At 37.6% G+C, this 72,089-nt stretch overlaps 1 protein-coding gene across 1 annotated transcript; it reads left to right on the top strand.

The window, feature by feature from the left end:
* Window positions 1-24,796: 24,796 nt before the first annotated feature.
* Window positions 24,797-64,023, top strand: LOC129894438 (pachytene checkpoint protein 2 homolog). The gene is made up of 14 exons (XM_055970138.1): window positions 24,797-25,093; window positions 25,211-25,274; window positions 25,830-25,936; window positions 26,045-26,112; window positions 26,562-26,665; window positions 26,743-26,847; window positions 39,956-40,045; window positions 40,137-40,212; window positions 52,458-52,527; window positions 52,617-52,687; window positions 52,816-52,906; window positions 62,601-62,728; window positions 62,802-62,930; window positions 63,010-64,023. Exons 1-14 carry the CDS (start codon window positions 24,964-24,966, stop codon window positions 63,148-63,150), a joined length of 1,374 nt encoding a protein of 457 aa, XP_055826113.1. The 5' UTR covers window positions 24,797-24,963; the 3' UTR covers window positions 63,151-64,023.
* Window positions 64,024-72,089: the final 8,066 nt, after the last annotated feature.

Genomic DNA, 72,089 nt, shown 5'->3' with positions numbered 1-72,089 from the left:
ACCACCACCTCAAGAAGAGCTTAGAGCAGCAACAGCTGCAGATCAAGGGGAGGCCCCATCGCCAACTCTTGAGGCCCCAGTACCTGAGCCTCTAGCTCTACAGCCATGGGTGGATGATAGGTCTATGAGAGATGTAGTTTAGTTACTGACCAGATTAGCGGCAGGACAAGTGCGCAGGCATGGATTAGGGGTTGACCATGTGGATAGACGTGATAGTTTAAGGGCTCGTGACTTACTAACTTGTAATTCCCCAGAGTTCTATGGGTCAAAGCCCACAGAAGATCCATAAGAGTTTATTCGATAGGTGCAGCATATGTTGACGATAATTAGAGCTTCTGAGATTGAGTTTGTTGAGTTAGCTTCATATTGGTTACGTGGTGTAGCTGTTAATTGGTATGAATCCTAGGAGTTATCTAGGGGCTAGGGTGCTCCTCCAGCGGTATGGGATGAGTTTGTGGAGGCTTTCTTTGGCCATTTTCTACCTCCAGAGATGAGACAAGCCAGAGTTAATAGATTCTTATATTTGATGCAGAATGGCAGGAGTGTTTGAGATTATAGTCTTGAGTTTGACTCATTGGCGAGATATGCACCCACTATTGTAGCTGATATGGCTGATAGAGTGTATCATTATGTGATGGGGTTGGATCATTATTTGATCAATAACTGTATGGCAATAGCTTCTCAGCCAGATGTGGATATTCCTTGCGGACAGGCATATGCACAAGGGGTAGAACATCGACATAGGGTGCATCAGTCCAATAAAGATTACGACAGAAGCCAACATAAGAGAACTAGATCGGCTGGCTATCCAGGCGAGTTTCGAGGCGGGCAGCCTCAACAGCAGTATAGCAGATATTCTTTTCATCCAGCACAAGTGCACCCCCATTGCTTATTGGTAGGAGGTTTGATAGTACAGGATATTCAAGGGTGGGTCAGAGTTCCAGGACTTCAAGTTCACAGATGCACGGGGGTTTAGGTCAATCGAGGCCACCTTTGCCTCGGTGTGATCATTGTGGTAGGCTATATTTTGGGGAATGCCGTTTTGCTATAAATGCTTATTTTACTTGCAGCCGTCAAGGCCATATCATGAGGGAGTGCCCATTCATGGGTAATCTAGGTGGTGTAGCTCAGCCTATTGGGTCAGTTACTGGTTCATCTTCTTCTGTGGCTATGCGCCCTATTGGATAGGGTACTCAGACACTAGTAGGCCATGGTAGAGGCCATGGCGGAGCTTTCAATTCTAGTGGTCCTTCGAACCACATATATTCCTTGGCTAGTAGTCAGGACCAGAAGGTGTCACCAAATATGGTTACAGGTATATTATAAATTTTCTCTCGGGACGTAAATGTATTGATAGATCCAGGTTCCACCTTATCATATATATCTCCTTTTATTTTTAGTAGAATCAAAATAAAACCTAAATTGATAGAACCATTTTGGATAGCTATACCGGTAGGAGACTCTGTCATAGTAAAGTAAATATATAAAAATTGCTTGGTGGATGTATATAGTCGTCATACCTGGGCTGATTTAATAGAGTTAGATATGAAGGATTTTGATGTTATTATGGGTATGGACTGGTTAGCTTCTTGTTATGATAATATTGATTGTAGAAACAAAATGGATTGGTTCCAGTTCTCAAGTGAGCTAATTATCGAGTGGTTGGGGAATACGGCATCGCCGAGGGGTAAATTTATTTCATACCTCAAGGCAACGAAGATGGTTAGAAAGGGTTATATCTATCATCTGGTTCGTGTGCATAAGTTAGAATCAGAGGTACCGACCCTTCAGTCAGTGCCAATAGTCAATGAATATCTAGATGTATTCCCAGATGAACTTTCAAGTCTTCTTCCTGAATAAGAGATAGAGTTCTCTATAGATGTGTTACCAGATACTCAGCCCATATCGATTCCTCTTTACAGAATGGCACCCGTAGAGCTGAAGGAGTTGAAGGAGCAATTGAGAGATTTATTAGAAAAAGGCTTCATGAGGCCCCGCACATCACCTTAGAGAGCACTAGTACTATTCTTGAGAAAGAAAGATGGGTCGCTGTGAATGTGTATTGATTATAGGCAGCTGAACAAGGTGACAATAAAGAATAGATATCCCCTCCCCAGGATTGATGATCTGTTTGATCACCTGCAGGGTGCTAAGTATTTTTCGAAGATAGACTTGCGGTCAGGCTTTCACCAGGTGCGGGTAAAGGAGGCAGATATTTTGAAGATGGCATTCAGAACCCGATATAGACATTATGAGTTTAGAGTAATGTCTTTTGGGTTGACCAATGCTCCAACAGTGTTTATGGCCCTAATGAACTGAGTGTTCAAGCCATTCCTAGACCTATTCATGATTGTATTTATTGATGATATTCTGGTCTATTCACGAACTGAAGAGAAACATGTATATCATTTGAGGACGGTACTTGGGGTGCTCCAGTACCAGAAGTTGTATGCTAAGTTCTCTAAATGTGAATTTTGGTTGACTTAAGTAGCATTCTTGGGGCATATTATTGGAGCTGATGGTATTCGAGTAGATACACAAAAAATTGAGGCCATAAATATTTGGCCTAGACCTATGACACCTACTGAGATATGTAGTTTTCTGGGTTAGCAGGATATTATAGGGATTCGTAGAGAAGTTTGCTTCAATTTTAGCACTTTAACAAGGTTAATTCAGAAGGCGGCTAAGTTCCAGTGGACCGATGTTTGTGAATGAAGCTTTTAGTTGCTAAAAGATAAGTTGACTACGGCCCCTGTTCTAACTCTTCCTGAAGGACCAGATAGCTATGTTATTTATTGTGATGCTTCCAGTGTTAGGCTAGGTTGTTTACTAATGCAACATGGTAGAGTCATAGCCTATGCCTCCCGACAGCTCAAAAAGCATGAAAGAAATTATCCAACTCATGATCTAGAGTTAACAACAGTAATTCATACTTTGAAAATATGGAGGCATTACCTATATGGTGTACATATTGATATCTACACGGACCATAAAAGTCTCCAATATATTTTTAAGCAGAAGGAGCTGGATTTGCGGCAGAGAAGGTGGCTAGAATTGCTGAAAGATTATAATGTTGATATTCTATACCACCCAGGGAAAGAAAATATTGTAGTAGATGCACTCAGCCATAAATCTATGGGTAGCTTGGTAGATGTATCACTAGAATGGAAGGAGATAGTCCATGAGATTTTCCAATTAACTAACCTTGGAATCCATTTGGCTGATTCTGATGAAGATGGAGTTTTTGTTCGAGAAGTTGTTAAATCCTCTATCATGGGAGAAGAAAAGTGATGCTAATGCGAGGACCCTGTTCTGGCACAGTATAGGGATGCAGCCCTTCAAAAGGAAAAGACTCCATTTGAGATCACACCTAATGGAGTGCAGAGATATAGGGGCAGATTATATGTACTTGAAGTTGCAGGGCTACGATAAAAGGTTATGGGAGAGTCACATTATGCCCGTTATTCTATTCATCCAGGGTCAACAAAGATGTATCATGACCTCAGACGTTTTTATTGGTGAGATGGAATAAAAAAGGACATAGTAGAGTTCGTATCTTAGTGCCCGAATTATCAACAGGTTAAGATTGAGCATTAGAAGCCTGGTGGACTATTACAGGAAATGGAAATCCTGACTTGGAAATAGGAAGCAATTAATATGGACTTCATTACAGGCTTACCTCGCACTCCACGGAAGTATGACTCCATATGGGTTATTGTAGATAGGCTGACAGAATCAGCCCATTTTCTTCCGGTCAAGACTACTTATTTAGCCAAAGACTATGCAAAGTTTTATATTAAAGAGATAGTAAGACTTTATGGGGTCACCTCGTCTATTATATCGAAGAGGAGCTCAGTTTACAGCTAACTTCTAAAGATCATTCCAAGAAGGATTGGGGACAAAGGTGAGTCTTAGCAAAATATTTCACCCTCAGACTAATGGACAGGCTGAACGTATTATTCAGATGCTAGAAGATATGTTGCGGGACTGTGTTATTGACTTCAAGGGTAGTTGGGATGATCATTTGCCACTTATCAAGTTTGCCTATAAATTAGGCTATCATTCTAGAATGTAGATGGAACCATATGAAGCTTTGTATGGTAGAAAGTGCAAGTCACCTATTGGTTGGTTTGATATTAGTGAGACTAAATTAATAGCCCCAGACATAATTCAGCAAGCTGTGGATAAAGTAAAGCTTATTCAATAGAAACTATTAACAGCCTAGACTCGATAGAATTCATACACAGATAATCAACATCGATACTTAGAGTTTGAAGTTGGAGATTGGGTGTTCTTGAAGGTGTCACCGATGAAGGGTGTAATGAGATTCGGCAAGAAAGGAAAACTTAGCCCGAGGTACATTGGGCCTTATTAGATTGTTCGTAGGGTGAACAAGGTTGCCTATGAGTTGGACCTATCATCTGATTTGGAAGCAGTGCACCCAGTCTTTCATGTGTCGATGCTTCACAAATGTATTGGTGATCCTTCTAGAGTATTCCCCATGGATGACGTCTAAGTGATAGAGGAGCTATCTTATGAGAAAACCCCTATAGATATACTTGATCACCAAGTCAGAAGGTTACGTACTATAGACGTGGCTTCCGTCAAAGTATTGTGGCAAAACAAGAATAGAGAATAGATGACCTGGAAATCAAAAAGGAGATGAAGAACAAGTATCCTCACTTGTTCCCTATACCCAAAGGTACTCTAAACCCCTAAATTAGTTATATTGATTAATGAGAAACCTATATGTGACAACTATTATAGAGACTTCCTGGAATCCTTGTAAGACCTTATGAGGCTAGTTAACATTCGAGGATGAATGTTCTAAAGGGGGGAAAGATATTATATCCCGTACTTTTGTACATTGGAATATTTTTAAGCTCCTTTAAAGCTGCCATATGATTCATGTTATCCATGACGTTATCAAATAATTCTAAGGAGGGGAGGATGTAAGCCTCATATTTTGCATAGACTAGTTCTATGTGAGTGGTGATGGATTGAAATAGGTTTGAAAGGATTTGAAAGGAGTTCGAGGCCAAATAATTTATCATAGTAATTGACCTACTTGCTTAAGCTACTGGTTTGGATGTCTTACATAATTAAGCTACTTGATTACACATCTAGCTTAAGTAGCAAGGATCACACCGGTTTTTAAGATAAGACTAAACACTAACCTACTAGAAGAACAAGTAGGTGATGCACCTACTTAGAATATGTGGAATGTATTTTATGAAAAGAGAAAGTAGGTGATGCAACTACTTACAAACTTGTGACAAGAATTAAGTGGGGATTAGTGATTAATTATAATTAATTAACTTAATTAGACCACTAAGTGGGCCCCACCAAGACACATGGTAGAATCTAATTGGAGTGTAGATGATAGTAGGACACATGTCAACCATGGACACATATAATAAGGGTGGACACGTGTCCCACCCCTAAGGCAGCCTATATAAGCTTGGTTGATGACTAATTAGCTAGTCATTTAGCTCATTTTTCTTCAACATAACCTAGAGAGAAAAGAAGAGAGTCCAAGCCATGGAAACTCACGGCCATGGCTGAAGCAAAGCAAGCTCCCAAATTATGATCCATAAATTAATTTTCTAAGGTATTTTCAACCGATTGGAGGTGATTAATAACGTGAACTAATCGTTGGGGAGGCAAGAAGGTCTAACGTGTAATCTACAAGTTTCAGCCAAGTTGAGGAGTTAAATTGTTAAGGTAAGGCCTGATCATCTTTTTATATATTTTAGTAAGGGTTTAGACGTGTTGAAAGTGTGTAAATATAAATTGAATTCATGAAATTATGTATGTTGATATTGAAGCCGCAAGAGGCTGTTTGGTGTAGAAGATGGTTAACTGATTTTGCTTAGTATTTTGATTATTATTGTTATGGATTTTATGATGTGAATGAAGGTAATTGGTGGTTAAAGTTGAAGTTAAATTTGTTTGTGGGCGGTTGTAAGGATTATAGTGATGTTCACGTAGTTTTCTTGCCTTTAAATAAATGATGGTATTGTCGTATAGTTGTTGGTGTATCTCATGAATTTGGAGAAAAAGAATGTGTTAAGTAATGTGTAATAAAAGCGGATGGTTCATTTGGTATGTTCGTAGGTTTTCGTAAAGATTATCGGACATCTCTTTACGTTGTTAGTTGGGGGCTATTTTGGATGTGTTGTTCTTGTTAGTTTGAGAAACTAAGAGTAAAGGTGTTATACCCCATGCTTTTGTGCTTAGGATGTTTCTTAAACTTCTTAGGAGTTACTATATGAGCCGGACTATCTATAACGTGGTTACACGACTCGAAGGAAGAGAGAATGTGATGCCCCATAATAGGGAAGATGAGAAATAGGGTTATAAGAATTTGAAAGGGGTTGGAGGCCAAGTAATGAGTCTTAGGACTTGACTTACTTGCGTTAGCTACCAACTTGGATGTCTTACATACTTAAGCTACTTGAGTACCTAATGAACCTACATAGTAAGGATTACATAGGTTCTTAAAGTGAGACGAGATTACGAACCCACGAAAAAGGGGTAAGTAGGTGATGCACCTACTTAGACATATGACAGCACATGGTGAAGACACGTGGCAGCCAGTTATGCACCTACTTAGGGTCAAGTAGGTGATGCAGCAGCTTGGGGTGGACCCCCACCTACCATATGGCAGCCTAAAAGTGGTTGCATAGATGTGTTGGCCCAATAGGGAATGGACACGTGTCACCATTAGGGGATGACATGGGTAACCTCCTAAGGAGATGTATATATGTTTATTTTGATGACTAAAGTTCATTTCATCCTTTACTTAGAATAAAAAAACAAAGAAAAAAAGAGAAACCCTAGAAACTAGAGAGAGTAGCATCGACCAAGAGAGAAAGAGGAGAGCCCTCCAACTTTGTTCCATGAAGTAATTATCTAAGGTGTTCCTTGGTCAAGTAGGGGTGTTAATAACATAAATTTACTATTTGGAGCAGCACCAAAAGGGTAACGAGAAGCCACCACAATTTCAGCCGCGCTAGAGAGCTTCCGAGACGAGTTTTGGCAAGGTAAGGTTCTCCTTTTCGATTTGGAGTTAATGATGTTGTTATGGAGTATATAACTTGTGTTAAATGAAGTTGGAAGTAGGAAAAATTGCATAAGTATGCTGGACGTTGTGAACAAACGAAATCAAAGTTGTTCTAGCCGAGTTAAAGTTGTTAAAGTTGCATAGTGTTGTTATAATTGTGGTGTTGTATTTGGAGATAGTTTAATTGCGTGTTACAGGGCTGGAACGTGGGTGATAATAGGTGTGGGTGCTTCTGTTTGCAGTCACATAACCCTCCGTTCTGTGTGGTTAAAGATTTTATGAATTAACGAATGAAAACTTTATTTTGGTATCGTGATTTTGGGTGAATTGTTTGGAGTTTGTATTGTGTAATATTGAAGTGATTTACTTATACATAGCTGCTGATTGTTATTGTTGAATGTCTGTACTAATTGAAGATGTAATTGGAAGTTCGGATAGGGCAGGTTATAGGGGAGATGCTGCCCAATTTCCATTAACTTCTCGACTAACTAATAGACTAGTCGAGAAAGGCGAATAAGGAAATGATTCCTATGGAGGATTAATTGTAGATATGGAAGCTAGCAATTCAAGGGTTATTGACATTAGTGCTACTTTCATGTTAAATAGGTTCAGAGGACGACGATACAAGCACGGTTAAGAAGAATCCATAAGAGGTATGTAAAGTTATCTTTCTTTTCTTTTGGCATGTCTTAGCCATAAGTGGTTGGTATATCAAATATGGGGATAATTCTGTTCCTAGAACTCCAAGTATGCCTCATAGTCCCTATCCACTACTTGATGTTGGAACCCCTGCAAGAATTGAGTATTGCCTTTCAAGGCTTGTATGTGTTGAAAAGTAGTGTCTGTGAAGCTATCTTTCTTTTTCTCTTGACATGTCTTTGACATAAATATGATGTATGATAGTGTAACAAGAAAGTTGTGATACCGAGCCTCATGATGGGCCAGGTACGGTATATGTATATGATGACTACGTGAAGAAAAGTAGCGAATATGAAAAGCTTATCCCTTCTCTTCTTTTAGAATGTCTTAGATATAAGTACTATAAGGTACAAACTTTGGAAAAAAATCCATTCCTAAATCCTGAATAGAACTCCCACTCACTTTTAGATGTCAAACTCTTAAAGTAGTTGAGCTACTATTCTAGAGTCTTCTATAGGTTGAATAGTAATGGGATGTATACACTCTTATCCCTAAAGACTCTATAATGACAAATGTCTGTGATTCCATAAGCTGTTTAGCATTTTCATGTCTATGATTTCTGAGCCTCCATTTGATACGGTCCTTAGTGACAACCAGAGGGTACTTCAAATAATTCCTACCCTGGCTTTCGAGTGATGGCTCACTTGGTTACTTCATTGAGTTTCACATAATGATTTAAACTATGTGTGGTTACTCACTACTCTGCTCGTGTATACTGTAACACATCTTTCCCAGAGTCCTGGGCCGGTTATAGATTTGTGCTCAATCTCACTACATTGTTCACCGAGTCTATCACTAGAGGGCCGGGTATGTATATATATATATGATGATATGATATGGTAAGGTGATGATGGTGCTGGGTCCTATGATGGCCCTATAGGTATATGACAAATTCACCGAGTCCCTAACGGGCCGGATATAATATATAATCTGAGCATGCATGATTTTACTTCATAAGGTATAGGTACAGTGGTTTCTAAAATTTCATACTTATCTCCTGAATCTCTAGTTCAAATGTGAACTTATTTATGATATATTATGCTTCATATACTCAATACATATGTCGTACTAACCCCCCTTTTCTTTGGAGGGTTGCATTTCGTGCCCGCAAGTACAGACATAGGTTTTGGGAGTCCGCCAGCTTAGGATTCCACCTAGCTAGTTTGGAAGAAGCTCTATTGTATCGAAGCCTAGTTTTTGGTACTGATCCTTGCTGTATATATTTGCTTTTATTTATTCAAGGATACGACGGAGACCCTGTCCTGTCATATGTTATCGTCACTACTCTTATAGGTCTGTAGATATGTGTGTGGGTTGTGTATTTATATCTATGGATATTTATATGGGTTATATCTTTGTAATATATGCATTGGGGACGCTTCCACTCGTAGTGCCAGCCTCATCGGCTTATGCACCGTGTTGCCTACTAATAGGTTGCGACAGGTTTAGGACAATATTCTATTTACTTAGGTTTAAGTTACACGTGGCCTGCTTATAGTTAACAGGGGTATACGCGAATATCTAGATTGGGCACCAGTCACGACCCATGGGGTTGGTTCATGACATAAGGCTTGCAATATGTTAATGGTAATTAATAGGCTGCCTTAATCTAGAAATGATTGAGTTAATTACAATTAATGTTGATGTTATTATCGTGGCTGATTATATAATGAGAATGGAAGAATTTGATATTTCAAGTTGGAGTTGTAATTGTTTTAAGGGTTGGTTGTAATGTGTGATTGTTGATGCTACTTAGTGGTTGTATGGCTGGCTTGGAGGTGAGGAGAGTGAACGACGCAGAGGAGATGTTGTCCGATTATCTAGAAATAACCTATTATCGATATAATACATTTTATGCCTTTCTATAGCTTAAACATAGTGCTTAATGTCTTAATATAGGTTGACACTACGGGCAATGTATACGTATTGTGTTACGGATAAACACTAAAGGTATGTAAAGCTATCCCTTCTTTCTTATGGTATGCCTTAAATATAAGTGATATATGATATGAGCTTTGCGGTAATTCCATTCATAAGTTCTGAGTATGATTCATGATTCTTATTCACTTCTTGACATTAAAACTCTTAAAGTAGTTGAGCTACTGCCCTTGAGTCTTCTATACATTGGACAGTAGTTGGTATATGAAAGTCCCTAATCTTAAGGACCCTATAATGATTAATGTCCTTAACTTTCATAAGCTGGCTCGCGTTATCTTGATACATGTCTATGATCCCTGAGGCTTTATCTTATATGGTTCATAATGACATTCAAAGAATACTGAACATGATTATCGCCCAGATAATCAAGTATTAATTAGCCTACTTATCTATTGAGTCTTAAATGATAATTTAAATGCATATGGTTACTCACTACTCTGCTCGTACATATTGTTATTACATCTTTCACTAAGTCTCGGATCGGGTATGTTATCACGCGTATTTTACTACATTATCCATCGAGTCCCTCACTAGAGGGTTGAGTATGTTATATGATGATATGATGATGCAATGATATGGTTATGGTACCGAGTCTCACGATGGGCCAAGTACGGTATACGTGTACACGACTTTATTCACTGAGTTCTTTATTAAAGGGCCGGGTATGGTATAGTATATGTATATGATGATATGGTAATATGATGATACGATTATGGCACCGAGTCCCATAACGGGCTGGGTACGGTATATGATAATGATATGCATGATTTATTTCGTAAGGCACAGGTACAGGGAGTTCTTAATTATCATACTAGTCCCCTGGACTCTCTACTTCAGTTATGATCTTTCTTACTGTATTTCATGTTTTATATACTCAGTACATTTGTTGTACTGATCCCCTTCCTTCGGAGGGGGGGCTGCATTTTCATGTTCGCATGTATAGATACTCGTTTTGGGGATCCGCCAGCTTAGAATTTCCATTCAGCTGTTTTGGAGTGCTCCATTGTCCCGGAGCCTAGACTTTTGGTACAGATCCTTTAGATGTATATATTTGGTCATCTAAAGGTATGGCGTGGCCCTATCCCATCATATGCTACTGTTATTACTCTTAGAAGTCTGTAGACATATGTGTGGGTTATGTGTATATGTGTTTGGTTATGCCTATATAACTAGTATTTTGGGACATTCCCATTCGTAGAGGTAGCCTTGTCGGCTTGCGTATGTATATATTTTGGGATATTGTATGTAGTGATAGCCTTGTCGGCTCGTGTATCATGATATTTTAATTAATTGTGAATTCTCAAGAGACAGATTACCCTGATACATGTATGTAACGCTTGAAATGGCGTCCTGTTTTCACAAAGTCTCCATATTATGTTTGGTTTTAGTTTGACAATGTCTAATAGATATGTATATGGGTGCCCAGCTCGAGCACCAGTCATGATCCACGGGGTTGGATCGTGACAGTTAAGAAATGATTTTAAAGATATTTGGTCTACCATAACTAATATACACATTGTTTTTAAGATTATGCACTCATGTTTGAGTTATGTTAGGATGACAATAGCTTCCACTAACATGTTATCCATTTTCTCTCATCAATGAATGACTTTAGATTTATCTAAAAAGTAAGTTCCCTACATCAATTTTGTTTCCATTCTCTTAATTGGTTAACTTTGTAAGTTACTACAACTTATCATTGGTAAGTTGTTGGCTCATAATTTTCTGCTTTCTTCTTATGAAATTCATTTTCACAGTAATTAGATTAATTTATAATTTACATGGAGAAGAAGAGGCGATGAGGGAAGCTAGATGAGAAGATTTGGACATGTGAAGAGGAGATGCATAGATGTCCAGTAGGAAGGTGTGAGAGGTTGGATGTAGTGGGTATGAAGAAAGGTAGAGGTATGCCGAAGAAGTATCATGAAGAGGTGATTAGATAGTGCTACTTCATCTTACTAAGGATATCACCTTAGATAGAAGAGTATGGAGGTTAGAGATTGGGGTAGAAGGTTAGTAGGTAGTTGAGCTCTCACTCACTTTTCGATGGGTTTAGGCTTAGTGGAAGCCGAGATCACCATGTTTGTCGTAGTATTAGCCTTATGCATGTATTGTTACTATTACGTTTCCCTGAATGCTTTGTACTGTTATCCTTTCTATTCAACATTTTTTTCCTCCAATGTCGTATTTTCTTTTTCGTGAATACTTTGATTTGTTATGCTTGACCTAATAGTCTTTCAAAAATAATCTCCCTACTACTACGAGGTAGATGTAAAGTTTGTGTATGCTCTATCCTTTCCATACCCCACTTATGAAATTACACTGGATATGTTGTTGTTGTTATACTTTACATGGGAAAAATCAATTGTAGATTTTCATTTCCTTTCACCTTTTGTTAGTTTCTTGGATTGGTCAACAACCCTAAACATGTTTCTTTTTTACTATTTGTTTTAAGATATAGTACGTCCTTTATATATAATTTGTTACAACCCGCACTCTTGAGCTCGGAACGTCTTCTTAAGTTCCTTAGACACTATCATGTGAGCCGGATAAGCTACGATACTATCAAACAACTCTAAGGAAAGAAGATTGTGATACCTCGCAAGAAGGGAGGTTGGAGATAGAGTCACAAGAATCCGAAAAGAGTTGGAGGCTAAGAAATGAGTCGTAGGACTCGATTTACCTACGTAAGACACTAAGTTAAGAGTCTTATACACTTAAGTTGCTTAAGGATATACCAAGCTTACGTAGTTCGGATTACATGAGCTCTTAAAGTAAGACGAGATTACGAACCCGCGAGGAAGGGAAAAAGACGACGCGTGGAAGCCAATGGAGGAGCGACACGTGGCAGCACCTCAATCAAGCAGGTGATGCACCTACTTAGGGTCAAGTAGGTGATGCAGCTGCTTGGGGGAGGTGGACCCCACTGCCACGTCGCAGCCCCTAATTGGCAGCATGACACGGTGGCCAATCATGGCTTGACACGTGTCATCCTTAGGGGCTGACATGTGTCACCCCTTGGGACCACCCATATAAATGATATATATCTCAAACTTCAGCTTGTTCACCAACATTTCCAGCAGCAACGTGAACAAACAAAACCCTAAAGCTAAGGAGAGAAAATTGCGACGGCTTGGGAGAAAAATAAGGTAAGTCCCAATTTCGTTTCGTAAATTAATTATATAGCGTATACTACGATGATATGGAAGTATTAGTAGTATAAAATTAGAGTTTGGTGCAGCAAAATATGGACAGCAAGCTGCCACGACGTTACAGCACGCTGAAAAAAAGTTCCGAGGCGCGATTTTGGCGAGTTCTAGCAAATTTCGGGAAAGGTAAGTTCTTCCCCTCTAATTTGAAGTTTATGATGTTAAATTAGGGTGTATTACACACCTTAGGGGCTGCTGTAAGTTGGGTAAAAAGGTTGAAAAGTTTGGCGTTCGAAATTAATGAATTTAGAATCGCTATAGTTAAGTTGTTGTCGAAATAAGGTGTTGTACGCGTAGGGGCTGCTGCTGGTTGTGTTGTGGAATGTTTCAGGGTATAAAAGTTATCTAAATGAGGTGTGGGAGATGCTGTTTGTATCCACATGACCCTCCGCTTTGCAATTAAAGAATTCGCGAAAGAAAGATTAAAAACTCTAGTTTTGGTATCTTAGTTTCGAGTGAATTGTTGGGGTTTATATTGTGTAATTTTGGTCGTAATATGTATATGTATGGGCTGCTGGTTGCATTGTTGGTTGAATTCAGGTTCTAAGGACATGGTTGGGAATTCGGATAGGGCACATTATAGGGGAGGTGCTGTCCGATTTTCGTTAACGCCTTAACTAGTTAAGGAACTAGTCGAGAAGGCGAGCAAAGGGATGAATGTTATGAATACTCGTGGGTAGTCTAAGTTACTGAAAAGTCCAAGGTTGTTAATACTTACATTACTTCCATGTTAAATAGGTTTCGAGGACAATGATGTGGACGTGATTAAGAGAAGTCCATACAAGGTATGTGAAGCTTTCTTTTGGCATGTTTTCGGCATAAGTATGTTAAGCATTCTTTTGGCATGTTTTGGTATAACTATGTCGAACTATTCTTCTTTTCTTTTGGCATGTCTTAGATATAAGTTATGAATGATATATACATGATATTTGGGATTCAATCCATTCGTAAAGCCCTGAGTATGAGTCGAGACTCTTGTTTACTTCTTGATATTAGAACTTCTGTAATAGCTGAGTCATTGCCTTTTAGTCTTCTATGTGATGAAAATTAGTATATGTAAAGCCTATTTCTTCTTTCCTTTGGAATGGCTTAATTTTGAGTTAAATGGTATATGATATAGGTTTAGAGGTAATTACATTTATGAGCTTTGATTGTAACTCGTGACTTGTAGTCACTCCTAAACATTAAGAGTCTGAAAGTAGTCAAACTACTATTCTCGAGCCTGCTATATAATGAATAGTAAGTAGAGGTACTAGCTCCTCTTTTTAGAGGCTCTGAAATGATAAATGTCGTTGATTGCATGAGTTGAGTCTTTGACTAGATAACTGCGTTTCTGATTGCATAGACTATATTTCTGATTGCATAAATTATGTGGCATTATTTGATGCATGTTTGTGATCCCTGAAGCCCCAACTGATATAAGCCCTAATGACATCTAAAGGGATACCTCGGATAATTACTCCCCCAGTCTTCAGGTGATGGTTCACTTGACTGTTTCATCGAGTCTTAGATAATGACTTAGTTGCATATGGTTTCTCACTACTCTACTCGTGCATACTGTAACCCATCCTTCCTCGAGTCCCACGATGGGCCGGGATATGTTATCGTGCACAATGTTACTGCTTCTTTCACCGCGTCCCGGGCCGGATGTGTATAGTTCCATGCACGAGGAGACGATGCCGTACGTGAGGTGTGATATATGTTTTATGTTGTGACGATACAATTATTCACCGAGTCCCGGGCCGGCAGTAATATGATAGTATATATGGTAAAATAAGGAAGGAACACCGAGTCCCTCCTTAGAGGGCCGGGTACATATGTATATTATGATGGTACGCTATATATGTACACCACTCCATTCACTGAGTCCCTCACTAAAGGGGCCGGATACTTTATGTAGGCATGCATATGAGATTAAAGTAATACATTGTGACCCTGAGCCCCGAAGTGAACCGGGTGTGATACGATGATATACATGATAAGATGATACCGTATACGATGGTATTATTCCGTATACGATGATATGATGAAATGAAATGCATTATGATATGATGATATGTGATTATGAAGAAGTGATTATAACACCGAGTTCACTAGAGGGCCGGGCACAGCATATGATGATGTGTATGATTTACGTGTCCTAAAGTGCAGGTACAGTAATTCATTTAGTTATTATACTAGTCCCCTGCATCCCTATTTCAGTTATGATCTCAGTTACGATGTGTTATGCTTTACATACTCAGTACATATATCGTACTGACCCCCTTTCTCAGGGGGGCTGCGTTTCATGCCCGCAGGTACAGATGTTTAATTTGGAGATCCATCAGCATAAGAGTTCCTCTCAGCTGTGTCGGAAGTGCTTCACTGTTCTGGAGCCTAAATTTTGATGCTGGTCACTTAATGTTTATATTTGTACCTTCAGGGGTACGGCGGGGGCCTTGTCCCACCATATGTTGTTGTTACTATTCTTAGAGGTCTGTAGACATATGTATATGTGGGTTGTTTGTGAGTTAGTTTCGATGTTGCCTATTCGATATGTTGTGAATGTTTTTTTTATAGCAGCCTTGTCGGCTCGCGTGCCCTTTCATGATATGAAACAAATGAAAGAGGCTACATGTACACGAAAAAGTTTTAAACTATTGGGGTTTTTGTATATAGTATCACATCACACACGGTTCAACTTAAGTGTAGTTGATAAATACGCATGAGAGGGTTCAGGTCGGACCCCAGTTGCGGCCTACGGGGTTGGGTCGTGAGAGAAGTGGTATCAGAGCAGTTCGTCCTTGGAGTGTCTACAGACCGTGTCTAGTAGAGTCTTGTTTATCGGTGTGTTGTGCACCACATCTATAGACAGGAGGCTATAGGACATTTAAGATGTTACTTTCTTTCATATTTAAGATCGTGCGATAGAGCCGAGCTATAGGAAATGAAATTACTCATACTAAGCTGCGATTTTAGCGGGAAGACAACGCCGATAGAAGAAAGTAACTGATAATATTGGATGTTACGAAGCACGCAGGTAAGCAAAGGCATGAAAGCCCTATGTCAGGTAAGGTATTGAAATGCGATTGACAGATACAATTGAAAAGTGAAAGGAAAGGTAAACAGGAAAGTATAACAGGTGCAGCTCGAGTGGACATAACAGGTAAGTTCATTTCCATACTGTTAATTGTGGGCACCCTGTGCGGCTGCGATATGAGATGATATGACTATATATGTGTGCCTTGTGTGGCTGAGATGTTATACAATATGAATGTATATATGCGTGCCCTGTGAGGCATTGTTGGTATTTTTTGCGTGCAGGTGTTGAGATAATAAGAAATACAGAGGAAACTCTGCCCAAATTTTCCTAGAAATAAGAGGAGAATGAGATACAGGGCTATAGTATGTCTTGAAAGGTTGTCCTCGCAACAATGATGAGATTTGACTAAACAAGTATGGCTGACCTCGAGAAATAAGTTAATTGCTGAGTTAATGGCAATAGAAACTAGGAGGACGATACTGGAATAGTAGAATAAGTTAGAAAGGAACTATAAGCCAAAGAAAATAACTCAGAGAGGACTGATAGATCAGGATAAAATGAGATAGTAAGGCATTGCCTAATTGATACATAGGGATAAACTATGACAAGTGATAGTTGAAGGAAGTAACAGTATGGTTAAGACAAGAGTAAGACAAGAGTACAAAGGGAAAAGAATTGTGACGGATATGAAGTGTTAATAAGATAGCTTGTGAGACATTAAGGACAAGACTAGCTAAGAAGGGTAAGTAACCCATAGTAAGAATCGTGAAGAAAGTCAAGCGGTATTATACTATGGGTATGAATGCGAACAAGGTACCAGGTGAACATAACAAAAACCATTATTAGAATAAGCAAAACTTAGTAAGGAATTAACTAGAAGGTATGATGTGGTCCATGTAAATGGAATGTAAAGATAGGTGTGGAACAGAAAAGCAAGCTATGGAACAAATAAGGAAGATTTATCAAGTTCCATAAGGAAATTTTCGAATAAAGGTTATATGATGACGAAAAGGATGGCTAGTGCAAGGAAATAAAGGGTAATATGGAATTCCTTATGCCCAACCAAAAATGGAAATGAGTTGAAGGAATAATACAGAAGTTCTAATAGAGGCACACAAGATAGATGCGATTAATTAAGTATAAGTATTGAACAAAAAGAGACATAGACAGTTACGAACTGGAGGTATAGTACGACGAAAAAGTATTAAGACAAGGCCACTACTACCACGAAGTTGATGTGGTTTTAGGCAGGATTAGAAATGAGCCTTAGGCACACGACAAAGGTGCAAGCTCAGGAGGCGTAAAGAAGTATGGTGTACACATGACTCCACTCTAATGATTAGTGGTATCCACTGGAATAAAGTTAGTATAATGACGAAGCTCGAAACATGAGTCATTAAAGTATAAGTACACTCGAGTGGGGAATGTGCACCAATTATGAGCCCTCCCTAATTACTGATTGGGATGAATGGAATATGGTTTTGAGTGTACTGCTACATTACGGATATTACTCGAATATCAATTGTTAGATGAAATTTTATATGATACATTGCGAATACTAAAGCACCCTACGGGTATGCTAGGATTTCCTAGAAAGGCAACCTAACGTGGGGATGATTTAACAGAAGAAGTAGATATGGTACAGCACGTTAAATATGGTGGAGTGGAATCATTCGCATATGAATGGATGAAAATAAATAGAGGATGACATGGGTACACCCTAAAAGGGGGGAAGTAGACAGGAGAAGTACAAGCGTAAGAGAAAATCAACTGATGCTATCGTATGTAAGTGGAAACGCTTAAACTTCAAACGAGACCCCATAAGAGATGGGCGTGATCATACTCACACTAATGCACCGGATTTTGTCAAAACTCCGAAGTTAAGCGTGCTCGAATGAGAGTAGCACTGGGATGGGTGACCCCCTGGGAAGTGAGAAAGAGAATAAAACAAGTATGACAAAAAGAGATTATAAAAGCGGGTTAGTACAACGACACATATAGAACAGAGTAAGCCAAGAGCAGAAAAGATTATGACTGAAATACAATGCACCTCGTGAAAATGGCACAAGAATAGTTGTGCAGCCTATGAATATTGGCATACTAAGAGCGAGGTCAAATGATTACTCGATAAAAGAAAGTCAGTAATAACAATGTGATTGCCATATTTAGAATCTATTCAGGAAAAGTGTAAGATGGTTCGAGGCAGAACTATTCAGATATAATCGGTATTAAGGACAAGAGCCATAGTGGAGCCTTGACCTCGACTAAAGGAGGTAAGCCACTAGTATATCAACGCTAAGGAATTTTCTGGGCTGCTCTATGTCCGTACACACGTTTATGTAAGGATTACAATATGATGTATGGTAAGAAAACTGGAGAAAAGATCTGAGTAAAAGAGAAAGATAGCATACCTAAGGTATTACAAGTTGCATTAAGAGGAGTTGTACAATAGCTTAAGTTAAAAGAAGCATCAGCAGTCTGATAGCCTATCTCAGGGAATGGAAACCCCGACTCAGAGGTGGAAAGCAGTTAATATGTATTATAGTACGAGCTGACCTCGCATTCTAAGGAACTGGGAGTTCATACGGGCTATGGTAGATGGGCTGAAAGAACCAACCTGTTCCCCTCCAGTTAGAAAGGCATATTCAGCTGAGGGTTCTGCAAAATGACATAGTAGGGAAACAATAAGATTTCACGGAGTCCCCACATCTATTATCTCAGATAGAAAAGTTCAATTTACAGCTAACTGCTGAAAATCATTTCGGAAGGGATTGAGGAACCCAGATGAATCTTAGTATGACATTTTGCCATTTGATTAAGGGACAGGCCTAGATGTGATCCACTAAATTATTGATGAAGTAAAGCTTATTCCGGGACAAGATATCAATTAGTAGCCTAAAGTCAGCAAGAAGGGGATACATTGATCCTTTGCAGGGCATTTTTAGAATAGATAAAGCTGCGTATGAGTGAGACCTACCGTCCGATTTGAAACAATACATTCAGTTTTCACAGATCAATGCTCCGTAAGAATAGGAACGACGCTCCCAGAATATTCCCATGGAGGAGGTCCACCTAACAGGGAGTTATCCTATGAGGGGCAACCTATCTCCATCCGGAATTAGCAGATTAAACGGGTTGCGAACTAAGGACATAGCTTCCGTCAAGGTATTGTGGCGGAATAAGAATCATGAAGACATAAACTGGGAGGTTGAAAAGGACATGAAATACAAGTGTCCGTACCTATTCCCGATGTCTACGAATAGCCCCAGTCTTGGAACTCGTATATTAATTACTTGGACGAAAATGTATGCCATTCCAGTAGAAAGGCATCTCCCTATGATCCGTATAAAGTCTTAAGGAAAGTTTTATTCAACATTCAGGGACGAATGTTCTAAAGGGGGGAAGGATGTTACAACCCGCACTCTTGAGCTCAGAACGTCTTCTTAAGTTCCTTATACACTATCATGTGAGCCGGATAAGCTACGACACTATCAAACAACTCTAAGGAAAGAAGATTGTGATACCTCGCGAGAAGGGAGGTTGGAGATAGAGTCACAAGAATCCGGAAAGAGTTGGAGGCTAAGAAATGAGTCGTAGGACTCGATTTACCTACGTAAGACACTAAGTTAAGAGTCTTATACACTTAAGTTGCTTAAGGATATACCAAGCTTACGTAGTTCGGATTACATGAGCTCTTAAAGTAAGATGAGATTACGAACCCGCGAGGAAGGGAAAAAGACGACGCGTGGAAGCCAATGGAGGAGCGACACGTGGCAGCACCTCAATCAAGCAGGTGATGCACCTACTTAGGGTCAAGTAGGTGATGCAGCTGCTTGGGGGAGGTGGACCCCACTGCCACGTCGCAGCCCCTAATTGGCAGCATGACACGGTGGCCAATCATGGCTTGACACGTGTCATCCTTAGGGGCTGACATGTGTCACCCCTTGGGACCACCCATATAAATGATATATATCTCAAACTTCAGCTTGTTCACCAACATTTCCAGCAGCAACGTGAACAAACAAAACCCTAAAGCTAAGGAGAGAAAATTGCGACGGCTTGGGAGAAAAATAAGGTAAGTCCCAATTTCGTTTCGTAAATTAATTATATAGCGTATACTACGATGATATGGAAGTATTAGTAGTATAAAATTAGAGTTTGGTGCAGCAAAATATGGACAGCAAGCTGCCACGACGTTACAGCACGCTAAAAAAAAGTTCTGAGGCGCGATTTTGGCGAGTTCTAGCCAATTTCGGGAAAGGTAAGTTCTTCCCCTCTAATTTGAAGTTTATGATGTTAAATTAGGGTGTATTACACACCTTAGGGGCTGCTGGAAGTTGGGTAAAAAGGTTGAAAAGTTTGGCGTTCGAAATTAATGAATTTAGAATCGCTATAGTTAAGTTGTTGTCGAAATAAGGTGTTGTACGCGTAGGGGCTGCTGCTGGTTGTGTTGTGGAATGTTTCAGGGTATAAAAGTTATCTAAATGAGGTGTGGGAGATGCTGTTTGTAGCCACATGACCCTCCGCTTTGCAATTAAAGAATTCACGAAAGAAAGATTAAAAACTCTAGTTTTGGTATCTTAGTTTCGAGTGAATTGTTGGGGTTTATATTGTGTAATTTTGGTCGTAATATGTATATGTATGGGCTGCTGGTTGCATTGTTGGTTGGCTTCAGGTGCTAAGGACATGGTTGGGAATTCGGATAGGGCACATTATAGGGGAGGTGCTGTCCGATTTTTGTTAACGCCTTAACTAGTTAAGGAACTAGTCGAGAAGGCGAGCAAAGGGATGAATGTTATGAATACTCGTGGGTAGTCTAAGTTGCTGAAAAGTCCAAGGTTGTTAATACTTACATTACTTCCATGTTAAATAGGTTTCGAGGACAACGATGTGGACGTGATTAAGAGAAGTCCATACAAGGTATGTGAAGCTTTCTTTTGGCATGTTTTCGGCATAAGTATGTGAAACATTCTTTTGGCATGTTTTGGTATAACTATGTCGAACTATTCTTCTTTTCTTTTGGCATGTCTTAGATATAAGTTATGAATGATATATACATGATATTTGGGATTCAATCCATTCGTAAAGCCCTGAGTATGAGTCGAGACTCTTTTTTAATTCTTGATATTAGAACTTTTGTAATAGCTGAGTCATTGCCTTTTAGTCTTCTATGTGATGAAAATTAGTATATGTAAAGCCTATTTCTTCTTTCCTTTGGAATGGCTTAATTTTGAGTTAAATGGTATATGATATAGGTTTAGAGGTAATTACATTTATGAGCTTTGATTGTAACTCGTGACTTGTAGTCACTCCTAAACATTAAGAGTCTGAAAGTAGTCAAACTACTATTCTCGAGCCTGCTATATAATGAATAGTAAGTAGAGGTACTAGCTTCTCTTTTTAGAGGCTCTGAAATGATAAATGTCGTTGATTGCATGAGTTGAGTCTTTGACTAGATAACTGCGTTTCTGATTGCATAGACTATATTTCTGATTGCATAAATTATGTGGCATTATTTGATGCATGTTTGTGATCCCTGAAGCCCCAACTGATATAAGCCCTAATGACATCTAAAGGGATACCTCGGATAATTACTCCCCCAGTCTTCAGGTGACGGTTCACTTGACTGTTTCATCGAGTCTTAGATAATGACTTAGTTGCATATGGTTTCTCACTACTCTACTCGTGCATACTGTAACCCATCCTTCCTCGAGTCCCACGATGGGCCGGGATATGTTATCGTGCACAATGTTACTGCTTCTTTCACCGCATCCCAGGCCGGATGTGTATAGTTCCACGCACGAGGAGACGATGCCGTACGTGAGGTGTGATATATGTTATATGTTATGACGATACAATTATTCACCGAGTCCCGGGCCGGCAGTAATATGATAGTATATGTGGTGAAATAAGGAAGGAACACCGAGTCCCTTCTTAGAGGGCCGGGTACATATGTATATTATGATGGTACGCTATAGATGTACACCACTCCATTCACCGAGTCCCTCACTAAAGGGGCCGGATACTTTATGTAGGCATGCATATGAGATTAAAGTAATACATTGTGACCTTGAGCCCCGAAGTGAACCGGGTGTGATATGATGATATACATGATAAGATGATACCGTATACGATGGTATGATTCCGTATACGATGATATGATGAAATGAAATGCATTATGATATGATGATATGTGATTATGAAGAAGTGATTATAACACCGAGTTCACTAGAGGGCCGGGCACAGCATATGATGATGTGTATGATTTACGTGTCCTAAAGTGCAGGTACAGTAATTCATTTAGTTATTATATTTGTCCCCTGCATCCCTATTTCAGTTATGATCTCAGTTACGATGGTTATGCTTTACATACTCAGTACATATATCGTACTGACCCCCTTTCTTGGGGGGGCTGCGTTTCATGCCCGCAGGTACAGATGTTTAATCTGGAGATCCATCAGCATAAGAGTTCCTCTCAGCTGTGTCGGAAGTGCTTCACTATTCTGGAGCCTAAATTTTGATGCTGGTCACTTAATGTTTATATTTGTACCTTCAGGGGTACGGCGGGGGCCTTGTTCCGCCATATGTTGTTGTTACTATTCTTAGAGGTCTGCAGACATATGTATATGTGGGTTGTTTGTGAGTTAGTTTCGATGTTGCCTATTCGATATGTTGTGAATGTTTTTGTTATAGCAGCCTTGTCGGCTCGCGTGCCCTTTCATGATATGAAACAAATGAAAGAGGCTACATGTACATGAAAAAGTTTTAAACTATTGGGGTTTTTGTATATAGTATCACATCACACACGGTTCAACTTAAGTGTAGTTGATAAATACGCATGAGAGGGTCCAGGTCGGACCCCAGTTGCGGCCTACGGGGTTGGGTCGTGACATAATTGACAAAAAAAATTCGTTCTTTTAAGCTTAAGGTATATAAAAGTCACCTAGCGTTATGTGTATTTAATTGTTGCCCTCCTCTAACAAAAAAAAATACTTATTTCATACAAAATAATCTAAAAATCAAGTATTTAACAGTATCAATATAAAATTTATGAAACTTTACGGTCATACTTTTACCCGCTTAGAATTACCTTCCCATTATAATATTTCAAAGTATTTATATAAATTTAATTTTAGATAAGGGTAAAGTTCAACTGCACACAAGAATGTATACAAGTATAGTTTTGGTCTACCATATTATGGGGAAGCAATATTTGACAAGCTCTATGAAATGAAATCATGTTACAGCGTCAAGCTTGGAGTTGGTATAATCATGTTACCTTTTTCCAAGATTAGTATGATGTTAGTGGTAATTTATCCTAAATTGGTTAGGTTTTGATGATTTAAATAGGATCGTTTCTCTGCATTGGAGAGTTATGCTTTCAGACATAATATGATTAATGCTTTTCATTGTTTTATTATCTATATATTTTGCATAATACAAGCTTTTATAAGTGGAAAGGTAGTGTTAAAGTAACAATGACTTTTTTGAAAAGTCATATTGAATATTTTGAAATGTCTATATAAATATATATTGATTTGTGTATTAGATGATACTTTGTTTCTACTTCTTATGTTAATTGAGCCTTTTTGTCAAAACTATTGTAGCATGACAACTAAATCTCCTTGGAAGGCAAGCAGTTAAGTAGAAAAAATAAGTTGTTCCAGTCATTACGTGTCTAACTCTGTGCCATATATTGGTGTTCCACTTTTATTTCCTTTTTTTTTGTGCAGCAGGCTCTTGAAGGAAGATCTTATTGGCTATAATATACTTGGATTGGAGTTGTTAATCGTTCATAGGCCGATATTTATTAATAAAATATTGATATGGCTGCTGAAGGCATAACAAGTGATTTTATATCTACAAGCCCCAATAACAAGTATGAATATTTGGCCAACAAAATGGATCAGCGTATATGACTAAACCACTCTCAAAAGCGTAAACAGTCTAGCAACCTGCTTATAGCCTTGTATCAAGATTTTTCCTCCTTCGATTTGTGTAATAAACATTTATTGCATGATGTTGTCTCGTTGATACCAAATTATTATTTTCCAGCACTTTAAATTTGTTTTCAAGGTCTTTATATCAACCATTTTAATCTTTGATCAGTAGAAACAATGATGGACTTGAACATGAGCTGATTGGATGACCTGTTTTAATTAGTACATGCATAATTATTAATCTTATTCCTTCGAGGAAAAATGCTTAGCGTTCATCAATGTCTTTACTAATTTTACTAAAACCAATAGTCACATTTGTATACCATACATTTTACATTAACCAATGTGAAATATAAGCAGAAAAAGGAAAAAACTCGATTCAATTCTTTAAGGAAGAAATGATCCAGATAATAATTTTCTTTTGAGTGTAATATGAAAACTTATAAGTAAAATGAAATTCTCTATTTCAAAGAGAATGGAATAGCCTGCAAGTTGACGTATGTGTGTAAATTAATAAAATACTTTGTCAACAATTATTTAGTGCCTATTAATGTGAGAAATTGTGTGGACTTACTATGGAATCCATCTACTAAGACAACATGTTTTGCTATAATTAATGATTGAATCCCAGTTGAATGTAATATGTACAAATTTTTTATCTTTCAAAAGGAACTTAATATAATTTTACAGAAAACTTTGACGGATATGAATTCTATTTAATATAATTTTACAGAAACTTTGATGAGTATGAATTCTTACGTTAGTTTAATAACAGTATCTTCAGTACTTTGAGATTTACTAAGTTGTTACTTCCATGAGCTAAATTTGTAATAATACGTAACCTAAATGGGGCAGGTCACCCCTAGCGAAGTGTGGAAAATTTACTTAGTTAATAATGTGAAGGACAATTTCTCAAATTTGAAGGAAAGTTCGATTTTTAAAATAATGTTGTGGGCATCCTTTATATATTATTCCCGCTCATTTTGAAAATCCACATTTTCTTCGAATCCCTCCTAGGGTTTGTAAATTCTTCTTCATTCTCCATTTCTGCATTCATGTAGTAACATCTTTCTACATTGTCACAACAAAATGAGTGCTCCAATGGAAATCTCCATGGTCAAAGCTGCTGAAGTCAACACCAGCGAGCAAAACGGTGTTGTTCCGGACCCTGCTCCACCCCCATCACTCACATTATCTGAAGAAAAAGTTCTCGTTTCAGGTACTCCACAATATTATACATTTGTGACATTTTTCTATGTAGGATAAACTTTGTTCGTGGATTTAGATAGATCTTGGTTTCTTTTAGAGCTGAAACATTTCAATTTTGTAATTGTAGTTGAAGTTTGCTTGAAGCCTTCAAGTACAGTTCGCATAGATGATGTTAGGTTATCGGTTGAGAGGTATGTAATTTTCAACGTTTGTATCTCAGTTAAGTAAGTCTTGAAGTATGTAATCCGTACCGTGATTAAACGGGGCAAAAAGTAGCTTATCTCATGCACAAAAGTGCCCCTTGGCCAGTAGGGGGTAAGAGGATAGTTGGCGTATACCATACTGAGACTTCTGTCGCCGTTTTCATGCAATTAAATGCCAAATTTGATTTGTTGAGGGTTAAGGCTTGTTGTGATGCTATGCCTAGGCTTGTTGTTGTTAGAGATTTGTATGTCACTAGGAAATATAGTGAGCTTCTAGTGTTAAAGAACCCCCAATTACTGAATATTCAAGTTAAATGGGTCCTAATAGAGCGAATTGGATGGTGAGTATTCATATGGCCACCCCAACTAGCTTGGGGTTGAGGCATAGTTTCTATTGATATTTTTGCATTTGACTTCTATGGGATTTGTTAACGCACACGCTCTTTCATTTGGCGACATTTATGGCTAAAGTTACTTTTTGTTATCACTCAATTTCTCATTCAAAATTGCGTTTTGGTTATATGGGCAAATCATCTTGTACAGAATGCTAGAAAAGAGGAGTATGAGCTATGTGGATGGTCCAATTCCAGTTCCAATTGATGATCTCTTTCTTGCTGAAAATGTGCAGCACATATGTGTGTGTGACACAGGTATAGAATCTTTTGTCTCTATAGACTCTGTTAGTGTAGCAAAAACAAGCAAAGTAATGTTTACCAAGCTTATTCTTGGGTATAATGGCCACATTTTTGCTTTTGTAGATGTCTGGCTGGAGAACCGAGATATCCTTCTGTTCTGGCAAGTAAAACCAGTCGTTCACGTATTTCAGGTCTTCTTCTATTACCAAAGTTATCTTATTCTAAGTCTCAAGCCCTTTTGGCATTTCCTATTTCCTACCCTAGCTGGACTGATAGACCCTAAAGGATTCTTCAAGACACACTAGAAGTTGCTAAAATTTTGATCCAGTATTGAAATTGAATTTGGTACTCCTACCTGAGCCCAATGTAACATACGGTTCATCTGTTCCATTGTCGTAGTTTTCATTACATTTAACTGTTTCTATGAAAGGGTTATTTGATGTCTAGTTATTCATAAATCTTGTCCAAGTAAACAAAAGAAAAGAAAAAAAAGAGAGGAAAGAAGTGAAAAAGAAATGAAGAGTAATTGGAGGTGGGGTGAGCATAGAAAACATTGTAAACCTAATTAATTAGAGTTGATTTGTTCAATTTTATGACCTCTCCTCTATTTGAATTTGAATTGGACATTTCCATTTTTCAGCTTAGCGAGGAAGGTCCATGTGAGGAATTAAGTGGGGATGGCCAGCTTTCTACATTTAATGAATGGATTCTTCCTGCAAAAGAATTTAATGGAATGTGGGAAAGGTGTGTCACTCTCTAGCTTAAAAGAACTTAGATTCTTCAAGGAACCTAGACGTGATTTATCTTTTTTATTTCTACAGCTTAATATACGAATCTGGTCTCAAGCAGAGATTGTTGCGATATGCAGCAAGTGCTTTGCTTTTCACTGAAAAGAGAGTTAATTCATTCCTTGTATCCTGGAATCGGTAAGAAACTTGTTTACTGGATTCACAAATATTTTATGATGCCAAGCTGTGCCTGCCAACCTCATGTCTGATTGCGGTATTTCATTATGCCTGGTATTCTTTGCTTGGTGATTTCCAATCACCAGTTCTTGTTGAAGCTTAGTTCTATATTCTGTACTTTAGGCAATTGGAGGAAATTAGGATTGTGTAGTAGCAGTGTCCAAAGATAGGTCTCTGTAAAATGCACTACACACTGTTAAAAAGTCATCACTCATCACCAACTTAATCTCCAAGAAAATGGAGATTCTAGAATGTTAAACAGTTAAAGGAATTCTATAGAGTTGAAAGAAGAACTCTAGATGAAAGTTGTAGTGTGAGAAGTCTAGAAAGATTCTAGAAAGAACAACTCTAGAAATAAGTAGAAGTGTAATTCTAGAACTAGGTAGTTGGTAGCATTTCAGAAGAGAGTACTAAATACTCTTACTAGATCCTTCCATTACCACCTGTAAATAGAAGTGGTCCATTTAAATTGTAAGTGTGCTCAAGTAAGCAAGAAACCAGGAAAGAGTGCGAGAGCAAAGGTGAGAAAATAAGCGAAAGTGTCATGACCCAAGCTAGGCACTAGGTGTGACACGGCTATTAGAATCCCGAAGGACTCCAACCAAGTCTCTTAGCATAGCAGTCATGAGCATACATAAGGTAGATAAAACAATAACACTAAAACATAGATTCAGAAGTAAAATCTCAACATGAATAGTCTCAATAAAAGAGAGTAAATCGCAAATGGGAAGACAACATAGACTCCATGAATATCTAGCATGCTTCTACTAGTCTAGATGGGGGCATAAGACAAGCTCCTAGCTCACCCAAAACTAAAAAATAAAGTCATAAGGAACAATATAAAGGTAAATGTCTCGTCCTCAGATCATAAGGACTCACCAACAATGGGAGAATAAAGCTCAACTCTAACTACTAGTGGGAGGTGCGTGATGATCGTCGGACCCTACATTATGATACAATGTAGGCAAAAGTATGCGTTAGTACATGGAATGCACTAAGCATGTGAGAAACATGCATGAAAAATAATAATAGGACATAAACACTATGGACATGGGATGCATGACCAATATCTTAAAAACATGAGTAAAACTTGAAAATATTTGAATATCATAATCATGGGTCAATGCATCATAAACATCAAGAGTACTTTAAACCATATCATAAACCTTTATGTGGGATATGACTTTTAACCGACATATAAGACCATGCGAGCTATAACATGGAATCCGATGTAATTTCCATATCGAGAAGAGAGAGGCTACTTTGCCAAGGTAGACTGTGGGAGAACCTTCTTTAACATTGAGCTATTTGTGGATCCACGAGCTAGGCCAGATAAGCAAATCTACGCGGGCAATGTAGTTAGGGACTAAAGGTTTCTACTAGGATTTTCTTGGGTCGCTATTTGAGCTTCTGAACTGAACCCCACCTTAAAGTCCTTTCGGTGCTTAGTGAATATCCCAACAGAAATCATAAATCAGTCATAACATCATTAGGAAAGGTAATAATAGACACCAATCCAACATCATAAAAATAGTCATAAGAGTAGCTTATTAACATGATTGATTCATACAAGAATGAAAAAACCTTTCAATCCTTATGAATCCTTGATTAGGTGAGAAAACCTTTCACCATCTTTAACATGAATATGTGAGGAAAATCATCACAACCTTTATACTTTGCTTGAAACATCATTGAAATTATAATTCATCATCATTCGTAACTTTTATGAGTCATTCATAAGTCCTTGATAATCATACATAAATCATTCATAAAAATCCTTTATAAATCAGGATCAAAATTCCTTAAAATCTTATTTGAAAATAGCATGTGGCATGGGTCCATGAAAATCAACTTGAAATCATGCAATGTAACTTGAATTGTGCATAATTAGATTAATAATAATGAAATAAACCATAATTGAGATGACCAAATGCAATTCTATGAAAATTATGGCTAGAGAATAATTATAGAAGACGAATTTAAGAGAAAACCTTTGGGACTCCATGAGTGGAAGGATCCATGGATGAATTCCCACATACCTTAGATAATTAGAGCCCTAAATGCACTTGAATTGGAGGCTTGAACTTAAATTTTCTTAAAGCTTGCTTGAGGAAGAAAATGAACTTAGGATGAGATTTCTAGAGAGAAGATTTGTGTTTAGGGTGTTAGGGAATGAATAAGGGATTTAAGAGAGTTTGGGGTAGTTGATAAACTAAGATTTGTACCCAAAATCGTCCAAATACATTAATGAATTTATAGGAAAATGACCAAAACACCCTTAAAACTTAACTGAACAAGCTCTTATATGTGAGGTCACCACGGTCTGTGGTTATGGTCGTGAACTGGAGGGTCAACTAGGCTTCGAAAAGTTTGCTTCCATGGGCTCCTTCACGACTCGTGAAGGGCTCCATGGGTCGTGGAGGGCCTCGTGAAGATAGGCCCTTACAAGGTTCTGAAGGCTAGGTTTCCACGGACCATTCTACAGTTCGTGGAAAGGTTCATGGGTCGTAGACCCTTTCATGAACATCAGTCCAATTTGCCTTATTTTCCTGGTCGCTTCCACAGCTTCATATGAAAACATGAGAATGACAAACGTATGGATTGGAAGGAGTGAATCATGAAGGAACTCAATACCTCAACTAGGAATGGAAGTAAAGAGAAAAGGATATTGTGATATCATGCGAGCTTCAGCTTCCCATGTAGCACCCTCAACCTGTTAGTTCCTGCATAACACCTTAACGGAAGCTACTTCCTTGTTCCTCAAACTTCTAACTTGCTGGTCTAGAATCTCAACCGGAACCTCCTCATAGGATAAACTCTCCTTCACAACGATGTTGTCCAAAGGCACAATAGAATTAGGATCACCCACACATTTCTTCAACAATGACACATGAAACATTGGGTGCATCGATGCTAATTCCAAGGGCAGATCCAACTCGTATGCCAACTTACTAATCCGCCTCAAAATATGATATGGGCCTACCTAGTGGGGATTAAGCTTTTCCTTCTTGCCAAAATGCATCACACCCTTCATGGGTGAAATTTTCAAGTAAACCCAATCATTTAACTCAAATTCAAGTTCCTTCTTCTCACATCAGAATATGACTATTGCCGGCTTTGGGCAGCCTTCCATCTTTCTCTAATGAATCTAACCTTATCCATGACCTATGTATCAATTTAGGTCCAATCAAGGCAACCTCACCAACTTCAAATCAACCAATAAGAGACCTACACCTCCTACCATATAGGGCCTCAAATGGAGCCATTTGGATGCTAGAATGGTAGCTATTATTATAAGCAAACTCGATCAATGGCAAATGATCATCCCAATTACCCTTAAAGTCAATAAGACAAGCTCTCAACCTATTTTCAAGGTCTAAATAGTATGCTTGGCTTGACCATCTGTCTGAGGGTGAAAAGTTGTGCTAAGCTTAACTTGAGTACCAAGACCCTTTTGGAAAGACCTCCAAAACTGAGATGTGAATTGAGTACCTCGGTCTAAAATGATAGATTGTAGAACACCATAAAGCTTAACCAACTCTCAAATGTAAAGTCTAGCATAGTCCTTGGCTGAATAGGAAGTCTTAACGGTAAAAAAAAGCCAACTTAGTCATTCAATCAACAACCCCCCAAATATAATTATGTTGCCTACGGGTATGGGACAGACCTGTAATGAAGTCCATATTCAAGTCTTCCCACTTCCAAGTAGGAATCTCAATATCTTGAGCTAAACCTCTCGGTTTTGATGCTCAACCTTCACTTGTTGACAATTACGACATTTGGCCAGAAACTCCGCAATATCCTTCTTCATACCATTCCACTAATACATTTCCCTCTAATCTCTATACATCTTTGTGAAGGGGAGCCTTGGAGTAACTGATAAAGTTGCTGCCATGTGACCAGGAGGTCACGGGTTCAAGCCTTGGAAACAGCCTCTGGCAGAAATGCAAGGTAAGGCTGCGTACAACAGACCCTTGTGGTCGGGCCCTTCCCCGGACCCTGCGCATAGCGGGAGCTTAGGTGCACCGGGCTGCCCCCCCTCTATACATCTTTGTGGAACCCGGATGAATAGAGTACCGCGAAATATGAGCTTCAGACAGTATCATTTCCCTTAAGCCGTCAACATCGAAAACACACAAACGGCCTTGATATCTAAGCACACCATCTCCTTCTTGAGAGATAGCCTCACTGGCTTTTTCGACAACTGCTTTCTTCAACTCAACCAAGGTAGGCTCTTTATCTTATTTTGCCTTAGCATCCGCTACAAGAGATGATTCAGAACCATTTTGCACAACTACACCACATCATCTGAATCAACCAAGCAAACACCCAAACAAGCTAGTTTATGAACATCTCGAACCAACGCCTTCTTTTCATCCTCAACACGGGCAACACTATTCATGAACAATCTACTAAGAGCGTCAGCAACCACATTCGCTTTACCCGGATGGTACAACGCACTCATATCATAACTCTTCAACAATTCAAGCTATCTCCTTTGTCGAAGGTTCAAATTCTTTTGGTTGAACACATACTGCAAACTCTTATGGTTGGTGAATACATCAACATGGACACCATAGAGATAGTGTCTCTAAATCTTCAAGGAAAATACAATCGCCGTTAACTCTAAGTAATGAGTCGGATAATTCTTTTCGTGCACCTTAAGTTGCCTAGAAGCATATGCTATCGCCTTACCATTTTGCATCAAAACACAGTCAAGACCAACTCTGGAATCATCACAATAAACAACAAACCCATCGGATCCTTCTGGTAGAGTCAACACCGGAGATGAAGTAAGTTTATCTTTCAACTCTTGGAAGCTTTTCTCATATGCATCAGACTATTGAAATTTCACCTTTGAGTCAAAATAGTCAAGGGCGATGCAATGGAAGAGAATTCTTCTACAAACCTTCTATAATAACCGGCTAAGCCTAAAAAACTTCGAATATTGGAGGGAAACAAAGGTCTAGGTCAATTCTTTACCTCTTTGGTTTTCTTGGGATCCACCATAATACCTTTACCGGAGACAATATGGCCAAGAAAGATAACTGACCTCAACCAGAACTCACACTTGCTAAACTTAGCAAATAGTTGACAATCCTTGAGAACTTGAAAGACAATTCTCAAATGATCGGCATGCGCCTCTTCGCTTCAAAAATAAACCAAAATATCATGAATGAACACTATTACGAGCATATCCAAATATTGCCTGAACACTTTGTTCATCAAATCCATAAAAGCTGCAAGAGCACTCGTTATTCCAAAAGACATATCCAAGAATTCAAAGTGACCATACCGAGTTCTAAAAGCCGTCTTCAGTATGTCACATTCCCTTACTCAGAGTTGATGATAACTCGATCGAAGATCAATCCTGGGAATGTGATACTTATTCTTAATTGTGACCTTGTTTAATTGTCGATAGTCAATACACATTCGAAGAGAACTATCCTTCTATTTAACAAAGAGAATCGGAGCACCCCATGGAGATATACTTGGTCTAATAAAATCCTTATCCAACAAATCTTTCAACATGTCCTTTAACTCTTTCAGTTCTGCCAGGGCTATTCTGTAAGGAGGAATAGAGATATGTTGGATATCGAAGAGAAGATCAATACCGAAGTTTGTTTCTCTTTCGGGAGGGATATCTGGGAGGTCATCAAGAAACACTTTCGAAAACTCATTAACAACCAAAACTGATTCAAGAGTAGGAGTTTCAAAATTTGTATCCCTAACCCGGACTAGATGATAAATGCATCCGTTGGAAATCATTTTCCAAGCTTTAAGGCACGAGATGAATTGATCTTTAAACACGGAATTACTATCTTTTTATTCTAGGACTAGCTCATTAGGAAACTGAAACTTGACCACACGAGTCCTACAACATATAGAAGCATAACATGCATGAAACCAATCCATATCGAGAATAGCATCAAAATCGGTCATATCAAGCTCTACAAGATCGACTGCGATAATTTTGTGAAAAACTGAAATTGGATAATTTCTATAAACTCTTTTAGCCACAACTGAATTACCAACGGTGTATAGACCGAAAAAGACTCTAACAAGACCTTGGGACTAACGATGAATTTCGTAGCAAGATAAGGAATCACAAATGATAGAGTAGCACCCGGATTTAGTAATGCATAACATCAAACTCAAATACTTTCAACATACCAGTCACCATGTCGGGCGAATTTTCTAACTCTTGATGAGTTCGAAGGGCATAAAATCTATTTTGGTGCTAATCGCCACCCGAAGTAGTACCACACTGATCCGGTCGTCCTGTAGTAGTTTGAGCCTGAGTTTGGGTCTGGGGTCGACCACCACCTCTACAATCCTTCGCTTGATAACTTGGCTTACAACACCTATAGCATGCATCCAATCCAACCAAACGTTCTCCTCTATGGTTCCTTCCACACTTCTTGCATGGAGGAATGACTTGACCACTCGGAACTCCTTGAACCTTAGGGTTGGGCACTCTATCCTTGTCGAACTTTGGGTCGGAGTGTCTGAAGAATTTTGGCCGGAATACCTTTGGCAAAGTTGAGGGCGGCCACCATTTTTTCGGACTTGTCATGAAAGTATCCACCATTATCAGTTTGAGCCTTCTTGGATTCCCTTCTAAATCTCTCTTTTAGCTTCTCCTCCTCTATTTGTTCGGCATATGTCACGAGCCTCGAAATGTCCATCTCCTTGGTTAGCATGGTGGTTCTACATTCTTTGACCACCAAGTCAGATACACTCGAAACGAATTTGCTCATACAAGCCCTTGGATCGACAACCATGAAAAGACATATTTTGATGACTTGGTGAACTTAAAAGCATACTCCCTCACACTCATATTACCTTGTCGTAAATTGATGAACTCTTGAATCTTTGCTTCCCTCAACTCCAACAAAAAGAAACGATCAAGGAAAGCACCTTTGAACTCTTCCCACTCAACTGGACCATCATCTCTACCTCTTTTACTCTTCCATTGGTCATACAAAACTTGTGCAACTCCCTTAAGTTGATAAGCCGCTAAGTTCGCCTTTTCCATCGGATTAATACCCATGATCTCAACAATCTTGCCAATACCCTCAACGAACTCTTGTGGATCCTCGTCTACCTTAGAACCATGAAACTCGAAAGTGTTCATGCGGGTGAAATCACGAACTCGGCTAGCCATCGTACACACATTTGGGTTCACGGGAGCTACCACTTCCCTATTTGCTTGGGTGGCTACGACTTGGGCAAGTACTTGGAATATGGCCCGAAACTCCGCATGAGAAACTTGCTCATTCAAAGCGTCATTCAGAGCTTGTTGCTCCTCCTAAATATTCCTTCTTGCGGAGACTCTTCGTTGAGGCACGATTCTGTAATCACAAAGAGAAAGCGTTAGAGGGAAAAACCTTAGAGTTTTAACTCTATCGCATGACATAGGAATAATGAAAGAAGTGAAGTTTTTCCTAAATGCCTCATAGCCTCCTATTCATAGATGTGACGCGCTTTACACCAATGAACAAGACTCTACTTGACGCGGCATGTTAGACTCCCTAGGACACTTTAAACCTTGTGCTTTGATACCAAGTTTGTCACGATCCAAGTTAGGCCCTAGGTGTGACACGGCAATTAGAATCCGGAAGGACTCCAATCAAGCCTAAGACATATCATTCATGAACATACATAAGGTAGATAAAGCAATAGCAGTAAAACATAGATGCGGAAGTAAAATTTCAGCATAAATAGTCTCAATAAAGGGAGTAAATCTCAAATGGAAAGACATCATAGACTCCATGAACATCTAAGATGCCTTTACTAGTCTAGATGCGAGCGTAAGACAAGCTCCTACCTCACGCAAAACTAAAAAGATAATGTCATAAGGAACAATAACAACAACAACAACCCAGTGAAATCCCACAACGTGGGGTCATAAGGAACAATATAAAGGTAAATCTCTCGTTATCGAATCATGAGGACTCACTAATAATAGGAGAATAAAACTCAACTCTAGCCACAAGTGGGAGGTGTGTGATGATCGTCGGACCCTATATAATGATACACTGTAGGCAAAAGTATGCGTTAGTACATGGAATGCACTAAGTGAGAAGCATGCATGAACAATAATAATAGAACATAAACAATATGAACATGGGATGCATGACCTATCTTGAAAACATGAGTTAAACTTGAAAACATTTGAATATCATAATCATGTGGTCAATGCATCATAAACATCAAGAGAACTTAAACCATATCATAAACCTTTGTGTGGGATAGGATCATAGGACCTTTAACCGACATATAAGACCATGCGAGCTATAGCATGGAATTCAATGTAACTTTCATATCGAGAAGAGAGAGGCTACTTTGCCAAGGTAGACTCTGGGAGAACCTTCTTTAACATTGAGCTATTTGTGGATCCACTAGCTAGGCCGTATTGTCAAACCTACGCGGACAACGTAGTTAGGGACTAAAGATTGCTACTAGGATTTCCTTGGGTCGCTAATTGAGCTTTCGGACCGAACTTCACCTTAAAGGCCTCTCGGTGCTTAGTTAATATCCCAATGGTAATCATAAATCATAGTCATAACATCATTAGGAAAGGTAATAATAGACACCAATCCAACATCATAAAAATAGTCATAAGAGTAGCTCATTAACATGATTGATTCATACAAGAATGAGAAAATCTTTCAATCCTTATGAATCCTTGATTAGGTGAGAAAACCTTTCACCATGTTTAACATGAATGTGTGAGAAAAATCCATCACAACCTTTATACTTTGCTTGAAACATCATTGAAATCATAATTCATCATCATTCGTAACTTTCATGAGTCATCCATAAGTCCTTGATAATCATACATAAATCATTCATAAAAATCCTTTATAAATCATGATCATAATTCCTTAAAATCTTATTTGAAAATAGCATGTGGCATGGGTCCATGAAAATCAACTTGAAATCATGCAATGTAACTTGAATTGTGCATAATTAGATTAATAATAATGAAATAAACCATAATTGAGATGACCAAATGCAATTCTATGAAAATTATGGCTAGAGAATAATTATAGAAGACGAATTTAAGAGAAAACCTTTGGGACTCCATGAGTGGAAGGATCCATGGATGAATTCCCACATACCTTAGATAATTAGAGCCCTAAATGCACTTGAATTGGAGGCTTGAACTTAAATTTTCTTGAAGCTTGCTTGAGGAAGAAGATAAATTTAGGAGGAGATTTCTAGAGAGAAGATTTGTGTTTAGGGTGTTAGAGAGTGAATGGGGGATTTAATAGGGTTTTGGGTAGTTAATAAACTAGGATTTGTACCCAAAAACCGTCCAAATACATTAATGAATTTATAGGGAAAAGACCAAAACTCCCTTAAAACTTAACTGAACGGGCTCCTATACGGAGGTCACCACTGTCCGTGGTTGTGGTTGTGAATTGGAGGGTCGACTGGGCTTCAAAAAGTTTCTTTCAGCGGGCTCCTTCACGGCTCGAGGAAGGCTCCACGGGTCGTGGAGGGCCCCGTGAAGATAGCCCCTTGCAAGGTTCTTAAGGCTAGGTTTCCACGGACCATTCCATGGTTCGTGGAAAGGTTCATGGGTCCTAGACCCTTTCGTGAACATCAGTTCTGTTTGCCCTGTTTTCCTGGTCACTTCCACCTCTCCTTTCCACGGGCCGTGGTGCTCTATACGGCCCGTGAAGGGCATCGTGAAATTCATCTGGTGCAAATTTTTCTGAGATTTCCTTTTTACATCCCGTTTTCCGACTTTCCAATTTTGGGGTCTTACAGAAAGCATTAAAAAGAGTTGCTAGAGTGTCAGTGAAAGAAAAATTGAGTGTAAAGATTTGTTAGACCGAAGCTGGTCTTTAGTTTACAATAATAAAATTTAAATTGTGAGCAACCATTTGTGTTCAACAATATTTAACATTTCCATGCTTCATGAAATTGCCATTTAGTAGATCTCTCATCGTGAGTGTTTCAGATTCCAATCTTGCATGTGATGTTGTTGCCACACTTGATGTATCATTGTGTTTGCTTAAAAGTTGCTTAAATCACAAAAGCCCTAATAAAACAATATACGGATTTGTAGCTTTATAGGTTTACTTTGCGTTTTACAGAGAGAACTTACTCCTTTGTGGATGTGTAAAGAAAGAGTTATATTTTGAATTGACAACAATTTGAAGTTTCATTGTCGAAAAAGATCAGCATTTTGTCGATTTAGCCAGCCTGCTTTAACATTTGGACTCAATGTGGTAATAACACAGTTGACTAGATCTGTTTTTTTTTTTTGAATAAATGGTACTGTTGTATTCTTCAGCATCAAGGAATGCTGGCTACCTCCAAAAGTGTTACAAGGGAAAGTAAAAGTAGAATCTAGATTACAGAGAGCCTATGAAATCTACAAGATCTTCTATTTCCTCTATACAATTTCCTTTCCACCAAAAGAAACAGTGTGGATAGACAGTTCCCTTTCACAACATGGCTTTGATTTGTCTTCAAAGCAATTCCCATTTCTCTCCTTCCACACTGACCACCATATGCATGATGGGATTATCCTCCACCACTTCTTCTGACTCTTGCTTCCCCCTCTTCTGATCCAACAACTCATTAGATTAGCTGTATGCTCAGGCATTGTCCATTCAGTCTTGGTGAGAGATAAGAACATATGCCAAAGTTGAGCAGTGAATTTACAATGTAGGAAGAGGTGGTTGTTGGTCTCCCCAGTTTCATTACACAAAAAGCATCTAGTCACTACTGTCCTTCCTTTCTTTTGAAGAACTTCATGTGTGAGGCAAGTCTTTTTGACCACCAACCATGATAAACATTTTATTTTGGTGGGGGCTTGGTTCTTCCACAACTTCCTGTTCACTCCTTGAGCTATGCTATTCTCCCTTTTGTATATTCTGTTCACTGAGAAGTTTCCATATTCAGTGTGCTTCCATCTCAGGGAATCAAGGCCCTGTGTTGTGCCAGTGAAGTTTTCCAGCACAGTCAACAAACTGGCCACCCTTTATACTTCCCAATCATTGAGGTTCCTTCTGAATGTCAGGGTCCACCCTTGTGGTGACCAGCATTCATTAATAGTGGTTTCTGGATTGTTAATTAGGATCAGGAGATCCAGGAAAGACTCCTGCTGTGGAGTTTGCCCAATCCAGTTCTCTCCAGAATTTTGTTTCAAGGCCATTTTCCACCTTGATTATGGTATTGTTCTGAAGCTTGGACCATAGGGATCTGATTGATTTCTAGACTCCTACTCCATAGGTGTTGTTGACCTCATTGGAAACCCAGGGACTGATTTGGCCATACTTGTGGGTGATAACCTCTTCCCAAAGTGTTGCATCTTCTTCACTGAATCTCCATAACCACTTCATTAGTAAGCATTTGTTGTGGAATTTTAAATTTCTGATGCCCAAACCTCCTTGATTTTTGCTCAAGTGTGTCACTTCCCATTTGACCAGATTGTATCCACTCCCCTCTTTGTTGCCTTTCGATAAGAAGTCTCTTCTAAGCCTGTCGAGTTTCTCTGCTACACTGGAAGGGATAGGGAAAAGGGACATCACATATGTGGAGAGTGAGTCAAAGACACAGTTGATTAAAGTGACTTCCCCCAAGGGATAACTATTGAGCTTTCCACTGTGACAACCTCTTCACTGTCTTTTCAATGATGCTGTCCCATATCACCACTTCATTGTGCTTGTATCCTAGTGGCATGCCTAAATAGACAGTAGGTAGGTTTTCCACACCACACCCTAAGATGCCAGCCAGGGATTGAATGTTACTCACCTTAGTATCACTCTGATGTATTTGACCTGCTCTGCTTCAGCTTCACAAAAGATGATGGTGTCATCTGCGTAGAGAAGATGGCAAATCTCCAATTCTCTTGGTCCTCCATTATTCATTTTGAAGCCCCTCAACCAACTATTTTGTAGTGCAATTCTCACCATACTACTCAGACCTTCCATAGCAATGATGAATAGGAAGGGGGGGAGTGGGTCTCCTTGTCTAAGGCCCCTTTCAGCTGGAAAAAAAACCCAACAGGTTCTCCATTAACAAGAATGGAGAACCTAACAGTTTTAATGCAAAGACTAATCCATTTTAGCCATCTATTTCCAAATCCCATTTGGCTAAGCATGTTCAGGAGATAATTCCAGTTGACATGATCAAAAGCTTTCTCAATGTCAAGCTTACACATTAGACCAACCACTTCACCCCTAATTCTTGTATCAGCACACTCGCTATTAGAGCTGCACCCCTTCTTGTCTGGCCTTGAAGAAAGCTATTTGGTGTCTATTGATCAAGCTACTTATTACCATTTTTCATATATATAAGATGTATTGTTTATATTTTGTGAATCTTTTCCTCTTGGGAAGAAAAAAAACTTTAGTAGCTTTTCTGAATGTGCCAAGATTTGTGAAAGAACTAGATTAATTACAGGCATTTTGAAACATGTTGAGTGCATGTTGCTGTCATATAATATTGCTGCTCAGTACTCCATTCTATTTTGTTTGACTAAGAGTCGAACATATTTTCTTTGAATGTGATCTCTCGTTCCTTTTACGCAAATATTTATAGTTAATAGCATTTCTGGTAGTTTCTAGATCAAGAATTTATTTGAAAAATTAATGTCCAATGTTAAACTGAAAATTGATCAAATCGACCTTTGTGAACATAAATTAGGTATTTGGACAGTAGTAATCAGATCTTGATTTTGTGGTTTCTTTTCCCTCACAACTCTCTTCTGTATAACCTTTATTACCTTATGGATGTATCAAAACTGAGCTGTCCTCAATTGTGTTTTTTTTTTCCTGTCCTGCATTCAGTATCCAGTTATCTTTTTTTTTGAACAGGTTATCATGTAGTATAAACTAGAAATACACCAATAGTGTATTGTGGTGTATTTCAGTAGTAATTACTAATTACATCAGTTGTATAGAGGGAAAAACCAAAACGATCTACCAACTCTACCCCTCATTAACTGTCTAAAACTTTGGTAATGTCCCCTATCTCCTTAGGAAAATCATGAATACACTTCAGTATCCAGTTATCTCACTGATCAATTTTCTATTTGTTGTAGCATTATTCTTCTGCATGGACCTCCAGGAACAGGGAAGACATCTTTATGCAAAGCATTAGCACAAAAACTTTCCATACGTTTTAGCTTTAGGTTTGTATAAATCGAATACTTTACTGGATGTCCCAGCACTTGATACTTTGCTGACCTCTTTTTCCGGTTGAATAATACTTTCGTAAATCAGATACTCACGAAGCCAATTGGTCGAAGTCAATGCACATTCATTGTTCAGTAAATGGTTTTCTGAAAGTGGCAAGCTGGTATGTTTCACAGTACATTTTGAGTAACTATTCAGCACTTGTATAGCCAATGTTCTGATTAAGTAATGAACTACTTTCTTGAGTAGGAATGTTCATGATATCATGCTTGACGACTCTCTACATTAATAAGTTAAGCTTGGACTTGGAGATGAATTTGAAATCCACACTTTAAACCTACATAATTTAAGACTAGTTTAGTTTGTTGGAAAGGGATATCGTGCTGGGGATTGGAGATCCTGCTTTAGGCATCAATCAGACTAATAGGAATTTCCATTACATGATTATGATAAGATTTCTCAATTACATATATTCATGAAAAATTCCAAAGCCTTTTCCACATCATAGCCCAAGGGAGCAGTTGCCAAACTGTAGAAGTTACAGACTATAAGTCTTAACACTGCTGAAATCAAGAGCAAGATATTCTTTATATTGGCTCATAGCTTTAATGCTGCTATGTTCTGCCACTTGGCAGCGACTGAGTCGATGGAGGACAACGAATTTGAAGAGCACACAGCTAGAGTTTGGAATTGTTAGTTAATGAGATTGGATATTTGATGATTTTGTTTCGATACTTGAAATGAGAGGATTTCTTTTCAAATTTGAACTCCACCAAAGGATATGTTGCCTAATTCATTGTCAATTTGACCTCAGGGTTTGAAATTATACATTTCACATTCATACTCTCTAATGATGCTCGAATAATTGCAATAATGGAGTCTACATGTACAATTGATGAGAGAGTGAACAGTGGCCAAGATCGTTGATAGTTTAACAGACAAACATAAGAGCCAAGCTGAGAGTAGAATTAGGGGACCTTCACATAGTAGTTCTGTGGGGGATTATCATGCAGCAATTGTTTATACGATGAATGATAATGAAGGCATTGTTATGGGATGAATAATATTGTAGGGATTTTTATGCAGTTGTGAATAATAATGTAGGGATTGCTACCTATGGTACTCACTTTTAAGGCCATTTTTATCTTAAATTCTTTTAGCCTCGTATTGCTAATACATGTATGTTTATCTTACATTCTGTCCCACATAAACTAATCTGTAAATTCCTAAACAGAATGTGGGTATTAAAACCACCAACCAAACACTACATTAGTTAATCACGGAATTCCTTTTCTTATAACAAACTAAATACTACATTTGTCATGTAATGGTTATTTTTCTTAGTCCCTCCAGCCAAGCGACTCCTTAAATATTAAAGTTTTCAGATTAAGCTGTATCTCTGAACTTACTGTCTTGGTCATACTTGTCTTGCATGTGCTGCATGTGGACAAATATTGTCAAGCAATCAATTATGCCGGTCAAGGTTTCTCCAATAGTGCCAGAATTGTCACAACCTGAAATAGGGTCATGATGGTGCCTACCATAACCCTCGTAGGCAAGCCAAAACTCAAACCAAAAGTTGCGGAAGATAACAATTTAATAATATCTATAAGAAATAAGTGGAAATAGGAATAAAATATAGAAACGGGCCATAGCATAAATGTGTAGTACGATACAAAATATACAAAAGAGGCTCGAAAGTGATCAAGATGACAAAGTAACACAAGACCTAATTCCAGACTTGGTGTCACCTATACAGGAGCTACTAAGTACATAAAGGCTATATATACAAGAGAAATGACTAATCTAAATACAAAATACAAGTCAATACAAAAGAGGGAAAATAGCAGGTTTTTGAAAGCCAGGAGCTCACCACGATCCAAGTCTGTGACGGCTAAGGAAGATCCGCTCACGAAAGGTGGCTCGTACGAGCAGCTGCATCAGAAAAAAATGCAGAAGTATAGTATGAGTACCAAAACACGCTTAGTAGACATCATATGCCGACCGAGCTCAGAAAGATCATATATATAAACAAGCAGCACGATAGTACTAACAAGAGTTTGATATAAGGCTAAAAGTAAACAAACACTACCGACAAAAAAGGGCAACGACTGTTCTATCACACAATCCAAACAAATACAGATAATCAATCACACAAAGAGATGCGATGCACATGTGGCCAATGCATGTTTGAAGTAAAAAGTTTCGGAATTGTCTCGCCGGCTATCCCATGGACTATGAGACAACTATGGAACCCGCCTCAGCTCAACTACAAATGTAATAATAGTAAAACTTGGAATTCTGTCTGCAGGCCGCCGGAGCTTATCAACAGATGCCTTATAAGATGAAAATGGTACATTTTCTCTCAAAACCTTGTATTCTATCGATAAAATCAGTGAAAATAAGTAATCCCGCTCTCTTAGAGCTAAAATCAATAGAAAATGTAGTACAACCAGTGAGGATCTCAAAACCTCTTTTATTTCCAAATCAGAATGCAATTATGCCATCAGTATGCCATGAACATGATTTTAGACCGACACAATCAAGTCATTCTCAAAGCAACCATATCACATACACAACCAGGTAAACACTTATCACAGCATAGTTGTACTAACTGGAACTCTAGCCAGTCCATGGCCTCAGGCCCAACGATACAATCAATAAAGCGATAACTCAAGCATAACCCAAAGGGGCACACAAAACACCAAAACAATCATCGCGCATAGAAATTTAAGATCCACACCACCTAAGAGCATTCTAAGGATCTAAAACGACAACCAAGCCAAGGAACAACCTTAACTAAGGCTTATCGACTAACATACTAAACTAAATAACCTGAAATGACCAATAATATCATTAAGGATCAAGCACACCTACGAGCTAGTCTTGAAACCATTCTAACTATCAAACCACTCAAATACATACATAATTATGATATGCCAAGTCTAAAAGAGAAAAACCATAACCTACCTCAAGGCTGAAATCGCACACAAACAACTACTCGAGTGCTTTTCCCTTCTGACGAGCCACGAAATGCTGCCAAGCGATTAAGAACACAACGACCAAACCAATACGGGACTAACGATACCCATATCATAGTTATGAAATTTGGACCGAAAATTGGGTCAAAAATTGACCTTCGGACCGAAAATCACATACCCGAAAGTTGGGCGAAAACGGGATTCAATTCGGACCTCAAATGGTCCAAATACTATACTTTGAAGACTTGAAATCAAGGGATGTAAGGCCAAGAAGAAAAATGAATAACGAAAATAAAGCTAGAATCGAGTTTAGAAAAAAGGAAAGGAAGAAAATTATCTTTGAATCACTTGAATTAATCAAGAAGCGAGTAAAAACCCTCTTCCTGAGCTCCTTCAACAATGGGTTTCTTTTTAGAAAGAAATAAGGAAGAAAAAGAACTAAATCCCCAACAAGAACCGCAAAAGTGGTCAAATGGCCACTTAGGCGGCCATCGCTTTAGCCACTAGCTGGCCGCTAAAGCGGCCCACCTCCCATGGGCGCTTGCCACAAAAACGCCTTCCAGGCCACTAAAGAAGCTATCGCAAAAGCGGTTAGCCGGCCACTAATGCAACCTCTGCCTCCTTAGGCCCTCTCGCTAAAGCGGCGCCCAGGTCGCTTAAGCGACTGTCGCTAAAGCGGTCAAGAGCCGCTAAAGCAGTTGCTGAACTGTTGCATTACCAGTTTGTAGCACAATGCTCCAATTTTGAACAGACTATCTGAATTCATTCGGGGTCAAAATGACGCTAACCAAGTGCTATCCACTCTGAAATAACATTCTGGAGTCAACAGAATCGACGAAACAACCAATGGAGGTCATCTTGCCAAAATGTTGACCAAAGTCAACACTTACAAAGAATCAAAGATTCCTCTAAAATCTCTTGTTTTGTATGGTTAGTGTGTAGGAAAGCTCAAGGTGTTTTACGTGCACATCGGATGCAGAAGTAAATACTGTTTCTTCACTACAAAACAACTGCAAATCTATGGAACATGTTCTTCTGTTTGCTTAGAGTGCACCGGGTGACTCCAAAAACTACCAGAGGAATGCTTAATAGTTGGAAAGGGATTGGAAGAAGAGAATCAGAGGAGGACTGGTGGGAAATGATACCTGCATGTATTTGGTGGACCTTATGGAAGGAAAGAAATGCAAGAGGTTTTGAAGACAAATCCAAGAACATTTCAGAAGATCAAAATGAACTGTCTTAGTCTTCTTTATTTTTGGTGTAAACAGGATAGAGTGGGGGATATAGAACTTTTTGTTGATTTCAGAGGGAAATTGTAAAGCCACTTAGTCTAGTATTGTTTTTGCTGGAATGGTGCCCTCTAGGTTGTAAGTGATTTTCCTCATTATCCTTGATGATGAGTACTTTGTGAATAAACAGTTACCTTTTCTCAAAAACAAGTCAACACTTACAAAGAAATATCAAACAAAATGCCAACTACAAACTCATCTCGGAAGCCTCGGGAATCTAACCAAAGGTCTTTCTAGACTAAATTCGGCATTCTAGAGCTAATCGCGTTGACAAAATTTCCATTTGAGCGCTTATCAAGAATGTTGATCGAAGTCAAACTTTGGCTAAAACTTCAATTAAAACATCTAATGGCACAAACTCAAAACGAACACCTCGAAACCCAAATCAACCATCACACTAGACCAAAATGACCCCTTCGGAGTTGATGGAACTGACAGAATCCTCATCCGACATCAGAATCTCTGGATGTTGGCTAAAGTCAACTCCTTTACATCATAAGCGTCTAGAATAAAAAACTCCCAACCACCTCAGGAAGTGTGCCACCCATCCCAACACCACATAAAAGCTACAAGGAAGCTACGGGAAGGGGCAAAATGGGAAAAGCATGCAAAAACACATAAATGACCACGAGGGTCATTACTCATTACAAGAATTTTTCTTCAAAAATGGATAATGCTATTATAAATATCCATAACGTCTTTGAATACAATACTTCTTAAATTATTATTCCCTTCATTTTAATTATTGTGAGGGCATTTTACTGTGCAAGAGTTTAAGAACTATAGAAAGAATTTTGGAACTTGTAGTATTACATATGTCATGATATTTTTTTTAGACAAGTAACAGTTGTATTCAGTAAGAACTTAGCCACCCTCGAAAAAGGTGCTAAGTTGGAAACTTTACTAGCATCAAAGGGTGCTTAAACCCCTGCCCAGAACTCTCACGATCCATGCTAGACCCTAGATGTGACACGGCGAATAGGATCCCGACAAACCCTAAACAAGACTCCTAGCATAGCATGATGTAAGATAACATGATAATCAAGAATAAACTTAAATGCAGAAGATAAGTCTCAAAATATAGAAGTCCCAATAAAAGAGAATCTAAACATAACATCTGAAATAAACAGAAAATCATACTAGTCTTACAAGACTCTACTACCATAAATGGGGGCATAGGACAAACCCTAGCTCACCCATAACATCTAAAGCCAAAAGTCATGAAAGAAAGACATAATGAACTCATAATGGTTGATGCACGCACACCAAGCCAAGATAAAGAGTGCAAGTGCTATACATCAAGTCAATACTTTAGAAGCTTGGAAAGAATTTGGAATGAAGGCTTGAAGCTTGAGAACATGCTAAAGTGGAAGTAAAAGGAAGAAAGAAGAAAAGAAGGAGAAAGCACAAGTTAGCCATACTACTTGATGAATTTTTGTGAATTCATCCCAAAGGAAGACAACCAAACAAGGCCTTTACTTCATTAAGGGTAAAATTGTAATAGCTAGTGTCTTTCTTTTCTATCCTAGTATAAGTAGTAGTTTCTTATTATTTTGGAAGGTAGATTTTGATGAATATGAAAACTAAATACTCTTTGAGAGTTTTGAGTGCTTGTTGAAGCCTTTAATTGTGTTTAAGTTTAGAAAGAAGGGTTGCTTAGGAATCTAATTCCCTTGAGGTCTTTCTAATAGTATAGGTGCTTGATTTTGATCAATCAATTGAGGTCTTAGGGTTTAGTATACCCTTTGGTTGCTTTTGATTTCCTTACATGTGTCTTGCTTTTATCTTTTTATCTTTAGTTTGTCTTGTTTTTTTTGTTCTTCCGCATTCGATATTGTATCAATGGTTGTGCCCTCGAAACATGAGAACTCACCAAATCAAGCAACGCCAAAAGAAACCTGTACTAGCAACGGGGATGAGTAGGAGCGTCGTGACCTATATTATGAAACAATATAGGCAAAAGAGTATGCGTCAGTACTATAAAATGTGCTGAGTATGGAGAATATGCAATGCATGACGTAAATCATAATAATGCAATGACCAAGCTAAACATAGTAAGAACTTTTGAAAGCATCATTAGAAACATAGTGGTCAATGCAAACTCGTAAAGAATTCATAAAGTAAACATATCAAAATGTGAGTCATGAAACTTTACAAGAGATACCTTTAACCGACATAAACCATGTGAGCTATAACATGGACTCCAGTGTCTTCCACACATTGAAAAGAGGTTGTCCTACTTGCCAAGGTAAGGACCATAAACATCGCCTAAGTGGATCCACTAAGTTATAAGGGATCAAACCTCAACTAACGGATGATCCTTTCTCCTACAGTGGCATGTAGTTATGGGTCTAGGGGATTGCTTCTAGAGATCCGGCCTCTACTAACGAGAGAGCCTCCATCCCAAAGTCCGCTCGGTGCTAGGTGATGCCCTTAATGGAATATTGTACATAAACATGAAGATATCATAATCTCAGAAATCGGTAAGAATCTAGTAATACCAAATTCATTATAACAGACTTGAAGTTTGAAAGAATAGCTCCTTTAAGAAATCATGATTCATAACATAATCCATTCATAAGAGATACTTACCTAAAGGATCCTAATCATGATAAGCTTTTCAATAAAAATTCAATCAATACTTCATCTATAAGCACCCGTGGATCATAATTCATAGGAATTATAGTGCATGCATAATCTTCAAAACATGACTCATAATCATAAAAGAGGCATAGTGCATGAGTTCATGTGAATTTCATCAAAAACATGTAATTGAGATCAATTCATACATAATAAGATCAATGAGACTGAATAGAAGCATAATCAATTGAACCCAATGCAAGATCATCAAAACCCTAGAAAATTGGATTAAATTTCATGTAAAAAGTAGGTAAATATTTGGGACTTCATGGATGATAGGGGATCCATGGATGAAATTCCCACACACCTTGTTGAAATTAGGCCTGAAAGCTTGAGAGGAGGCTTGTCTTCTTGGAATTCAAGCCTGGCTTGAGGAAGAAGACTTGGGAGAGAACCTTTGAGTGCCTTAGGAAGTTTTGAGAGATTGTGAGGGAATGGGGGAAGTTTGAAGGGTTTGGATAGATATAGGTCATCCAAAATAGCTCAAAACGACTTAGTTTAGGTGTTAAAAAAGATGAGAAATGTCCAAAATATCCTTGGATTAATTTTGTTGGAAGTGACCTACAGACAGGACCTATGGTCAGTAAGATCTTCTACGATCTGTCAGAAGTATTCATAGAAACCATGTACAAAAATCCAAAGCAACTGGAATTGGCCCTTTGACCCTACGACCCCGGTCTACGGGGCGTCGAAGACCCTACGAGTCGTCAAACCCTCTCATCCTGCTTAACTCCAAAGCCCAAAAATTCAACTTCTTCGAACCTCACTATGAGCCATCCTATGACCCGTCAAACTTTCTATGGTCCATAGGACCTCTCATCGAACATAACCTGAGCTAGTGGAAATTGCCATTTCCGCAGGACCTCCCCACGATTCCTATTTACGGACTGTAGGCTTATACAGTCCGTAGACTCCACTTGTAACCTAAGCTAACACTTAGCCAATTTTTCCCAACTTCAGGACCCACCTACGAGACCCTCCTACGGATCGTAAGACTTCCTACGATCCGTAGGTTGGCTCGTAGAAAGCTGCACCAGCAGCATTTCTGCAACATTTCCTTTGTTTTGACTTTTCAACTTCCAGGGTCTTCCAAGAACCCTATACAATTATAAATTGCCATTTAAATCTACTAACTCTTTTACTTCCCCCACATATTCTGTTTACACCAAAAAAGAACAAACTAAGATAATTCAGCCTAATTTTCTCGATAGAACTGCTTAGTGCCTTCAAAATGTCTACCATTCTTTTCTTTCCACACTATCTTCCAAATGCAAGCATGAATGATCTTTGACTAGTTCTACTTCTCACCCTGGTTCCCAATACTCCACCAATTGTTCAGTTGTGCCGAAGTAGAACTACGTATTACCCAAGTTATTCCCAAAATATGCTATGAGATTTCTATGGCTATAATAGCATGCCATTGTAAAATATAAAGTTAAAAGTTGATCGTTTTCAAATATAGAAAATGTAAGGATTTAAGAAATTGTAATAGCATAAACAATCTAATCAGAAAATCCTATCAATTATTCAGGAATGTGGAACTACCTGATTTTCACATATATCAATTATTACAGTAATTCAGTTAAGAAAACATACCGAAATCAGCCATATCTTTCTTTGTGAATCTTGACTTGAATTGAGCGGAAGTCTTCTTTTAATTGTTCTTCAGAAGTTATTTCTCTCCCTTGCCTTATACTTTCAGAATAGTTTTGATGGAACAGACTATTCTTTTCTGCAGAGAGAGAGTACCCTTTTACTGTTGATAAGCTAGCAATGAAGGCATGATATGAAGGTGACAATCAATGATAACTTAAATACGCATAAACTGGTGTTTGATTAGTAATAGTTCTAGTACCTTTGCAAAGAGCAGTGGGAAGATCATCTGATAAGCGCTTGACCGAAGCAGAAGACATTGTTGAAGCAGGCATTGTGTCACCAGGATTGCTTTGTGTACCTCTATCAAAGTTAGAAATACTAACTAGATTAACAAGCTCAGAAGGAGGTTGAGGTCGTCGGGAATAGACCTTAAGAGTCGAAAGTGGAGTTTGGGCTGGAATAATTGGAATTGGAAAGACTAATATGGCCTTCTAGTTTTCCATGTTAGGAGAAAAATATGGAGAAGTCTCGAAAAAAGTAACATTTGCAAAGATCAAATACTTATAGGTAGAGGCATCAAAGCATTTGTAACCTTTTTGTAGACGAGAATACCCAATAAACATTTAAAAGCCTTGTCCTGAAGTTTATCTTTTTCGGGGGTAAGGTTATGAACAAAACAAGTGCAACCAAACACAGGTGGAGGAAGGAGAAACAAAATTTGGTTTGGATAGAGGACTGAGTGTGGACTCTGGTACTGCAAAACAGATGAAGGGATGTGATTGATTAAATAACAAGCAGTAATAACAACATCACCCTAAAAACGTAAAGGGACATGATTGTGAATGAGCATTGTCTGAGCTCTTTCAATTATGTTTGTTCTTTTGCTCAGCAACACCATTTTGTTGAGGAGTATGTGCACAAGAGGACAAGTGCAATATGCCCTGGGATGACATAAAATAAGAGAAAGAAGTACTCTTGAGCATTATCACTGATTAACTTTTTAATGGACAAATTAATTGCGAATTTCAGCACAAAATTGCTGAAAGATAGAATAACTGAGACCTATTCTTCATTAAAATTAACCATGTGCACTGAGAATAGTCATCAATAAAAGTAACAAAATAATGAAAGCCTAAGGAAGACTTGACACGACTTGGACCCCATATATCTGAATGAACAATTTCAATCATAGAGGTGGTCCTATTATTGATGTTCTTTGGGAAAGAGGCACACGTGTGCCTCCTAAGTTGACACCACTCACATTCTAACAAAGATAAACTAAATAAACTCGGGACCATCTGCTGCAATTTCAAAAGACTTGGATGGCCCAATTGATTATGGAGCAAATTAGAAGAAACAACGGAAGTGAAAGCAAATGTGGTGTTGGGATAGAGAGTAGGTACAATCCCCGTGACTCATGTCTTTTTTCAATCATTTGTCCCGTGTTTCGATCCTGCACAAGAACGAAATCATCAAGGAAGGTTACAGCAGATTTCAGGTTTTTTGTTAGTTTGCTAATAAATAAGATTATATGGACATTCAGGTGCAAAATGACTGATTTTAAAGGTATGGAAGACAGAGGGTGAGCTATACCTATCCCTTTTACAATAGTCTTTGATCCATTAGCCAAAGTAACAAAGAGAGGGTAGAAGGGGTAGTAAGAGTATTTTTGTTGCCAGAAATATGGTCAGAAGCATCAGAATCAAGAATCCATTGTTCCCGAGATGAAGACTGTGCGACAAGCAAAGGAGGTACCAGGTTGTGCTGTGCAAACAGTTGATGATTGTTGCCTTGATGTTTGGCACTGAAGGTAGTCATTATAGTCTGCTCTAGTTAAAGTGATAGAATGAGATGATCCATCCTTGACATCAGGTTTAGGCAGAATACCATCTCCATTATGAACCGCATTTACTGTGTGTCGAGGACAATCATTGTTGCATGGAGGCTTAGCATGAAGAAGTCGACATTCCTCTCTTACATGCCCTCCCTTAGTACAATGACTGCAATGTAAGAGGAGAAACCGACATTTCTCTCTTACATTTCCTCCATTATTACAATGAGTTCAATGTTTATTGTTCCTCCATTTTCCTTTTCTGTATTCTCATTGAAAATTGTTAGTTTGGACAGCCATGATAGATGCATCATAGGAATTTACCTCTGCTGGTGCAGATGTGATTCGTAGTAATTTTGCAAATACTTCTTCCAAGGTAGGAATAGATGGGCTAGAAAGAATTCGGTCACAAACTGAGCTTAGGTGTACTCACAACCCAATCAAAGCCAAGACCATAAAATACCTCTCTTTGTGTCTCCTGATCATCCAATTTGTCAGTAGAAGGCATAAAAGAATCAAATTTATCCATAAAGATTCTACCTGACCCAAATAACTTGCCATGTCTTGTTGATTCTGTTGTAGATGTAACAATATCTGACACAACTTTGTAGATGAGTTGTATATTATTTGTATACAAAGTTTTGGCTTTGTTCCACACTTTGCAACAAGTCTTACAAGACTGAAAAAAATTTAACAACTTAGGATCAAGTGAATTCCACAGAAGACTACACAATTGTGCATCTATTTAGACTCAAGCACGTCTATCAGTTGGTCCAATAGTACTACTATTTTGAGTAAGTGATCTTCAAATCCTTGACCTATAAACCACAATTCTACAGAGGCTCCCAAGAGGTGTAATTTATACTACCATCTAACTTTACTGTAGTAACTGCAAGTGATGGAGTAGAGGAAATAATTGACTTAACAATCTGATTTTCAGTAGTTAGACTATCAGTTTGGTTAGGAGCCATTTTTTTTTGTCACCAAAAGGACTGATGAGGCACAGAAGTAGAAGTCGTTAACAGAAACAAAGAAGTAGACAACCAGATGTCATAAAGAAAGGAATTCCGACTGAATTTAAATGACCTGGAGAACGAGAGAGGTGAGATAGTTTTCTGAGTTACTCGATCCCTCCTTTTTTTTTCTTTTCAGTTTTTGTTATTGAAAGAAAAGAACATTCAGAGAGAGTAGCTCTGATACCATGAGAAATTAGAAGAACAAGAAAGAGATATGAGAATTTGAATTGATTGATTATTCCCTCAAGTTGATGGGATTAAATAGTTGTTACAAATAATGTAAATAAGAAAAGAAATTTATAAAATATTATACAATCTCGGGATTAGAGAATATTCTCATATCTATGCTATCTAATTATACCATATATATATATACACACACACACACAAACTATGAGGAATTTTTTTTTCTATACATGTCCTACCTACACTGAGCAAGAAATTACAAATTGTTCTACTATCTATATAATTACAAAATTGTTCCTCGTGGATAATTTTAGATTATCCATTATGCTACAACTATTAAAAATGATCAGACGCCTATACGAAGCTCCAGAAAATCATTCATCAATGGTTGTGATTGCTCCATTTGTCCTAGCATGCTTTGTACCTATAGCCTGGTTGGATTGACTTATTTTATGTGCTTTTAAGTCAAAATAAGCACTTTTGTAGTGTTTGGGTAAGATAGAAAAGTTCTTTTAAACACTTGTGTTTAAGCCAAAATAACAAAAATAAGTCGAAGGCTTTAAACCCTTTCATATAGGCTCCTAATTTAGTGTTCGGTCCTTCAATTTTTAGTTTGGTCTGAATGCAATTAAAAAAAAGGAAGCCAGTGCACTAATGCTTACTTTATGTGCGGGTCCGGGGAAGGGCGGGACCCAAGGGTCTATTGTACTCAAACCAATTTGGTTTGGATGGAATTAGAATTCCCAAATTTCTTCTATCTTCTCCCCTTTTCTTGTCTGCTCGTCTTATTTGCTCAATTCTGTGTCACCATTGATGCGTGAGTTGTTATTTCCAATAAAGTGACTAACACTCTTGTATGTCGACCTTAGGTTGCAAAGCTGTTCTCGAAGATTCAAGAAATGGTAGAGGAAGAACACAATCTGGTATTTGTTTTGATTGGTGAGATATAATAACTGATGAGTTCAGTTATAGTGGTGTGCTGCTTTATTATCTTTTAGCGTAGTAACTCCTTACCCTTATTTCAACAGATGAAGTTGAAAGCCTCGCTGCTGCTAGAAAAGCTGCTTTGTCTGGCTCTGAACCTTCAGATTCTATCAGGGTACCAATATCTTTGTATTACTAAGTAAATTAGAACCTGTTGAAGTTTCTTTTTGTCGAAGAACTAATGTGTTTTTTATACAAAGCTGCATATTGGTTTGTCCTTTGACTCATGCTATATCTTGTCAGGTTGTGAACGCTCTGTTGACCCAGCTTGACAAGTTGAAGTCCGCGCCAAATGTCATAATTCTGACTACGTCCAATATCACTGCTGCTATTGGTAGGCCTGTCATTACATTCAGATGCCATATGAGGAGAGTTCATTTCAGTCTCTTCATTCAAATATTGTTAGTTTATTATTCAGATATTTTTAGATCTATGCACTGGCCACTGGCTATAGAATATAAAATGTCCACTTATAGCCTCCAACATTGATCTTATGCCCATCATTATTTTCTTTTTTATTCTACTTCCTCGGTTTCAATTTATGTGGTGGTGTTTGACTGGGCATGCCGATGGTTTATCTAAAACAACATCTCTAACCCACAAAGGTAGGGGCAAGGTTTACGTACACCCCATACTCCCCAAACACCAGTTGTGAGATTACACAGAGTATGTAGTTGTTTTTGTTTGACTGAATGTAGAGTTTATACAACAAGAACATACCTAGTGTGATTTCACATGTGGGGTCTGGGGAGGGCAGAGTGTATGAAGACATTACCCCTACGTTGTAAAGATAGAGAGGCTATTCCCAATAGACCCTCAGCTTAAATAAAGTCTGCCAAATAGTTTGAAAAATGGAATACAAATATGAAAGCAATAACAAAAACAAAATAATGCGAAAAGGAGATTATTACACAACGAAAAGGAGGGAGAACAGTAACTACAATTCAAAGAAGTATGGTCCAAAATAAGCCATAAACATTTGTGCGATGATAAATCTTCTCAATAAGAGTAAAATGAGAAAGCTATATTTTTTTTAAAATAAAGAATGTGCCATGTTTTTTGACGCATACCAAAAAGAAAAGTATGATACATAAATTGGAACAGAGGTAGTATGATTTTTGAAAATAAAAATCTGTCTCCTCTCAAATTTTGTACATTATGTTAGTGTTATTAAAGACAAAAAACACAAAAAGCTCTAAGGTTTTTTGGGCTTTAGCTGCAAAGCGCAAATAAAGTGTGAGCTTAATGAAGAATGGAGTAAATGAAAAAAAATATACAAATATGTATGTGTCATCCAAGACTAATAATTATAAGCATGAATAACAAATATATGGATAGAATTGATAAATAATTATGCTAATCTGAAATATCAATTATTTAGTGTTTCCTTTTTTGGATTACATTCATTGGCCGGAAAAAATATGTCTTAGAGCCTTGATGACAGCACTGAAGTGCCACCCCAAGCGAAGCGAAGTACTCAACCTATTTTGCACCTTGCTTCAGGGCTTAAGTAGGGAGTTGAATTAGTAATCCTGCTCCTACTCTCCAGTTTCCAGTCATATTTGGGGTTTTGATATGGGCCTTAAATTCCTATCATAAGTTTCGATTATTGATCTTTACCGTCACCCAATATTGATTTACCCAGAACTTTGGAATGTTTTATTGCCTATTGTCAAATTGTAGTACAAGATTTCATCTACACTTTTTTAATGTCAGGACTAAGAACTATACCGGCTGATTGACAAAACTGAAGTATTCGAACAATATAATGTAGATGTCTAGTTCTCCAAGTATTCTACTATAAGTAGTCACGATCACGAGAAATGGTCAAATCATTTAGGCTGTGAGCAGATTCTTCATTCGCTGGAGGTAATATATTCAATTTGTCGACTTTCTTGTGTGTCTGATTATCTAAGAGATCATTATAGAACTCGTTCTTCTAGGAGGCAGTCTTCGATCATACCAGAAAGTATTCGATCAAGGTCGAGAACTGTTGCGATACCAGAAAGTGTTCGATCAAGATCATACCTTCTAATAACTTAAGTCCTCAACAAAGTCTTCGATCATACCAGAAAGTATCGCCATCATGTACCTCTGAAATGGTGTTGGCGCGTTACATAATCCAAATGATATTCGCTTGAAAGAATATGTGTTATAACTTATAAGGGCAGGTGAATGCCGTATTTTCTTGGTCCTCTAGAGCAATGTCTTATGGATTGTAGCTGGAATACCCATATAGAAAGCAATAGTATTCTTGTCTAGATAACATGTCTAGCATCTGATCAATAAAGGATATTGGGTAATGATCCTTCCTTGTGGCATTGTTCACCTTTTCGTAATCCATGCATATTCTCCACCCACTCACAATTCTTGTTGGAATTAGCCCATCTCTTTCATTGGGCACCACTTTCATCCCTCCTTTCTTAGGGATACACTGAACGAGGCTCACCTAAGCATACTTGAGGTGTACTGGTAAGGGTTTCAACTCAAGTTTAAGAGCTTCCACAGTTGACAACTTGGGCTGGGGTACCAATGGTTTAGTGGCTCAAAGTTACCTTCTCTAATATAAATGCTGGCCATGTCTAATATTTTCACCCATTTGTTTACTTTTGCATCTCCATAACTATATTGTTGCAGACCAAACCTCTCTCTAATGAATCATTGAAGTGATGGGAGGCAGCTCAAAATTATAGTCCACCACATTAATCATGGACAACTCTTCATAAAGTGCAGGCAGTTTCAGAGCCTTGTATGCATGAATACTTCTACTTGGTTATGCACTCTCATGGTTAAATGTCTTGCTGCTACATCAATCAGTTCTCCGCCCATGGCTAAAAAGGACCCCGAATTAAATGGGACTTCTGGATCTGGCTCGAAATCTAGGATGACAAATTTGCAGGAAAAATCAAAGACCCAACTTGCATGAGTACATCTTCGATAATCCCCTCTAGTCGTGCCAACGATCTATCTGCCAATGGTAAACATAGTAGTGGGATGAGGGGTCCCCAAGCCTAGCTTCTTGAAAGCAGACATGGTCATAAGGACATCAAATTTATACTCTCCCCTAGATCAAATAGTACTTGGGCAATGAACTGCTTCATAATGACAATTTCAATAGTGAAACTCCTAGGGTCTTTCAGTTTCCTTGGCAACTTGTTTTGAATTTGCAAAGTGCACTCCTAGTAAGTGCTATTTGACGCGGCATGTTAGACTGCCTAGGACACTTTAAACTTTGTGCTCTGATATCAAGTTTGTCACGATTCAAGCTAGGCCCTAGGTGTAACACGGCTATCGAAATCCCGAGGGACCCCAATCAAGCCTCTTAGCATACATCGCATACATAAGGTAACTTAAAGCATCAATGAGAGCATAAGCGGAAGATAGGTCTCTACGAATTCTCAATAAGAAGAAAGCTTAAAGCAACATGTCCGAACAATCGGAGCTACAACTCGTGATAGTCTAAAACATGCCTCTGCTTCAGTCTAGATGGGGGCATAAGACATGCTCCTAGCTCACCCCAAAAAAAGAGAATAGTGTCGTAGTAAAAGAACATAAAATTTGTGTTGGTTACGCCCTCCAGACATGAGGACTCACCAATCAAGTGATGATATCAAAAGCAACTCTAGCCACGAGCGTGAGGATAAGCATAAACATTTGAATATCAATCATAAGTCAAGTGGTCAATGCATCATAAACATCATGTGAACTCATAATATATATCATATACCTTTGTGTGGGATAGGACCATAACTGACACTTGAGACTATACGAGCTATAACATGGAATCCGATGTAACTCTCACATCAAGAAGAGAGAGGCTACTTGCCAAGGTAGACTCTGTGAGAACATCTTAACTTGAGCTATTTGTGGATCCACTAGCTAGGCCATAAGACAAACCTACGCGGACAATGTAGTTAGGGACTAAAGGTTGCTTCTAAGATTCCCTTGGAAAACTACTTTGGCCTTCGAATTGAACCCTATCTTAAAGTCCTCTCGGTGCTCAGTCATTATCCTAACGGAATTCATTAAAATATAGTCATTCACATCATAATGAAAATAGTCATTAGAGTAGTTCATAAACATGGTTGATTCATACAAGAATGAGAAAACCTTTAAATCCTTGTGAATTCGTGATTAGGTGAGAAAATCTTGCACCTCTTTAACATAAATGTGTGAGAATTACCTTTCACAACCATGGATACTTGCTTGAAACATCATTGAAAATCATAATTCATCATCAACATAACTTTTCATAAAGTACTTCATCAGTTCATGATCATAATTTCATAGGTTAATACTAGAAAATAACATAGTGCATGGGTCCATGGAAATCAACTTGAAGTCATGCATAAACAAATCAATGATAATGAAAGAAACTGTAATTGAATTGACCCAATGCAATTTCATAAGAATTAGGGTTTTAAAAGATAATTCATAAAAGAGGAATTTGAGGAAAACCATTGGGACTCCATAGAAGGAAGGATTCATGGATGAATTCCCACATACCTTGATCAATTAAGACCTAAATGCAGAGAATATGGAGGCTTGAAACCTTGGAATCCTTAAACCCTAGCTTGTCTTAAGAATTGGTCCTTGGAAGAGTTATTCTAGAGAGAAGATTATTGAAATTGTGGATTGGGGAAGGAATGGGGGAATTTTGAAGGGTTTGGGTAGTTATAGGTTTAGAATATAGGCTTTAAACGACGTAGTTTAGGAATTAAACGAGCTGGAAAGAACAAAAAAATAACCTTACTTAAACTGGCAGAGGACAGTCGGGCGAGATGGGGTCGTGCTCATCGACCCAGTCAGTGGGTCGCCAATCTTCCCTGCTTCCTTGCCTAACGTCCTGAATTCTGAGGGAAAATCCTCAGATGATTTTGGTGAGCTCGACTTTGCTCGCCTACCTGGTCGACGAGTCGCTGATTCGGACCTCTCCCTTGCTCAGTGCCTTCTTTCTCTGCTAACGTCTTTGAATTTATTAAATAAATTTTTAATAATTTATATATTTAAAAATTAGGTAAAAATGTTATATAACACAATAATTAAGAACTTAAAATATTTTTAAAAATTATATAAACAAAATATGGTCAAATAGAAAGTTGATGACTCTTCATATTTTATCCGTACTACATAAATTGAGACAGAGAGTAAAAGTATTTTTAATAATTAAAAAGACATTTTCAATAGTTTTTATAATTGCAAATTGTGTTTAAAAACTATAAATCATAATAATTAACGACTTATAATAATGAAAAAGTAAAAAAATTACGGTCAAAGAAATTTTTTATTGACTCTCAAAATTTTATTTGTGTCACATAAATTAGGTTAAAGGAGAAGTAACATGCATTGAATTCGTGACATATAAAAAAGATGTAGTCGACGAAAATTTTGATTAACTTTGCAAATTTTATATGTGCCACATAAATTGAAATAAAGGGAGTAAAGACATTTTGAATAATTTATATATTTATAAGTTACGTCAAAGATATTTTAAATTACAATCTCTTCTCTTCAGTGTTTCAGAATTCAGATCTAGGTTTGTGTTCTTTCTTTCTTCTTCTTTCTTTCTTTTCCGGCGACTACAAGTCGTCATCTTCTTCTTCTTCTTCTTTCTTTCTTTTCCGGCGAACACGACCTAGACAAGAGTTGAACCATACGCCGGTCTTCTTCTCCCTTTTTCGGCGAACACAAGAAACTGCGGTCTTCTTCTTTCTTTCTTTCTTTTCTGGCGAACGCAAGAACCTCTCTGAAACATGTTTTTTTTGCCGGTGACCACGAAACTAGATCTTCCCAATTTTCGGCGAGTGTTAGGATCCCGCAGAAACTCCTAGCAATATTCGGCGACGACCAGCATTTTTCGGCGACCTCCGACGTCGCAACGCTATCAAATTCCGGCAAAGTCCAAACTTTTTCGGCGACGTCCAAGATTCCGGTCAGACTTTTACTCATAGCTTTCTTCGAGCCAGGTTGTATCTTCCCTTTCCTTTCCATAGCTTATTTCTTGTGCCCCAACTGTTGCTTTTGTCTCTAATCAGTTTGCTTATCACTATTGTCCTTGTTTTGTCCTAGTTCTTATCTTTATTGTTCTTCATTTTCTTTCCTCTATCAGCATGTATTAATTAGGGCTCTTGATTAGTTAGTGAGTGTTGTCTCTATTACACATTCTATATTGTCGTTTATATTCTTGTTGCCAGTATTCTCTTGATTTATTTGTCCTTAGTTTATCACTTTGTAGTTCATATTTTTTGGTGGCTTTGGATAATGATGGTGGATTAGGGTCATGTCCTCGACTAGGGTAGAAGGCGAGGGGTAATAGTGGTAAGAGAGAGGCGGGTTTTCTTAAGTTGAGAGTAGGATCATGGAACATAGGGTCACTTACAGGGAAGTGCATAGAGCCGGTGAAGAGGTTTAAGAGGAGGAAGATTAATATAACTTGTGTTCAGGAGACTAGATGGGTAGGGACCAAATCCCGGGATGTGGACGGGGTTTAAATTGTGGTATTCCGAAAGCTCAAGAGATAGAAATAGAGTAGGTATTCTAGTTGACGTGGATCTTAGGGAGTGTGGTGGAGGTAAAGAGGATTAGTGATAGGATGATGACTATTATCTTAGTTATAAGCAGGCTTATTGTGAATGTTATTAGCGCGTATGCACCCCATGTGGGCCTGGATGAGGAAGTCAAAAGGCTCTTTTGGGTGGATTTGGATGAGGTAGTGAGAGGTATATTGAGCACCGAAAAGATTTTCATGCGTAGAGATTTCAATGGTCATATCGGTAAAACTTCTAGTGGTTTTGAAGATGTCCATGGAGGCTTTGGTTTTTGGGAAAGGAATGGTGGTGGGACATCTCTCCTAGAGTTTGCTAAAACTTTTGATTTGGTTAGTGCTAACTCTTGTTTTCTAAAGAGGGAGAATCACTTGTTTACTTTTAGTAGCACGGTAGCTAGGAATCAGATTGATTATCTACTCCTCCGAAAAGGTGATATAGGCCTTTGTAAGGATTGCAAGGTTATTTTGAGTGAAAATATTACTACCCAACATAGACTTTTGGTGATGGACTTGGAGATTAAGAGGGATAAGAGAAAAAAGACCCTTTATGATCGACTGTGGATTAGATGGGGAGGCCTGGCCCTGCCCTTTCTCAGGAGATGGGGAGAAATTGTATGGTATGGAGGTCTGGAGTAGTAGCGGGGATGTGAACAACATGTGGGACACGACTGTTGGTTGCCTTAGAAAAGCAGTTATCGAGGTATTAGGGGTATCGAGAGGAATCTTTGGTGGTGGAATAGAGAAGTTCAAGGAAATGTGAAACCTAAGAAGGTTGCCCATACGGAGTGGTTGGAGTGCATGGATGAGGTTGAGAAGTGTAGGCTTAAAGTTATCTATAAGATGGCGAAGACGGAAGCAAAGTTGGCAGTCACGAGTGCTAAGACGACAGCTTTTGCACGCTTGTATGTCGAGTTAGGGGAAAATGATGGGGATAAGAGATTGTATAGGCTTGCCAAAGTGAGAAAGAAAAGCTTGCGACTTGGATCAAGTAAAGTGAATCAAGGGAAGATGAAGTCTTAGTGGATGATACCTCTATTAAGCAAAGGTGGCAAGCTTACTTCCACAAACTCTTACATGAAAAAGGGGACCGAGATATTGTTCTGGGTGATTTGGAGCACTCTCATAGCCTTCGGGATTTTGGGTACTGCAGGTGTTTTAGGGTTAAGGAGGTTAGACGTGCTATTAGTAGGATGCAGAATGGTTGACTAGGTTGTTTAATGTTATTTTGAATACAACTAAGATACCCGATGAATGAAGGTGGAGTACTATGGTTCCATTGTACAAGAACAGAGGTGATATCCAAAACTGTAATAATTACAGGGGTATCAAATTGTTAAGCCACACTATGAAGATATGGGAGAGGGTGGTGGAGATAAGGGTGAGGAGATGAGTGTCAATTTCAGAAAATCAGTTTGGATTCATGCCAGGGCGGTCGACTACTGAAGCAATCCATCTTATGCGGAGACTGGTGGAGAAATTTAGGGAAAGAAAGAGGGATCTTCATATGGTGTCCATTGATCTTAAAAAGGCTTATGACAAAGTCTCGAGGGATGTTATTTGGAGATGTCTGGAGGCTAAAGGTGTTTCGATGGTGTATATTAGGGCGATAAAGGATATGTATGTTGGAGCTAAGACTCGGGTTAGGATAGTGGGAGGTAACTCAAAGCACTTTTCTGTTGAGATGGGACTACATTAGAGATCTGTGCTGAGTCAGTTTCTTTTTGCCTCGGTGATGGATGAGCTAACATGGTCTATTCAGGAGGAGGTTCCATGGTGTATGCTATTTGCGGATGATATAATTTTGATTGATGAGATTCGGAACATAGTTAATGATTGGTTGGAGGTTTGGAGACAAACTTTGGAGTCCAAAGGGTTCAAATTAAGCAGGACTAAGGCAAAGTACTTGGAGTGCAAATTTAGTGTTGTGATGGATGAAGAGGGCATGGAAGAGAGACTTGCCACTCAACCTATCCCCAAGAGAGAAAGCTTTAAGTATCTTGGATCCGTCATCCAGAATAGTGAGGACATTGACGATGATGTCACACATCGTATTGGGGTAGTATGGACGAAATGGAGGCTTGCCTCTGGAGTTCTGTGTGATAAGAAGGTACCACTCAAACTTAAAGGTAAGTTCTAAAAAATGGTGGTTAGGCCATCGTTGCTATATGGTGTGGAGTGTTGGCTAGTCAAGAATTCTCATGTTCAGAAGATGCATGCTGCGAAGATGAGGATGTTGAGATGAATGTGTGGACATACTAGGAATAATAAAATTAGGAACGAGGTTATTCGGGAGAAGGCGAGAGTGACCTCTGTGACAGACAAAATGAGAGAAACGAGACTGAGATGGTTTGGGCATGTGCAGGTGTGTCGATGCTCCAATTAGGAGGTGCGAGTGGTTGGATTTTGGGGCTATGCGGAGGGGTAGGGGTAGAACAAAAAAGTATTGGGCAGAGGTGATTAGACAGGATATGGCGCAACTTCGTATCACTGAGGATATGACCTTAGACAAGAAGGAGTGGAGGTCGTGTACAGGGTAGAAGGCTTGCAAGGGTAGAATGTTGTCTTGCCTTGTGATAGTTTAGGGTTAGTCTTAGGTCTAGGCGTGCCATTATAGTTGTGTTGTTATTGCCCTTGATTATCACATTATCTTGATATTGGTATTGTCCTTGTCTTGTAAAATTTGCATCGCTTTTCGTTTTTGAGCTGCTATGATATATATATATTGTGATTCTCCCTTTCTTGGGACTGTTACTTTAAGCCGAGGGTCTTTCGGAAACAGCCTCTCTATCTCTATGCGGTAGTGGTAAAGTTTGTGAACACTCTACCCTCTCCAGACCCACTTGTGGGATTTCACAGGGTATGTTGTTGTTTGTTGTTGTAGTCATGCAAGCTGAAATACTAAAGGCTATATATTGCTTTGACAATGGACTTGCAAGCACGGTGACTCTTGAGTTTCTTTAATTGTCTGAGATCACTGTGTGCAGAGTCTAGTTATTTTAATATATTAATATCAGCTTCACTTTGTTGTTTTATCCTCTCTTTTTTTTTCAATTTGTTTTTTCAAAAAGCATGTGCGGATGATCGTGCATGTGTTTGTTCTTCCCTTTTTGAATCTTGTTTACGAGTGCCAATATAATAGTGGTTCAGAAGCATTTAGTATGTTTGAATTTTTCTATCATTAGTTTCTTCTGCTATTAAAAAAATTTAAAAGCGGTACCAGCTGTACAATATGTAATGCATGTTTAGCAAGCTAGATTGAGTATCTTCATTTGAGAGCTATTGGATTGTAATGTACACTAGAAGATGAAAGTTGGATTTTTAATGAAAGGTTAATACTAATTAAACTGATGTTACCATGCAATTGGTGCGTGTTCCTTTTTCTTCCCCTTTTCTGCCAGGTGACATGCTTTGCACCATCTCCTGATCAGATTCGCATAAGTTACAATTTATTTCTAAAAGGTGTACGTTCATGGGATTGCAGATATAGCTTTTGTGGATCGTGCTGACATTAAGGCATATGTTGGACCACCTACTCTTCAAGCACGTTATGAGATACTCCGATCATGCTTGCAAGAGCTATTGCGTACTGGAATTTTGTCAAATTCGCAGGTACTACTAGTTGGTCTTTGGTTCACAGTTGCTTTGTTTAGCAATTCTCTACAAATAACTGGAATATATGCAGGATGGAGGTCACCTTGTTCTTCCAAATTTTGCTAGTTTGAAGGAGAACTTGAGTGAAGTAGTTTCAACTGAGTCTCAAATGTCTCCACATCTTGGTAAACTATTGCTTGAAGCTGCAGAGGCCTGTGAGGTAAAGATTTGCCCTTTATTTCCAGTCACGTAAATGCAGCAGCATATAATTGTGATAAACATATATGCATATCTTTCAGGGTATGAGTGGAAGATCACTTAGAAAGCTACCGTTCTTGGCACATGCTGCACTTGCTAATCCTTACAGTTGTGAACCTGGCAAATTTTTGCATGTAATGATGCAAACAGCTAAAAGAGAGCGTTCAGAGCTGTCCGTGTGAATTTTTTCCATTCATTGTCAAAATCCTGGTTCTGTTACCCTGTTACCAAACTCAACTGTAGAGCAAGTGGGATGACTAGCACTAGTAAAATGCCGAGAGATTGTCATATCCATGCTTACCTGAGCCAGACAGAAACAAGCTCTTTGTTACTATCTCTTTGGGAAGAGTTTAAAGGTTTCTGGGCAATGTGAATCGTGTTACAGCCATATATTTGAAAGTTATCGCTGATAGGTATTCTTCCATGTTGTAACATCCATTGCGCTACGAGCTGCATATATGAAAGTTGAGCTGATAAATGCCATATGTATATCATATCTCCATCAGATATTGGTCGAATTAGTCATCTTGGGGCGAATTAGCTTTGGTTTACCAAGCAAGGTTAAGCAGTCATAACACTCTGATTATGTCCAGGCACTGAGCTTTGGAAAGTTGATAATAGACCCCGTCTTATTTTGGCATCACCCAATTGTTGCATATTAGTGAGAAAAGTTTATCCATTCTCAGCTAAAATATTCTATTTTTTGGACTATCTATATATAAATTAGGGTAATTAAGTGAGTTTAAGTTTTATTGACTGCGGAGTAAAGAAATTTGCATAATCATGTCTCTCAAAGGGTAATTTGTATACCAATGTTTACTCAAGTTCGTAACTTAGAAGAAGGAAGAATAGCTTGGTGGAGTTTGCATTTTGCAACCAATCGAGGAAACTATTTTGGAACGGGAAGCGTGATGATATTACAATTTCTTAAAAAGATGAGATCATAAGGGCTGCGTAGATTATCGTCTCCAAAAGTGTTTTTTGGGTGAGGTGTACCAAAAAGCTTTGCGGTACAAATGAAAGACATATATGCTATTTAAGATCTTTATTAATAATATATACATTTATTTTCTTTTTTTTATAAAATTAAGTTTTTAGTTACAAACATAACAACAAATCAGTTTTTGAAATTAATTTTATATATTTTATTACTGCAGTTTTTTCCCCTTTTTATTGATTTATTTGTCGATTGTTGGGGGTATGATAATTATTGACTGTTTGGCTTCCCAATTAGAAATATAACTCTTATACGTTTCTCTCTCTTTATTTTTATATTCATTAATATCAACCCATTAATGTAGTCTCAATCATTTCTTTTATATTGGTTATATCAAAGGTAAAATTTTTTATCTCTCTTTCCATTACCATCAATATAGCCTTATGTTGCAGTTTTTACCTCCTTTAATCATATATTTTCCATCTTTGTATACATCTTTCTCTCTCTTTACAAGTTTTATCGGTAATTTCTTGGTAAAATAGTTGATTTCTCCATTGTTGAGTTGTTCAAGTTTATCACAATTTTTAGATTTTATTTTTTCACAAGGGTTAACAAGAAATTAGACCATGAAAACCACCCCCACTAGAAAGAGCCCTAGGCTTAATCAATCTAATAGATATGTTGAAGGCCCTCCGTTTGTATGTTCAAGGTTGAGTTATGAATTATGTACATATACGCCATCTCTAGTCAGTAAGGTTGGAAGAGACGATCTAGTCAGTGTTAAAGAAATGCTCAAATGTGTTACCATTAGTTCGTCAAAGAGTAAGGTTAAGGAGAAAAATTGTAATTTAATGTCTCACAAGGATAAGGAGAAGGTCGCACATGATGTTGAGCCAATGAACTATCCTCATGACAACGATTTTAAGGATGAAATACCAATCGCTAAAAAAATCAATTTCAAATACTTTATTATAATCATATATTTATAAGTGATTACTTTTAATGCTGTTGTTTGGGCATCAATTTGGTACTCAATGACTAACATAGTTCTATCCATACATGTTACACATAATGGATATTTTGAAAAGAAATCAGAATTGCATTTTTTTTTATCTAAGTAAACTTGTACATCCATATCATTATGAATCTTCATTAGCAGGGATTGATCACTCACAACATATTTGAGTACCAACTCAAATATGTTTGTGTCCACACCTAATTGTGAAGCAATAGTGGTAATCAATTCTTTGTATTTGGTGTTTGCATCAAATAGTAGTCCTTCAATCCTGTAATCTACATATCTACCTATGTCACATTACAAGTTGGTGTTACAATGGCACATTCACCAATATATAATCAAAATGCTAATGATATTTGGTAATTACATTTGTATTATTTATAATATTTATTAAATCCACCAACACGTACACCATTAAAATCATGAATTTAACCATTATTAAGGTGTATTAACCAATATATAATCAAAATACTAATTACCAATTATATATCATTTAAACCTTTATATAATCAAAAAAATATCAAATTGGTAATTTCATATGTATAAATTTATACGTTTTATTAAATTCACCAACACGTACACCAAAAAAATAATGAATTTAACCATTATAAAGGTGTATTCACCAATGTACACTCAAAAAATAAAACACCAATCATATATCATATGAACCTTATTATAATTTAAATCATTGTCAACCTCATTAGTACATATGTATTATTTATACAGGTATGAAATACACCAACACGCACACCAAAAAAAATAGAACCAATCATTAAAACTTTTTAAATGCATAATCATTATAAATGCATATTCATCAATATATTATTAAAAAAAACACCAAACATATATCATATAAACCATAATATAATCAAAAAATTTATCAAAATTTTAAGTACATATGCATTATTTATACAGTAAATGAAATACACCAAGAAGTAGACCAAACAAAAACCATGACTTTAAATATTTTAAATACTTTAATTAAGTATACCTGAATTTGTGAACTTTATGATTAATCTATGTTTTTTGGATCACAAATAAATCACACAACACCAAAAATTCATAATATTAACCCAAAATTAATTTTAAAAAATGCCTAATTTTGATCTTATTCCGTTTGTTAAAAACAACTTAAATCGTTACATATACCGTATTCAAACTAACAAAGTACCAACCGATTAAATATGTCATTGGATATAAATAATAGATAACTAGTACCATACATAGTATTCGTATCACACACTGGTCATAATCACTTTATAATTAGGTTTTGTTTTTACCATTAACATTTGATGTTAATTAAAGAACCTCAAACAAGAAATATAATCGAAAATATACTCCAAAACTATCAGGAAGAAAACCATATATCATAATACATACATGTTGAATACCATCTTCCGTCAAGATGAATTAAAATTGACAAATCATTCATAACTGCCATTGAAACAATTTTCAGAAAAGGGAAGGTAAAGAGTTTGATTTTGGTTATAATACTTCTTTTTAGTTTATGTGAGAGAAAGAATTACAAACGTTTGAGATAATTGTGGAAGGAAAATAACTATAGGGGAAGAATTTAAGGAATTGAGATATAGTTAACTGCACAAATCGTGGGATGTCATTTTCTATTTTCTGATTTTTCCCTTTTAATTAATTTATTTTGTGTTTTGAAAAGAAATTATTGCCATGTTGGTGAAAACTACAAATATTGTTATTTAATGGTTAGTTAGGTCCTTATTTTGTCTAGTTAGGTTTTTTGCCCATTTATAAGTCGGTACGATCTAGAATTTGAGGCTAAAGCCTCGGGTGCAAAATTGTAAGCCACATGCATAAACCCTTGGAGTTAAATCTGTTTTTTATTGTTTTAAAAGTATTTTTGTTATTGATCATTGTAACACCCCCTAAAAATGTTGTATATGGTGTTTCAATTCTCGATGAAACTGATACTGCTTCTGTATTTTGGGCATACCTTTTCATAGGATGGTCTAAATTAGGTAATTCCAATTTTTAATAACCCCACATCATTATCTACAACTTTTGTGAAGACCATAGCTTTAGATTCGAAGGCTAAGTAGGTCAAATAAATTAATCTTTGCAAGACCTGGTGATATGACGAAATGGAGTATTTGCAGAAGAAAAATCATATCTCACTGTAGAATTCTCCAAATCTGTTGATTCTTGAATGGAATGAAAGAAGACTTCTAGAGCTACAATTCATGTGCAGACATCAAATCCTAATTAGGAAGTTATCTTATTCAAATATAGCTCTGAAAAGGGTATTCCGTAAAAAGAATATTTCATCTCACCAACCATAGAAGATCTTGATCCATTTGACATCACCCATAGCATCACAATCCTCCATTAAATTTTTAGATTTTTCTTTATAATTATTTTAATTATTGTTAGGTCCCTCCTTCACACCTATAAATATCCACCTTATTTCATTATTTTGTTCATCAAGCTTTCTCAAGCAACTCTTCTCTCTATACACTTCTTTACTCATTCTCAAAATATAGTTTTAGTTTTTAGTAGTGTAGAAATACTATTCCGGTGATTCATATGCTCCTAGTAGTATACAAAACGCTCTGGCGAGGAGAAAATGCTAGGATTAAAGAGTGTTCATTAAGTCCTTCGATTCTGAGTAAAGCTTCGGATTCCAGGTATGTAATACTTCAATGAGAGTATTCCTTCCACTCTCATGCCTAAAGTATTTTGATTATATGATAAATTATGTTTATTTACCCAATTATCTTCAAGCTTTACTCTAAGGTATGTGGGTATTGATTCATGGATCTTTTCATCTATGAATCCCAAATGAATTATCAAAGTCTTCTATTTAATTCAAGTATGAAACTTTATGGGTTTTCATATCACGATTCCAAATGCATAGATTATTAAGTATTTGAAGTTTAATTACCTATCTTATATTAGCGTATGTAAGGCTTCAATGAGAGTATTCCTTCCACTCTCATGCCTAAAATATTTTGATTATATGATAAAATATGTTTAAGCTTTACTCTAAGGTATGTGGGTGTTTATCTATGGGTTCTTTCATCCATGGAGTCCAAAACTCCTTCAACTAAATCTCTTGATTTCAAATAAGATTTTCTTACGGGTAATTCCTATTTCTACTTAATAGCATGAGTCATGGTTAAATTAATGAATATTGGTCTATTTTGATGCAAAATGATTTCATATGTATGAATTGATGGTTTGCAAGTATTTTCTCTATTTATCTCTTTAAAGGTTCTTGAAATTCATGGTGGGTTATTTAAATCATGCTTTTTTTGATGAATTTCAAAGTATTTATACATAATTTCATTTACATAAATATTTGAAATTTGAATTGATTTGAACTCACCTAGTTTTACTATATTTTCAGTGAAGTTTGACTTGCAAGCTTTGACTCCAAATAAATATTTATGAAAGCAATGTCTATGATCAAAAAGGAGTCTTATAAAATAAAAGAATGATGGAATGCTATGAATGATGGATTCTTTATGAAATAAGGACAATTCTTGCATATTTGAATCACCAAATATTTTAATGAGCTATTCTACCGAATATGATATTTTAAATTCTCAAGCTATACGCTATGACTATTTTGAAGTATTAAATTATTCCATGGAATTGACGTAGCATCGAATGGGTCATTGAGGTGGGATTTAGTAAGGGAATCTTAGTAGCAACCCCTTGTCTCATTAGCTATGTGCCAATATAGGAGCCCTTGTAGGCTTAGGCTAATGGATCCATGAAAGCCCTTAAAGTTAAAGTTAAAGTTAAAGATTGAATGTAAAGTTGACGGAGTTCTACCCTAAGCAAGTAGACTCTCCGGCCAATGTAGGGGTTATGTAGGATTCCATGTAATAGCTCACATGATTTTAATGTCGGTTATTGTCAACTTTCCACAAATGAACGTTTTAAATGCTATTTACATGATTACTCATGCATGTATATATCCACCTATGTATGATTTAAATGATATCTACTTGATTAGTCATGCATGCACTCATTTATGTACTTTACCTTATAAATGTCCTAAATATTTTACTTTGTAATGCATGCCTACATACTTAGTACATTCAAAGTACTAACGCATACTCTTTTGCCTACATGATATCACTATGTGGGACCGATGCTCCTCCTCTTTCTCCTCCACGTGGTTAGTTGAGATTTCGTTTGAAGGCTACTTTTGGTGAGTTCCCATGTTCTGGGAACAATACTCTTTTATCTTTCTAGATTATGATATGTTGAGATCTTTAGACACTTACTATGACATTTCTTTCTATTATGATTGAGGGTGAGCTAGAGACTTATCTTAGCCCGTTAAATCTAAAAGTTAGAGATATTGTTGGACATATGTAAGTTAAAGATTTACTATTATAATTTTCGCTTGTTTATTTATTGTCATTACCAATGAAAAGCTAAAAGAATGCTAAGAGGCTTGTTTGAGGTACTTTTGGGTTCCTCATTCGCCATGTCACGTCTAGGCTCTAGGCTTGAGTTGTGACAATCATGCATTTTTATTATTGGTGTAATGATATTATACTTTTTGTTATGATGTTTTCATATTATAGTAAATTTTCTTAAAATATATAATGGGAAATGGGTCTGATATACTCCTTAACTTTACTATTTAAAGCTGATATATCTCTCTTTACAAAAGTGACTCATATATTCTTATCGTTACAAATGTGACTCACATATATCCCTACCATTATAAAAGTGGTTCACATATACCCCTACCGTTACAAAAGTGGCTCACATATATTCTTTCCATTTAATGGAAAAATAATTTTTAATTTCTTTTTTAATTTCTAATTTTTAAAAGATCCATGTAGGGTATATATGTTCTTTTTTACACATGAATTATTTTTTGACTTCTTTGATTATCATTATTTGAGTTTTGTATTCTTATTTTATTTTTTCTCTCATTCTTTAGTGTAAAAAATATGAGAAATAAAAAGAAAGAAGTGCGAATAGAAAAAGAGAAAAAAGTAACAAAAATATTTAAAAATAATATTTCCTGTGGCAATATTGTAATTTAAAACTTTTTTTGCGACTATATTTTAATTTTGTTTTTGTATTTGTAATTTTTTTGGGGCATCTATAGTAAAATTTACAAGAAAATTAGTGAATAATAAGTTTGACCATCAAAATAATAAATTCAAGTTAGCCATTGAATCAAAGAGTAAAACAAATACGTGTGAGAATGATCAAATGTATCCCTACATGGATTATTTTTTCTAATAAAAATTTAAAAATTAAATTTAAAATTAAGTTGTTCCACTTCCGTTAAAGAAAAGGGTATATGTGTTATTTGTGTAATAATATGGCCATATATGGGTTACTTTTATATGAGAGATATATAGGCTTTAAATGATAAAGTTAACTGGTATATCAGACCCATTTTCCATTTATAAATAAAGAACAATTCACAGAAACTAACAATGCCACACTTATTTTTTAGATGATTATGCCTAAGTTGTAAGGATATAGATTTTTTTATTAAAAATAAAATAAATCCCGCAAAATGTCCCTTTTATTAAAATAAAAGAATGGCCTTAAGAAGCAATAAGGTCAACTAAGACAAAAAAAAATTGACAGAAACTAAAAAGCAAATTAAAATAAAAAAAACATACAAAAAAGAAAATGAAAAGACTCTAGGGAATTTGAATTAAGGATTACAAAAGAGTTCCAAAATTAAGGAAAAGTGACACAAGTCTTAATTATTGAGTAAATATGACGATTTTAAGATTAGTGCTAATGACACTAATTTTAAACCCCTCAACTTTTATTATTCATACAAGTCTTATCTTTCCCATCCCACCCCTCCCCCTCCCCCTTCCCACCCTACCTGTCACAACCCAATATCTCAGGCCGTGATGGCACCTGCTAACACCCACCAACAGGTAAGCCTAACCCTTAATCCTTAGACCAGAACCAGAGGCAATGGGCTATCAAGTTGAAGATGAATAAATAAAGTGGAAAGTAAGTAATAATGAGAAGAAAGAGAACAACTAAAACAACACAAGAAACCACCCCTAAGACTTGGCATCAATCAGTAATTGAGCATCTAACGCAAATACGAATGCAAGATTGTTACAAGTACAATAAGAGTACAGACAGTCTTCGAAAGCAAGTAAAGACTAGTCCTATTACGACATGGATGGAAATCGGCAACTCTAGATGCCAGGAGCTCACCAAATCTTCGAATCAGAAGCTGCTCTAAACCAGTCCAAATCAACGACGAGAATTTGTACTATGATCTGCAGGGGCAGAAGTGTAGTATGAGTACCAAACAAATAATACTCAGTACGCATAGGCCGACTGAGATCTACAGATAAAGCAAGTATAATTCAAAGGTAATCAAGCAAATATAGCACAAGTAAACAAATAAGATCTAACACAAAGTGAAGTAAAATATGAGAGTATAGGGGTAGGATATATATATATATATATATATATAAAACTATAGAAGACAAAGTCAAAGAATGCACTTGCTCGCGCAAGCCACAACCTATTTGTGGAAAAGAGCACTAAAAGATCCAACTAATCAAGGATAGGAGCACTGTCTATCCCAGCTAACCATATATCAACTAAGAACCAAACCATCTGATGAGAACAGGAAAACCTCAAAAACAATAACTCAGCCTAAGACACCCTGCAAACATACTACAAGTACAATAAGATATAAGAGTAAATATAATAAGACAATAACCGACCGAATGCCCATACCCCAAAAGGTACAAACAAGGACAAACATAGCCCCGGCCCCCAAAAACTGGGGGACCAAACAACAAACAAATATCCTGGTGATAGAAAATGCTAATGAATGTAAGTTTGTAGTAAAAACAAGTAACATCATCGGTGTCTCTCAACAATAAAAAATGATAACAAGTGTATAGACCCACTCCAACCCTCGACCTGCCAGGTGGGACCCATGTGGCTTCCTCATATAGTTTCGTGGTGCACTTTCTAGAGGGGCCCATAGGGGATGCGGGAAGTCTGCATACACTGACTGGCCCCAAACCAGGTCTTACATAGACATATAGAATCCCTGTACTGGTACCAGAGAGTGAGTGGCCAAGCCAATAAAGAAAAGGGCGACGCCGTGCCAAATACAAGTATAGGATAAAGGCATCCCAGATGCAGCCATAATATAAAAA

The sequence above is a fragment of the Solanum dulcamara genome, chromosome 7 (genome assembly GCF_947179165.1).
Source record: "Solanum dulcamara chromosome 7, daSolDulc1.2, whole genome shotgun sequence".
In the NCBI taxonomy this organism is placed as follows: domain Eukaryota; kingdom Viridiplantae; phylum Streptophyta; class Magnoliopsida; order Solanales; family Solanaceae; genus Solanum; species Solanum dulcamara.
The sequence above is the reverse complement of the archived record's forward strand: the minus strand, read 5'-3'. Positions and strand labels throughout refer to the sequence as shown.

Excerpts from the sequence above, each read along its gene's own strand:
- LOC129894438 (XM_055970138.1), top strand. The coding sequence starts at position 24,964 with ATGAGTGCTCCAATGGAAATCTCCATGGTCAAAGCTGCTGAAGTCAAC. Across the intron at positions 26,848-39,955 it reads TTCCTTGTATCCTGGAATCG|CATTATTCTTCTGCATGGAC; the intron begins GTAAGAAACTTG and ends TATTTGTTGTAG. Across the intron at positions 52,688-52,815 it reads AACCTTCAGATTCTATCAGG|GTTGTGAACGCTCTGTTGAC; the intron begins GTACCAATATCT and ends ATATCTTGTCAG.